The sequence below is a fragment of the Apium graveolens genome, chromosome 7, assembly GCF_009905375.1.
Source record: "Apium graveolens cultivar Ventura chromosome 7, ASM990537v1, whole genome shotgun sequence".
Lineage (NCBI taxonomy): Eukaryota > Viridiplantae > Streptophyta > Magnoliopsida > Apiales > Apiaceae > Apium > Apium graveolens.
The window spans coordinates 164812758-164884846 of record NC_133653.1 but is presented as its reverse complement, the minus strand read 5'-3'; the positions used below and the strand labels follow the sequence as shown (position 1 = coordinate 164884846).

The window sequence follows — 72089 nt, the reverse complement described above, 5'->3', positions numbered from 1 at the left end:
TTATCTGCCTGAAAACGGCACTTATAACTCAGCACCTGGAGAATCTGTTCTTCAGAACATGATGGCAAGCTTGGGATATGAGAAAACCTTGTCCAAGCTAGGACAGTTGAAGAGGCCTTATATCAGGAGGGAATGGAGCTTCTTCTTTGATAGCATCACAAAGACTTTTTCTAACAAATGCTCCAATTTCGATGCCATTCCAATCATGAGTCAACAAATAGGGTATGCACTTCTTAATCAGACTCATTTTGATTATGCATCTGCTGTGTTAGGCTATATTGGTGACAGAATGAAGGAAGATGCAAATGTAGTATATTTTGCTAGGTTCTGTCAATTAATTTATAGTTACTATTGTTCTGATAAGCCACAAATGTTCAGTGACCTAATGGAACCTTTTAAGTTGCATAAAAGGGCATTTACTGACTTGTTATCTGCTGATAAAAAGAAGGAAGTACTAAGACCTCTCCAAATACCCCAATCTGTCAAACAATTCTTAGTCAACACTATCCCAGACACTTACACAACCATATTTCCTGATGTAGCACCATCACAACCATCCACTACTCAACAACCACAGTCTACCTTACAACCAACAACATCAGCACCTGTTGTCAGCACTTCACAGTCCAGACCCAAATCCAAAACCAAACAAACCTCTGGTACATCTCAAAAGATGCCAATTGTAAAATCTGACAAATCCTCCAGACCCAAAACCTCAAGAGCTAAACTTGTTCCTCAATATTCAACAAGGAGAAAGAGAAGGCTAATTCTGAGAGATGAATCAGATGACGAAGAACAGGTCCAGGTTCCTGCATCAGAATCTGTGACAGAAGAAGCTGAAAAGTCAACTCTTCAGAAGGAGAAAGCAGCTGAAGCTTATGGCATTAAAAAAAGAAAGAGGTCTTCACATTCTGATACATATCATGTCACCCCTTTATGTAGAAAATCAAAATTCAGGAAGACAATAGCAGGTGTGCATCTTGCACAAACTCAATCTGAAGATGCTGAGGAAGGGGATCAGGAATCTCTGATCTCATCAGAACCTATTGTGATAGAAGCCTTGCCAGCACCTGAAGAAGTTCTGATTCAGGAATCTGAAATTCCTGAAGTCCACAGATCAGAACCTATACAAGAATCTGTAATTTCTCCACCTCACTCTCAATCAAAGCTACAGATGATGTTGAAGAACAAGAGACAAGTCCTGAAATATATATTCATAATTTGAATATACCTACTGTTCTATATCTGGAAGCTCCAACTACAAAACAGCCAACTCCTGTTACTTCTCCAATTTTATAGGCTAAGATACCAACAACACCAATTCTTGATCTTGGAACTGAAGATTAGAATTTAGACAAAGCTGATTCAGAGTCTCCTATAGCCACACACACCTTGGTGTTATCTGAAGATGAGGAGATTCTAGAAAGTTCTGGAGAGTCAGCTCCAGTAAACACTACAATGCCTACAGAAAAAGAGGCATTATTCCAGTTTGAGGAAGAGGTTGCTCCAGTTCCATGGGAGGAAACCTTTAGAGGGGATGAGTGGATACATAAATGGAATGATCCTAATTTTATTCCCAGCCCACATGTTCTGACAGAACATATCTCAAAAGCAGATGAGTTGCTGACAAGTTCTGACTTCAAGCATCAACTAAAGGTCACTGCTCTCAGTACAAGAACTCTACAAGGTCAACACTCCAAGACTCATACAAAGGAAATAACTGATAAGCTAGACATGATGCTAAAACTAGACAAGAAGAGGTTTATCAGACCAATTCAAGAAAAAATGGATGCTATTGAGCTTGTTCAAACCCAGCAGCAGGCCCAACTAGATGAGGTATTATAAAATCAAGCTGCTCAACAGACTTAGTTAAATGAGATCCAATCTTCAGTGGAACTCCTTCTTTCTCTACTCCTGACAGATGATGCCAAAAAGGGGGAGAAAGTAGTTAATTCCAAATGCTCACCAAGCCAAACACTGAAGAAAAAGGATGATCTTGGAGATGACCAGGGAAACTTTGAAAAGAGTAAAGGTCAAAGTCAAAGGAAGCAGCTGAGCAGAATTCCCACTCAACAGACAGGTTCTCATCAGAGAATGTCTGGTAGAAAGAAATCTGATAGATATGCTATGCAAGGGAGGAATATAGAAGGAAAGAAGCCAACAGATCAGGATGTTCCTTTGTTGATCACAAATGCTGATACTTCAAATACTGATGATCAAGTTCAGCAACTACTTCTGATGTGATAGTCCAAGCTGGAAGCCAAGAGTCACAGAATTTTTTACATACTTTGAAATTCAAAGGAAAGAAAGCAACATTCTTCTACAAAGATCCCAAAATTCAATCTGTTGATGAAGAATTAGCCAAGAGACTATTCCTTAAGGATAATTCAGGAGTGGATTTAGAGGAATTAAGAGAAGAAGAAGCTAAATTTGCTGCTGAGAAGAGCAAACCCAAGTCAAAAGTTTCTGATGCTAAAAAGCCACCAAGGCCAAAAGAAAAGGGGATTATGATAAGAGAAAGATCTGCCACAGAGATTCCTAGATCAAGGACTAGATCTCAAACTACTACTAATCCCAAATACAAGGGAAAAGGAAAAGTTGGGGAGACAGTCAAGAAACAGAAGATGAAGATTCCTCAAATTCTGATGGATCCTGTGTGCAAGATGGTTCAAGTCTTTGATGATACTACTGCTGAAGATGAAATAGTTGAAACTCTGAAGAGAAAAAGGATGACAGAATAATCTAAGACAACCTCTAACATAGCTCAAGTTGTTCATAGTGAAGAAGTTCATAACTTAATAAATCTTGAAGATATTTTAGAACAGCAAGCTACAGATGAAACTGCAAATCCTGACAAATTTATCAAGACATCAACCTCTGACACTGCTCAAGTTGACATAGATAGTTTAACATTGGAAGACAAGAAGAAGCTGCTATGGAACAAGTCTATTCCCATTCAGCCTAAGACAAATCAGATGTTGAATCAACTTGCAGCATTTGGGGTAAGAGCCAAGCAAGCTAGAGACACTTCTGGATTAGGTTCTAACAGAGAGAAATTCCAGACTGGGATAGAAGTTGATATTAGAGATCCATTCACATTGACTGACAAGCCATTTGAAGAGATCACACAAAAGCACCTTGACAAAGTGTTTTCTGCTCAATTAGTGATGGATACTCATGATGATTCTGAAGTAAAAGAGAAATTGATCTTATTTCTGATTGATGGCAGAACTTATAGATTATCTGAATCTGATGTGCTGAAGAAATCTGTCAAAGAGCTCCAATATTTTCATTATCTAATGGAGGTAAATTCTGATGTTACCAGGAAATTGTCAGAATATATTCTAAAGACAATAAGAGATTTACTCAGAATTTCTGGTGCAAGAATAACAGAGTATACTCCAATGATGATTGAGGATGATGAAAGAGAAATTCCTATGAGGAAGAATTGTGCTAAGGTAGAAGTAATTCTGAAAGGAAGATGTTTGTGCTATAATGAAGATTATACACATCCAAGGGTAATCAGACTGGGAGATGGACTTGAAAGAACTCCAATTTCTGCACTCAGAGCTGCCATGTATCATATTGGTGATACTGAAGATGAAGAACTGCAGCAAGTCAAAGCTCAGTTACTTGAAGTTAAAAGAAATGCAGAAACCAAACTGGTATCAGATTTTGTAAGGAATCATTTTGGATTCAGGCTGATTTAGTGAATTTGGTAAAAGCTGTATGGATTGTAAGTTGTATTTAGTTGTACATATATAAACTCTCATTACATTTGTACTTAAATGTTTTTGACATCATCAAATCTATAAACTTGTATATTTTTATAATTTACAAGTTGGGGGAGATTGTTAGATATATTTGTGATGTCATGTCTAATCTGATTTGTTTAGTTTCAGAACTTACTATCAGAACTTAACTGGAAATCAGAATTTACTAAAGACAGGAAGTAATCAGAACTTAAGCCATCGGGACTTATATCAGAACTTAAGTACGGATACACTTCAGGGATGAAAAGCGGCTGATTTACAGGAGAGGATTTGGATTAAACAAAAAAAGATATGCTTGGAGAGTTGGACAGCTAAAGGACTACAGTAGATAATCTCTGATTGATGTATTTTAGGAAACGGAACATATCATATCAATTAGGAGATATCTTATAACTGTGAAGTGTATAAACACAGATTAGGGTTTACACTAGAAGTGTTATCATTCACGAGAATATTATTTATTGTAACCCTAACAGCTCTTAGTGATATCATACATCACTGAGAGAGTAGATTAAACCTACTGTAACAGAGTTTGATATATTGAATAAACTTGTTTTCTGTTACATACTTGTGTTTATAATCGAATTGATTGTAAATACTATATTCAACCCCCTTCTATAGTATCATTGAGGCCTAACAATCACATCTTTCAAATATTTATTTGTTTAAAACATCAATAAATTCACATCACATCAACATTTTTTATCAATTAATCAAAACCAAAAACACATACACATTCACTATAATCCAAATATATCGCTTAATCGAGATAATCAAATAATCAAACATTAATTCATCAAAATTCAAAAAATCCAAAATTATAAAACCGAGCAAACAAACTCACGGCAATATCATCGAGAAATGCAGCCAAATCATCAGCATCAATCTTCACAGCAGCTTCCGCAACTTTATATACTTCACATCTGCAGAAACCAAAAATAAAATATGAAAACCCAAACCAAAGAATCTTAAAATATGAAAATAAATTAAAGAAAATATGAGGAAACGGTACATAATCTTACTAATTGAAAGCTAACCAAGAATCTTAAGATGAGTTGAAATAATCTTGCTCAGTTTGTACTTAATTTCAATTAGGGCTCATATCTTCGTAGAAGGGGGGTTTTTGTTAAAGATCGAGGGAGAGAGCAAGGTGAGAGAGAGAGCAGGGGGAGGGGGAGAGAGAGAGAGGGAGAGGGTGATAGAGATTTGTGGAGTGAAATTAGGGTTAATGTTTAAAGACGGAGGGATAGACAATGAGCGAGAGAGGGATGATGACGGAATGAGTGTGAGAGAGAGAGAGAGTGAGTGGAGAGTGAGAGAGAGAGAGAGAGAGAGATGGTGGAGAGTAAGAGGTGGAGAAAGTGGTGGTCGGGGGTGAAAGAGGGGAAGAGGGGAAGTGAATTGTGAAAATGGGGGAATTGGAATTTTGGTGAAGGGGAAATGAATTTTGGTGGAATAAAAGCGGGGAAGAGTATCTCCGTAATAACAGTCATTTGTTTATTTTTTTAATAAATAGAGATTAGACAACAGTTACAATTAAAACCGATGTCTACAAAGGCTTTAACATCAGTTAAAACATGATCGATGTTAAAAGTACTTTTAACATCGGTGGTTTTTTGAACCGCTGTTAAATGGGTGATGTCTTTTTCCCTATTTCTTGTAGTGTTATGTGAACTATAGGTTATTCAAGTAGGTCTTAGACTAAATAGTATACTTGTAGAAATAAAATTATCACACTTAGCATTAGTTGTGGGATGTTTACTTTTGTTTGCTTCCTATATTCCCCAACCGACAATAACATCACTTGGGACTAGTGTGAGTTTTTTCACCAGAGCGCATTATTAATAAAATTTTGAAGTTTTTTATTTCAAAGTTTTTATCTTGAAGATATGGAGAACAACTCTTGTTATTATGATAAACTGGGTTATGTTAATCGCAGAATAAAAGGATTGCGTCCAAGGAAACTAGAAAGCGCAAAAATTTGCCAATGAAGCTGAAAGCCTCTTAGGGTGTGCCCTAAAGGGGATTCCCCCTAGGAGTTCTATAACACCCTCCAAATCCGGGGTATAGATTTGGGGCATTATTAACAACAACTACAAACTAAACCTGTACAAGCGGAATATAAAAATAATAATTACCCCGAACTATTACTACTCAAGATTTTTAAGGTTTGAGTTGAAAACAAGAACCACATACTACACTTTATTAAAAACCCAAATAAAACAATCTGTCTTAAGAACTCTCTTTGTTACAAAACTTTATTCTATCTACATCCTCACCACACCACTTTTATTCAAACTACACAAAACTTTTATTCAACCCAACATTACTACTTATCCTGTTACACCTGATCTGGTAATTCAAAGCTCTCTTCGGGAATAGGAAGGAACACTCTTGGTATAAGAGGGTCCCGCTGCTTGACTCGCTTCTTGACTACGCGGGTCCTGATGGGTTTCATTCTCTACCTTAACTGTAAAACAATAAGAACAACAATAAAAAGGGATGAGCCAAAATTGCTCAACAAGCCTGCAATAATATATATAGTATAAAGAGAGAGAAATAAGTGAACCAATAAGCTGCTGGTTTGAACAACCATCTAAATCTGTATAGGATAATAATTTGCCAACATGGCGACTGCCAAATGAACAAGACTGGAAACAAGAACCAACATATTTACTATAACCCGCTGATCAGTCAGGATACAGTGCGGATCTATACCCAACTACATAGACCCAACCAACATAAAGAGTACTCAGGCAACTATGGCCTATTAAATAATGGCCTGGGTAAAACCCAGTCTGTATAGTAACCAACCAGTCCAAGGTAGAGAATCTGGAACAATCGGAATGCTTTTGATATATCCCAATACCAGGATATACCAGAGTATATGTAACAAGGGTAAAAGTATTGGAATATGAATAGGGGATTCAATAAATTGGGAGAAATCAAGAATCAAAATGAAATAGAAACAAGCATTAATAATTGGGTAACAGTGTATATGAACAATAATTATCAAAGGTAACTGATATGAGAAAAAAATTATAATTCACTATTCTGAATTTAGAATAGGGGAAAAACTTGCCTTGCGCGTACCTAACCTGGTTCAACTTACCGCCTTCTGTCCCTAGCTTGCTCTGCCTTGCTAACACTGAACCAATCATAGACAGATAGTCGTTTAGATAACTTACTATATATGTGTATCTCGAATTGATATCACGTAACCTTATCAGTCTATCCATGCGTTTCTATCTGACTCGCATATATACACATATAATGATATAGCACGTAAGGTTCACATAATCACATAAAGCACATAGCACATAAAGCACATAATTAATTTTTAGACTTATAATCATTTTTAGAATCGATTCTAGACTCATATTTATAATAATTAACCCTATCTGATTTTATTACAATTTTTTTCGGGATTTATTCGACTCGATTCTACCCCTAATAGAGCCTATGAATAGTTAATTATCACAAAACCCCTCTCTTCCAGAATAAATCATAACTTACAATTATTTTTATTGGATTTGTTTCATTTTTCTGAATTTAGGGGTCTTCGTTTTGCTCAAATCGGACTAACGGTTTAATTATTATGAATTAAACAAGATTTAATTAATTAATAATTAATTATAAATAATTAATTATAATTAAATAATCGTTAATTACACTTTTAAATAATTAATTAATAATTATTGTATTTCAAAATAATTAATCCCTAATTATTAGGATTTATTACTATTTATTACAAATTATTATCACTAACTCGATCAGATCGATTATTAAATAATCATTCGATTTAAATAACTGATACGCTATTTATCGAATAACTACTAATTACTCGAATTATAATCTACTCAACGATTAACTATTCGTATAAATACGAGTTACTCGCAATCCTCACATAATTATCGAACCATTACATTATTATTATTGTACTTATACGATTCGTTAATCAATTAATTATCGGTATTTAATTATACAATACAAATAATTATTACGACATTCCTCGAATAACTATCGCTCGAACGATAACTCTAATTATCGAATCACTACTCGTATGAATACGAGTTACTCGCAATATTAACTAATTATTAGATTATTAATCATATTATTTAATTATTTTTAATCCTTATTTATTAATTAATTACCTAATTATTAATTAATTAGATAACTAATAAATAATTAGATAAATAATTAATTAAATAATTAAATTCGAATTTATAATTTAATAAAATAATTCAGAAATTATTAATACTATTTTTCAGAATTTAAAACTAATTTTTTTAATTAATTATTAGAATTATTAAAACTAATTTCTAATTTTTAGAAAATAAAATAAATATATAAAAATACAGAAACACAAAACAAAGTTCAGGGTTTGGGTTTTTAGGATCAAATCCGGGTCGTTTCCGGGTTGCAAACCGGGTCGAACCCGTGTCGCTCAAGAACACCGGCGGCCAAACCCAGAATCCGGCGCCGGCGTCTTTTCCGGTGAGTCCAAAAATCGATCAAAAACGCGTGATTTAACTCCCGTTTGTTCCACGCTTTTGTTCAACAGCAACACAACGACGTTCCCTGGGTTCCTTCTTCGTTCTCGTCGAACACGACGCCGAAACCGCGAAGAACAGCGGCGGCGGCGTCATTTTTCGGGCGATGCTAAAACCAACACCATATTCGACGAAATCGGTGCCGTTCGACTCGCAAAACGACGATCTACAAGCCTATACTAATAGAATCATTAAACAACTACTCAATCACAAAACCTGAATTCAAGAAATAATCCGAAAATTACGAAATTAAATTCGATTAATCAGATACTAAAAATGATTGCATAATCAGAAACTACAGATCATAAGCTTCAAAACGAGTACTCACACGACTGATTTGGTTAACGGAATCACGATCAAAATCGACTTTGATTCTGCTGCCCTGAACTTCACCACAAACCCTAATCCCCTTTTCTTTTTATTTTTTCTGATTTTTAATAGTAATTAACTGAATAATTAATGATAAATCTGATATTTATATTTATGCAAATAATACCCCTAAATAAAATTAAGGGTCTAATTACACTCCTAATAAAAATATTTGGCCCCAATTTTTATAATTTTTGGCTATTAATATTGAATTTTTAAATATCCAATAAATACAAAATTAGTGTCAAAAATTCCCAAAAATTATGAATATTACAAAAATACAAAGAAAAATGATATATGATAATTTCATGATCATATAAAAATAAAAATTTGATTTTTGTGGGGTTTTTGGTACCCGAAGGGGTCCGGAAAAGTCATTTTTCGCGAAAAAGGTCAATTTGTAAAACGTCTAGGGGTTCAGAATAGCGATATGGTATAGGGCATTTTTAACAAAATAGGGCCAATAATTTTGTTTGAAAGACGGGCTTTTAAAACATCGTTTTGAGCTGTACGGGTTTTGATATAAAATATATAACTTACGATAAAACACTCAATAAATATCCAAAACACGTTTGGATCAAAACAGACAACACGTAACACATAGCAGTTAGGGTTTAATGACTCAACACATTTAATCACATAATAATACACATAATTTATGTTTATTATGATATAATACAAGCGTAATTTCTCGGTCCTTACATTCCCCCCCCCCTTAACAGGATTCTGTCCTCAGAATCATACTATGCAAATAACTGAGGATACTTTTCTAACATTTCACTCTCGAGCTCCCAGGTTGATTCTTCAACCACTGGGTTCCTCCACAAGACTTTCACTAATGACACAGACTTATTTCTTAATACCCTCTCTTGTCGATTTAGAATTCTTATCGATTGTTTTACATACGACAAATCTGCCTGAAGTTCTACTGGTTCATACTCTATAACATATCTTGTATCAGGGTTGTATCTCTTAAGCATAGATACATAAAATACGTTGTGAATGTGCTGCATATAGGGTGGTAAAGCTAACTCGTACGCAACCTTTCCAATTTTCTTCAAAATTTCAAATGGTCCGACGTAGCGAGGTTTCAATTTGCCTTTGTTGCCAAACCTGGTGAGTCCCTTCCATGGTGATACCTTTAGCAATACATGCTCTCCTTCCTGGTAGTCCATATCCTTTCTAGATAGATCTGCATATTTACGCTATCGATTATGCGCCACTTCAAGTCGCTTGCGAATCAGTTCGACTTTTTCCTTGGTCTGCTGAATCAATTCTGGACCTAGAATTTTACGTTCTCCTACTTCATCCCAATAGGTAGGTGATCTGCATTTTCTTCCATATAGAGCTTCATAAGGTGGCATCCCAATACTTGCTTGATAACTGTTATTGTAAGAAAATTCCACTAGCGGTAAATGCTCATCCCAATTGCCTTCAAAATCTATTGCGCATACACGTAGCATATCTTCGATTGTTTGAATTGTCCTTTCGCTTTGACCGTCTGTTTGTGGATGATAGGCTGTACTCATGTTCAACTTTGTTCCTAGACATTCTTGGAATTGTCTCCAAAATCTGGAATTGAAACGAGGATCTCGATCCGATACAATCGATACTGGTACTCCATGACGCATCACAATTTCCTTGAGATATAAGTGCACTAACTTGTCCAGTGAAAATCTTTCATTAATCGGAAGAAAATGTGCTGATTTCATCAATCGATCAACAATAACCCAAATTGCATCGTGATTTGCTTTCGTCCTTGGAATTCCCACTATAAAATCCATAGCTAAGTGCTCCCATTTCCATTCGGGAATGTCTAGTGGCTGTAGTAGTCCGCTCGAGCGTTGATGTTCAGCTTTCACTCTTTGGCACGTGTAACACTTGCTGACCCATTCCGCTATTTCTTTCTTCATATTCGGCCACCAAAAATTTTCCTTCAGGTCTCTGTACATCTTTGTGCTTCCGGGATGAATTGAATATCTTGAACTATGAGCATCTTGCAAAATTTCCGCTCTCAGTTCTGGTACGTTAGGTATCCAGATCTTTGAAGCAACACGAAAAATTCCTTTAGCATCCTTCTGACTGGTAATCTCTTCTCCTGTTAAATCGTCAATATCCTGGTCCATTCCTTCTTTCTGACACCTTCTTATTTTCTCTAATAGTTCTGGCTGAAAAGTCATAGCGTAAATCATTTCGGTAGAACTTTCTGGTACACGAACTTCAATTTCCAATCTATCAAATTCCTTGATTAAGTCCTCTGAAGACGTTAACAAGTTCAATCGTTCCTTTCGACTTAACGAATCTGCTACTACATTGGCCTTGCCTGGATGATAATTGATTGATACGTCGTAATCCTTAATTAACTCTAGCCAACGTCACTGTCGCATGTTAAGTTCCTTCTGGTTGAAAATATACTTCAAGCTTTTATGGTCCGTGTAAATCTCACATCTTTCACCGTACAGATAATGTCTCCAAAGCTTTAGTGCGAACACAATTGCTGCTAGTTCAAGATCGTGCGTCGGATATTTCTGTTCATGCGGCTTTAGCTGTCTAGAAGCATACGTGATCACATTTCCATGTTGCATCAAAACACATCCTAGCCCGCGATACGAAGCGTCGCTGTAAATGATGAAATTTCCTTGATCATCAGGTAACACAAGCACAGGTGCAGTTATGAGTCGATTCTTCAGTTCTTGGAAACATGTTTCACATTTCTCATTCCATTCGAACTTTTCATTCTTTCGCGTCAACTTCGTCAATGGTGTGGCTATCTTTGCAAAATCTTTAACGAATCTTCTGTAATAACCGGCTAATCCCAAGAAACTTCTGACTTTTGTCGGCGTCTTTGGTCTTTCCCAATTTAACACAGCTTCAATCTTTGCTGGATCGACTTGGATGCCTTCTCTACTGATGATATGCCCTAGAAACTGCACTTCCTTCAACCAAAATTCACATTTTGAAAATTTTGCATAAAGCTGCTCCTTTCGTAATATCTCCAGTGTCATTCTTAAGTGCGCTGCATGTTCTTCTTCCGTCTTTGAATAAATTAAGATATCATCAATAAATACAATGATAAACTTATCCAGATACTTCTTGAATACTCGATTCATCAAGTCCATAACCGCTGCAGGTGCATTTGTCAATCCAAAAGCCATCACAAGAAATTCATAGTGTCCGTATCTCGTTCTGAACGCTGTCTTTGGAATATCTTCTGCCTTGATCTTTAGCTGATGATAGCCTGATCGTAAGTCGATTTTCGAAAACCATGCTGCTCCTTTTAGTTGATCAAATAAGTCATCGATGCGAGGTAAAGGATATTTATTCTTGATAGTTAACTTGTTCAGCTCACGATAATCGATAAACAGTCGCATACTACCATCCTTCTTTTTCACGAACAATACTGGTGCCCACATGGGGACACACTTGGCCTTATGATTCCTTTGTTGAGAAGTTCTTATAACTGCTTTGCTAATTCCTTCATTTCAACAGGTGTCATTCGATATGGAGCTTTTGAAATTGGTTCAGTCCCTGGCGTCAAGTCAATAGTGAACTCGATTTCTCGATCCGGTGGAAGTCCTGGAAGTTCGTCTGGAAAAACATCAAGAAACTCACAAACTACAGGAATATCTTCAATCTTCGGATTACCCTTGTCAGTATCCCGTACATAGGCTAAGTAAGCTTGACATCCTTGGCGTAGCAATCTTCTCGTCTGCATCATTGTTAGGATTTCTGCTTTTGCTTCTCACCTTTAAATATTACCATTTTATTTTCTTCAGTTTGCAATTTCACTTTCTTATTCGCACAATCGATCTGAGCATTATTACTAGCTAGCCAATCCATTTCTAAAATAACATCAAACTCTCATAGCCTGAAAGGTATCAAATCAACTGAGAAATGACATCTCCCTATCTCAATATCACAACTTGGGCATACTCGATCTACTGTAACCTGATCATCATTTGCTAATTTTATGACTAACACTTCATCTAACCACTGAACCTCACAGTTTATCTTAGAGATAAAATCTTCAGAAATAAAAGATCTAGTAGCTCCTGAATCAATCAATACTAGAGCATTTACGGAATTTACAGGACGTGAACCTGCAACCACATTCGGACTCTATACTGCTTCCTTCATTGACATGTTGAAAGTCCTTGCCCTGGGCTGATTTTGTAGTGGTAGTAGAGGTGGAGGTAATGCTAAAACTCTTGGAATACTAGCGGCCATTGCAACTCCTCTACAGTCTTTGGAAATATGTCATTTTCTTCCACACTGGAAACAAGTGACTTCTGCTCTTCCCATCGGACATTCTCCAGAGTAGTGTCCCCTTTGCTTGCACTTGAAACACGTGACATTTGGCTTGTTGCAAATTCCCGTATGCTTTTTACCACACGTTCTACAATCAGGTATAGGCGGTCGAATAAGTCTTTACTGAGTTGGGGCAGGAAGTCGACTACCCATCCTCTGGTTGTTTTGTTCCGGTCTCCTGAATTTTGCTTTTCCCCGAGCTTGAAATCACGGCCTTTTGTTAAAACGATTCTGAAAATTTCCTGGTCCTTTCTCTTTCTGAGCTGCTTCACTTTCACCTTCAATAATCATGACCTTCTGAACAACAGCCGTATAAGTCGTCAGTTCAAACACAGCTACTCTGCTACGAATCCATGGTTTCAGTCCCTGCTAGAATCTATTGGCCCGCTTCTCCTCAGTATCCACTTGCTCAGGAACAAATCTAGCCAATTCAGTGAACTTGGTCTCGTAATCCGCAACTGATACGTTGTCTTGCTTCAGCTCCAGGAACTTGATCTCCATCTGGTTCTTCATAAAGCGAGGAAAATATTTCTCCAAGAAAGATCAGTGAATCTATCCCAGGTCACCACACCTTCTCCTTCTAAAGCTTTCTTCGATTCCCACCAGTAATTGGCTTCGCCTTTTAGAAAGTAGCTAGCAAAATCCGTCTTCTGTTCTTCCTCAACTTTCACCAACGAAAAAGCTTTTTCTATCTCTTTCACCCAAGCTCTCGCCTTTGTAGGATCTGTGGAACCAATAAATTCCGGAGGCTTTACCGACTAAAATTGCTTAAAAGTGACCGTAGGTGCTGCTGGTGGTATTTGATGTCCTGGATGAGCGGCTTGCTGTAACATCTGTTGTTGGAACTGCTGATGTTGCTGCTGCATTTGTTATTGCATCATCAACATCTGCTGTTGCATAAGATTAAACATCTGATCCATCTGTTATTATTATTTTGGCCCTCGATATTTCCATTTGATGAGTCGGGTTGTGCTTTTCTTTTAGGTGCCATCTTTCTGGTAATAAAACAATGGGTTCTCTTTAATAACAGTACATTAAACAGGTGTTATGGAATGGAAATAATCTTTATAATATTAAAACAGTATTAAAACAGTTGATATGGGAAAATAAACAATTTAGTAAATATTCAAATAAATAAAACAATATGATGTATAAATAAATCCCCTTTTTAAAATATTTTAAAATCTTTTTGAAAACATAAAGGGTACAACATGATCGTAAATAAAACAACATTTGTAAATATGCAACGGTAAAATAATGTAAATAAATGTAAATGCTTAAATAACTGGAAATAAAATAAAGAAAATGTGCAAAAGACCATCTCATATATATATAGGTAGAACACCATCTGCAGGTGTCAGTGCTTGATACAAAAGCCTATGATATATCAGTCGTACTGCTACTACTATCAGTCAAAGTTAGTAGCTACACTCATACCAACTAGTCATACAATACTATGCTGCCTCTATCTACAAAAATATACATGATACAACACTCCTCTATCTGCTAGTCTCAGAATCCTGATGGCACGTGACTCAACTCCTCCTGCAACGCCTCTAGCACTGCCTCGGTAAGTCCCAATGCTCTACGATATGCTGTCTCTGCACTAATATCCTGCTGTCTCAGATCCATAAGCTGTTGAGAACTAACTCGGTGAATCTGACGTAACCTCTCCCTCAGTATGTAATATGATTGTAATGCTCGGACGGGACCATCTGCCTGCGTCTCAAACAATCCAAGGATCTCTCTGCACTGGTTCTGCCATCAAATCCTCTCCTCTCTCTCGCCTGAAAACGCTGGTAAGTCACTGTATGATGCTCACGAAGATCCGTGCTAGACCCTCGAGAAGGTAACGGCCCATCTACCACTATCTCATCCATGAACTCTGGCTGTGGAAACTGATATACTCCAGGAACAGGAGCATAAATAGCTAATGGGGCAGGGAATAAGACAGGCTGCTCCATAGGTGCATACACTGGTGGCTCTGCCTCTGGCTCCATCTGTGCAATATCTGGAATCTCAGGCTGTGGTACTGGAATCTGCGGCTCTAGGTCATCCCACTGTGGAAGATCAATCATATCAGGAACATCAAACATCGGTAACTCCAAAGGTGGAAAGTCAGGCATCTCGGGCTCAAAATAAGGAAAATAATCAACAAAGTCTGGTACCTCTGGTGGAGATGGTATCTTTGGCACTGGTCCAGGTGGTAATGGTGGCAATGGAGGAAACATCTGTACTGATACTGGGGCTAGAACTGGTGCTGCTACTGGGTCTGACTCAGTCCGCTCCGACGAAGAAGCCATCTAATATACATAACAATAATAACACAAAAACAAATCAAACCACATTCCTAAAATCATAACTTATAATCATATAAACAGACAATCCTAACACTCTTACTTCTATCCTATCTAATTTTCCTATCTTATCTTAATCCTAACGTTCTTGTTTTCAAGGGTCAATCCTAAGCTCTGATGCCAACTATAACACCCTCCAAATCCTGGGTATAGATTTGCGGCATTATTAACAACAACTACAAACTAAACCTGCACAAGCGGAATATAAATATAATAATTACCCCGAACTATTACTACTCAGGATCTTTTAAGGTTTAAGTTGAAAATAAGAACCACATACTACACTTTATTACAAACCCAAATAAAACAATTTGTCTTAAGAACTCTCTTTGTTACAAAACTTTATTCTATCTACATCCTCACCACACCACTTTTATTCAAACTACACAAAACTTTTATTCAACCCAACATTACTACTTATCCTTTTACACCTGATATGGTTATTCAAAGCTCTCTTCGGGAATAGGAAGGAACACTCTTGGTATAAGAGGGTCCCGCTGCTTGACTTGCTTCTTGACTACGCGGGTCCTGATTGGTTTCATTCTCTACCTTAACTGTAAAACAATAGGAACAACAATAAAAAGGGATGAGCTAAAATTGCTCAACAAGCCTGTAACAATATATATAGTATAAAGAGAGAGAAATAAGTGAACCAATAAGCTGCTGGTTTGAACAACCATCTGAATCTGTATAGGATAATAATTTGCCAACACTAGCGAGTGCCAAATGAACAAGACTGGAAACAAGAACCAACATATGCACTATAACCCGCTGATCAGTCAGGATACAGTGCGGATCTATACCCAACTACATAGACCCAACCAACATAAAGAGTACTCAGGTAACTATGGCCTATTAAATAATGGTCTGGGTAAATCCAGTCCGTATAGTAACCATCCAGTCCAAGGTATAGCATCTGGAACAATCGGAATGCTTTTGATATATCCCAACACCAGGATATACCAGAGTATATGTAACAAGGGTAAAAGTATTGGAATATGAATAGGGGATTCAATAAATTGGGAGAAATCAAGAATCAAAATGAAATAGAAACAAGCATTAATAATTGGGTAACAATGTATATGAACAATAATTATCAAAGGTAACTGATATGAGAAAAGAATTATAATCCACTATTCTGAATTTAGAATAGGGGAAAAACTTGTCTTGCGCGTACTTAACCTGGTTCAACTCACCGCCTTATGTCCCTAACTTGCTCTGCCTTGCTAATACTGAACCAATCATAGAAAGATAGTCGTTTAGATAACTTACTATATACGTGTATCTCGAATTGATATCACGTAACCTTATCAGTCTACCCATGCGTTTCTATCTGACTCGCATATATACACATATAATGATATAGCACGTAAGGTTCACATAATCACGTAAATCACATAGCACATAAAGCACATAATTAATTTTTAGACTTATAATCATTTTTAGAATCGATTCTAGACTCATATTTATAATAATTAACCCTATCTGATTTTATTACAATTTTTTTCGGGATTTATTCGACTCGATTCTACCCCTAATAGAGCCTATGAATAGTTAATTATCACAAAACCCCTCTCTTCCGGAATAAATCATAACTTACAATTATTTTTATTGGATTTGTTTCATTTTTCTGAGTTTAGGGGTCTTCGTTTTGCTCAAATCGGACTAACGGTTTAATTATTATAAATTAAACAAGATTTAATTAATTAATAATCAATTATAAATAATTAATTATAATAAAATAATCCTTAATTACACTTTTAAATAATTAATTAATAATTATTCTATTTTAAAATAATTAATCCCAAATTATTATGATTTATTACTATTTATTACAAATTATTATTACTGACTCGATCAGATCGATTATTAAATAATCAATCGATTTAAATAACTGATACGCTATTTATCGAATAACTACTAATTACTCGAATTATAATCTACTCAACGATTAACTATTCGTATAAATACGAGCTACTCGCAATCCTCACATAATTATCGAACCATTACATTATTATTATTGTACTTATACGATTCGTTAATCAATTAATTATCGGTATTTAATTATACAATACAAATAATTATTACGACATTCCTCGAATAACTATCGCTCGAATGATAACTCTAATTATCGAATTACTACTCGTATGAATACGAGTTACTCGCAATATTAACTAATTATTAGATTATTAATCATATTATTTAATTATTTTTAATCCTTATTTATTAATTAATTACCTAATTATTAATTAATTACCTAATTATTAATTAATTAGATAACTAATAAATAATTAGATAAATAATTAAATAATTAATTAAATAATTAAATTCGAATTTAAAATTTAATAAAATAATTCAGAAATTATTAATACTATTTTTCAGAATTTAAAACTAATTTTTTTAATTAATTATTAGAATTATTAAAACTAATTTCTAATTTTTAGAAAATAAAATAAATATATAAAAATACAGAAACACAAAACAGAGTTCAGGGTTTTGGTTTTTAGGATCAAATCTGGGTCGTTTCCGGGTTGCAAACCGGGTAACCGGGTCGAACCCGGGTCGCTCAAAAACACCGGCGGCCAAACCCAGAATCCGGCGCCGGCGTCTTTTCCGGTGAGTCCAAAAATCGATCAAAAACGCGTGATTTAACTACCGTTTGTTCCACGCTTTTGTTCAACAGCAACACAACGACGTTCCCTGGGTTCCTTCTTCGTTCTCGTCGAACACGACGCCGGAACCGCGAAGAACAGCGGCGGCGGCGGCGTTTTTCGGCCGATGCTAAAACCAACACCATATTCGACGAAATCGGTGTCGTTCGACTCGCAAAACGACGATCTACAAGCCTATACTAACAGAATCATTAAACAACTACTCAATCACAAAACCTGAATTCAAGAAATAATCCGAAAATTACGAAATTAAATTCGATTAATCAGATACTAAAAACGATTGCATAATCAGAAACTACAGATCATAAGCTTCAAAACGAGTACTCACACGACTGATTTGGTTAACGGAATCACGATCAAAATCGACTTTGATTCTGCTGCCCTGATCTTCACCACAAACCCTAATCCCCTTTTCTTTTTATTTTTTTCTGATTTTTAATAGTAATTAACTGAATAATTAATGATAAATCTGATATTTATATTTATGCAAATAATACCCCTAAATAAAATTAAGGGTCTAATTACACTCCTAATAAAAATATTTGGCCCCAATTTTTATAATTTTTGGGTATTAATATTGAATTTTTAAATATCCAATAAATACAAAATTAATGTCAAAAATTTCCAAAAATTATGAATATTACAAAAATACAATGAAAAATGATATATGATAATTTCATAATCATATAAAAATAAAATGTGATTTTTGTGGGGTTTTTGGTACCCGCAGGGGTCCGGAAAAGTCATTTTTCGCGAAAAAGGTCAATTTGTAAAACGTCTAGGGGTTCAGAATAGCGATATGGTATAGGGCATTTTTAACAAAATAGGGCCAATGATTTTGTTTGAAATACAGGCTTTTAAAACATAGTTTTGAGCTGTACGGGTTTTGATATAAAATATATAACTTACGATAAAACACTCAATAAATATCCAAAACACGTTTGGATCAAAACAGACAACACGTAACACATAGCAGTTAGGGTTTAATGACTCAAAATATTTAATCACATAATAATACACATAATTTATCTTTATTATGATATAATACAAGCGTAATTTCTCGATCGTTACAAGTTCTTCCTCCAACAATGAAATCGTTCAGTTTAAATTGTTAGAGCTATGAGTTCATTTATTGCCATGTTCTAATTTCATATTTCAATAGTATTAAGAATAGCTCCCAGACACGCCAAAAGAAGCAAAAGCCCCACGAAGGAGCCATATACTTCCTAGGGCGCACCCTAAAAGGGATTTCCCCCGAGGGAAGAAACTTTGGAGTTACTTTATTCTAGTTACAAGTTCATTGGTTGTTTAACTTTTGCAGGATGAAAGTATTCTAAGGAAAAAATGAAGCGACAACATAAAACAAGGTACGCACCATGGAGTCTAGATGCGAAGTGCGATAAGTAAATAAGTTCGTACAAGCTGCAGGGATTTTACAGTGACCCTCACCTCGAATAGAAGTCATAGTATCATAAAAGTTATAAGGAAACATATATGAAAAGCGCAAGACGTAGAGGACCTAAGAAGCATGCCCCTACTCTCGGGGGGTAGATAAAAGACGGTCTATGTGGAGAGAAGTTGCGACGGAAGCAACATCATCCAGGGAAGTAACAATGTCATGAGAAATAACGACATCAGTCGTCTCAGTTACAAGTCTTGTCACGCTCTCCGCTGCGACAGAAGAACCTAAAACTTGAGTATGTTGATAATAAAATCCTAAGGCGACCCTCCTAACAGCTATGGCATAACCATTGTCCCTCCTGAAGTCAACAACATAAGACAATGTCTCTGCATCGAAGGAGCTAAAGTCATAAGTAGGATCGTTGGCCAAGAAAATAGTAAGAAGAATAGAAAAGCCATGCTCAATTCCCTTGTCGGGGATCTCTCCCCTCTCATTCTTCCATCCGTTATGTTGATCCTCTCGGTGCTTGTAAACCTGAGTTTAAAGCTTACCCATATCAATAAGGGTTGCATCCAAGGAATCATGCAAATTGTAAATGATCTGATCCTTCCGCTTCGACTCTTGCGCATGTCAGCAATGGTAACATCTTTATCCTTGATAGTTTTCCTCAATTCTTCTTCAACATTAGTGGCACAAGAAATTAGTTCCTCTCGCTCCGTGTCAAGACTATCAATACGATCCTTATCCTTAGGAGCTCCTAGAAGCATCCTCCAAAGAAAGGAATACAAATACGCAGCAGATATGACTCTTGCGCAATCTATTTTAGTCGATGATAAATTCTTCCAAGAAGTTAACTCTTCATCCCAAAGAAAAGATGCAGCCAAAGGAGTCAAGTGAGATTCCACTTGGGAAAGAGAAGAAGAAGCCTTCACCTTCTTCGAAGTATCAACTCTCATGTTAGCTCTAATACGCCCTGGAGAAGGGACTGGAAACACCTGAACAACTTCCATGGGAGGAGAACTAGGGCGCGCATCGTGCAGTGAATAAGGCTTAGTAACATCCCTCTCGGGCACCATCTTCTCAGGAGCCAGACAAGACATGAAATATTTAGGGATCTGAGGAGCCATACTTAAAAGAACCACACAAAACAAATTAACATGATTCAAAAAAAATACGACATATAAAAAAGGAATTGAGGTTACGACCCACTTTTCGAATAGGCTTTGGGCACACCCGGTGAAAAAAAATGGGTGAAGGACTTGTCGTAACTTTCAAATACAAAATACTTACAAACAAAATTGGTGACTAAATTGAAGCTTCAACAAGATCAAAGGATGACGTATACTACCTATACATACATATACACGCAGAAGCACATGGAGAGAACATGGAAGTTCAAGAAGCTTACATTTCATAGATCTAATAATATACATGGAGGAAATTAGTAACAAGAACATGAGTAAACACCTTAGAGCAAGAGGAATGAAGGAATTAAAGTGAAAGCAAAGAGAAAGCCAAGAACAAGCCAAATCCAAGCTCCTTGAAGATCCTTGGAAAGGAAAAGTTTTGTTTCAGATATTCTTGAAAGGTAGAAGATAAAGATAATATGAAGAGGAAGGAGGGTTTAGAAAAGCAAAATTTCAAATTTCTTGAAATTTGAACCTCTAGAATATATTCCCGGGGGTAGCGCACGCCCCGTGCGTCCTCGGGGGTGGAAGAAAATAAATTTTTGAGGAAAAAGTTATGCGAAAGATATTTACGGAAAATATTAATGGAAGATTTTGTGAAATGTAAGCTTGTCATGAAAACTCGGAAGAAAATTTTACGACAAATCTCATCAACTAACACGCTTTTCTATGGAGAGACAAGTTTATACAAATTCACGGAGTAAAGCTTATAAGCAAAAGGATGAAGTGCTAAACTTTGCGGAAAACAGAATTAGAGTTACTTACGGAAGAGTGAAGAAAGCAAAGAAGATTTTCACTTTATTTTTAACAAACTAGAAAATCAGGGGTAGTTGTTATGCCATAAATTATCATCAAGGGTATTTTGTCGGGTCTTCGAGAAAATGGGTCAGATCTTAGTCAAAAAAAAAGAAGGACAAGCTCCAGAGACGCACCTCCGGAGCCCCGGGCGCGCCCTATATAGGGCTAGCGCTATATGGGAGTTGCTTACGATGACTATTGAAGATAAGAAGTTACAACGACGATCGGTGGAGTTTTAAATGAGGGTTTACGATAAACAACCTAGCGGAAGATTACACCAACCATAGTAAAGGAGGCGTGCGACGACCGCTACGACGATGATTCTACGAAGACCGCCATGACAATGCTACGACAGTCACTATAGTAGAAGATGACGACGAAGAACAAGTATTAATAAGTAGTCTATCAAAGATGATTTTAATCAAAGAAAGAAAGAGTAAAGCAATTAAGGAACAAAGAATGATCCTTACTCCGAGAAAATGACCCCGGACCCTCCTAGAGAGCGCCCCGTGCTATATGGCCACGCAGGGTGGCCGCTCCGCAATGCAAGTGAAATGACCGGGAAGGATTAGTATGGATAATGCTCCTACAACTAAATTGGGAAATAAATGAAACATTAAATGAGTAAAAGTGAAGGGGAGGAGCCCCGTAGGGACCTCCCATGCCGAGGGCGCGCCATAAGCATGCGGGGAGCCTTCGGAGGACTCCAACCGTCTTAGGGCGTGCCCGAAGAGGAAAAGGGGTCTCTGGGAACCCGTCGTCCCGGGAAACATATTGAAGGCGTCGTTATGTAGTCTTGTTAGTTGTCCTCGTAGGGGAACCATCGTAAACTCTTAGTGTGTGCTTTGGGAGCCATGTCTCTGCATTCGTCGGGTTGTCCTCTCCAGGAAACTTTGGGGTTATCTCGTACTTTGCAATTATACGTTTGGGATCACTTGTCTTGTAGTCTGGTGGGTTATCCTCATCGAGGAAAAATGATGCACTTGAGCATTTGCGGTAAGTCGTGGCTATACTTGCGGTTGCGATCGACGAAGATAGCAGTAGCGGATGGGATATCCACCGGCCGGGGAGTATCCTTAACCGTAAAGTTCCGAAGTCGTAACCGAGCCTTGGGTCTTTGTGACTAAGCCACATCGCTAGACACTCCTAAAGCAAATCAATGTTGGAGTTATAATAGGAAGTCGTAGGATTTATGTTTTTTTTCTCAGAGCTCTCAAACACGTGCTCTCACGATATGCATATGTACCTCCTTTTATAAAGGATCAAGCCGGACGTAGTTTTCGGGAAAACTACGTCCGGCAAAACTACGTCCGGCTTGATCCTTTATAAAAGGAGGTACATATGCATATTGTGAGAGCACGTGTTTGAGAGCTCTGAGAAAAAAAACATAAATCCTAACTATCGCAGCCGTTTCTTAAGTACAAATTAACGCATTTCGGTGATTTTCTTGATTACCGACCTCCGCTGCTGATTTTGATTCCGGCCGCGAATCTCAAATCTTTGCAAATTCCCTGTTAACAAAATTATTTGTAATTTAGTTAGTTTTGTTTTTCATAGTTATTTTACTTTTTATATTCTACTTCACATGTTTTTTAAGGTGAGATGGAAATTATTCACGATTTCAGGATTTCAGGGGCCAAAGGAAGTTTTAGGAATAAAGATTTCACTATGTTGGATACAGAAGCCAGATAAATAAAAAGAAAAAGAATTGTTTGAGTTTGCTTGGAATGGTTTGAACGTTTCAAAAGATTATGAAAATGAGACTAATATATCATTAATCATTATTACAAGTATCATGGAATTTAGCTGACATTTGAGTTGGCATCCTAATGTCTTATGAGTTTGATTTTGTGGTTGCCTTTTTATTTGTTCTTTTCGTCTTTATATTTGTACAATATTGTTTTTGATGTATTAGTTTTTTTAATCTTTAAGAAATTTTTGTAACTATTGGACTTATGTGTGTTACTTGGTAATTTATAGAATAACAAATATAAAAATTAGCTTAAAATATATAGCAGGGTGACCTTGGCATTCTACTTACACCATGTATAGATTAGTAGTATTTATAATGAAATTACAAAAGAAAGTAAAAAAAATATAATTATAATTTAAAAAGTTTTGTTAATAAGCTGTAAGTTTACAATAAAAATATTTATATTTGAAATTAAAATTCTATGCGCTTAATTTCATTAATATAGTTTTGACACTTGTATTCATTTTCAAATATTTTTATTTCAAAAAATATGAGATTATTTAGCTTATACAACAATAATATCTCATTGATTTTGCTTCCACAATTTAATAGTAAGTACGTAATCAAGTTAAGAAAATTTTAATTAAAGTCAGAAGTATGATTTTAATATAATATAAATTAACATATTTCAATAATAAATAAAATTAACATATCAATATTTTATTATAACAATAAAATTTCCAATTTTATAATGTTTAAAAAGGTTAAAAGTGACTTTTATTTTCTAGTTGTATTTATCAATTTAACAATATTTAAAATATGAGGCCTATGTCATGTCTTATAGATTACAGCTCATTAATTAGTTTTAAAAAAAATGAACCTCAAATTCAAAAAGCTTTGTTAACGACTTCCAAGTTTATGATAAACATATATATGATTAGAAATTTTTTTACTTAAATTTTGATATTTTGTATTCATTCTTAAAATATTCATAGGTGAGCCCGTAGGATTTAGTCATGCACGGATAGCGGTTGCGGTTATATACGATAAAAAAAGGGTGAGATTAATCAGCTTAAACAAAAATTAAATGTGATTGATTTTGTCCTTCAAATTTAAAGTAGATACGTAATCAATTAATAAAATTTAGAAAATAATTGAAAGTATGATTTTAAATTATTAAGATAAACACTTTTATTATTTATTATATAGTTTATCTTAATTCCTGTTATTTTTCTCATTTTCTTGGTACCAAATTTTTATTATTATTTAAACTTTAGGTATTAAAGTATAATATAATTCTCTATAATTTGAAAAAATTAAAAAATTAGGATGAGAAATAAATATAAACATAATTAAAAGATGAAAACTATGTTTTGAGAGAAATTTTTCTAAATTTTAAATATTTATAATGCGAGGCCTCCCCGACGCCGACAAGCTTTGAAATGAATTTTTATATATAATTTTTCCTATGATACAAATTATATCTATTCCAGAATTTATATTATTAATTTTTTTAAAAAAAAATTCATAGTATTAATCGATCATATTCATCTCGTCAACATTGACAATACCGATTGTATCATGTATACTTTCCTTTATGCAAATATATTTTGGACGAACTAAAATTTGTCACTATCAAAAATAAAATATTGTTTTAGAGACATTTTTTAATTTAAATATGATTGAAATTATAGAGCGCAAAAGTTCCTAGTTCCTAGTTTTATAATAATAGTCGCAGTAACGTGGGCTTATTTTGCGTTTAACGGTAATCTTGAATTGAATGCGTTATTAAAGTGCCATGTAAGGGCCAATTTTTCCTTAAATGTTATTTCCTCCGTCTCTTTTTATTTGTCACATTTCCTTTATTAAAAGTTAAATTATTATTTTTTTAACCAAAAATTAGACATTACTCTTATATTATTTAAAAACTAAATTTTTTATATTAAAGTAGATTAAATCTACTTTTCGGTGACGTACTTTTTTATTTTATTCAATTATAAAATCTTAATAAATTTCGATCAAAATTTAGTCAATTTAACTGGGTTAAAGTCAAATGTGACACCTAGGATGGAGGGGTATTCTGGTCATTTTAATTCGAGATAAAATTACGCAAAAGGAGAGTTTTGAATCTATACTATACTACAAAATAACTAGAATGTGGTATAATTAGGTATTTTTTTTGTTGGTTTGCTTATCCCCATTTATGATCGTCGGATCTCTGTAATCAAATAATCAGTACCGTTAAATCCAAATACTAAAAAAATATACACTACCCAAATTATTTATAGGTCATCCAAGTTTCATGTTCGAATTTCTCCAACAACAAATATTAATATTATTATTTTATTAACATACTAATAAGGTTAATGGTTCAAATTTCAACAATTATATAATATTTAATATTAAATAAAAAATTACTATTTTTGCTTCGGTTTAGTTTAAGTTTTTTTAAAAATTCCGGTTATTTCGGTTTTTCGGTTTTAACCGAATTAAAATCGGTTCGGTTCGGTTTACCAGAATTTTGGTTCGGTTTTAATCGAATTAACCGAAGTAAATATATCTATATTTTTTAATTATTATATATATATATATATATAATTTAATAAATATTAAACAAACAAAACATAAACGTGAGTGTGAACTGTGAAGTCGACCAGATAAAAACAGAATAGATGAGTGGGTTATTGGGTTGAGTTGAGACCTAATTTTAAAGTCGCCGCCCGCCGATTAAGATTCAATCACTTGCTATTTCTGATTAAAATTAACGCTTCATCTGATCCAGGTTTCAACCATATTTTTAACAAGGGGTCTTTGCGCTTTTCTTGCTCCAGATTACTAGAGGACAGATTCACAGATTGTACTGTAGTGTGCTGCATGCAGCAGCAGCTATTCATCTTTTCTGAATTTACAAAACCTGATTTTTCAAACTATTTCGGTTTAAAAAACCGGACCGAATAAACCGAAATAATTCGGTTCGGTTTACGATTTGGTTCAGATATTAAATCGGTTCGGTTTGGTTTTAAAAAAAATGTAATTCGGTTTTCGGTTAATTCGGTTCGATCCGGTTTCTGACCGAACCGACCGAATACTCAGCCCTAGTCCGTAGTCCTGTCATCCAACTAGGATGGTTCCAACTAAATTGATTGTTGCATACTCTTTACGGGTGTACGCGATTCAGATCGGATCAGTTTTGGGGTAAAAGTCGAACCAAACCGCGGTTAACCGCGTCAATTGCGGTTGCGAATTTGCGGTTATTGCGGATCAGTTTGCGATTCAATCACTTATTTTAAAATAATTAATAATTTGTAAAAAAATAAATTCAGAATATTAATAAATTCAAGTTTAAGTTACGTGATAAATTTATATTCAAAAATAAAATATAAACTAATGCTCCGTGAGGAGTAAGGATGTTAAAAACATACAAAAATATGGAGGTGAGAGAATAGAAAAAAAAAAGATAAAAAAATTAGATGTTGATTACATTTTCCATTTGTTTAGTTATATATCTTATAATGATTGTAAATCTTATGAACGAAATCTTAACATTAACCTAAGATTAGTTAATAAATGTGTATATTAATTAATATATATGATATCAACTATATTTTTGAAAATATATTTTATTTTAAATATATGTTGCGAGTTGCGGTTGTGATTTTGCGATTTTCAAGAATTGAAAACCGCATCCAAACCGCGAATGAGCGGTTTTTAAAATTTAAATCCACAATCAACCCGTGTTCCGCGTTCCGTGATTATCCGCAAAATGCGGTTCGATTGCGAGCGGTTGAGCGGTTGGATGCGGTTACACCCCTAATACTCTTATTTGTTTATTTGACTAGATTGCTCCCAATCTCTCATTCAAGCATTTTCTTAAATAAATCAATTTTAAAAATTTTATTTGATCACTGTGCAGTTACACTCCTATTTCTTAATTATATTCTCATTAATCATTAAATTATAAAAATAATTGCATCGCATGATGTGTTGATATAATGGTCTACCTCTTTTGAATGTTTAGTAGGTTGATAAAAACAAGTGATTTATCATGCATTAGTTTATATTTAAATTCATTTATTTGAATTATAATATGAGGCTAACGATCAAATAATAGCTGGTGAACTTTTAAATTTTAACACGTTAAAAAGAATACAAATAAAAGTAAACATAATAATACTTGCAATTAATTCACTTGAATAAGTTATATTCAAATAAAATAATTTAGCAAAAATACTAAAGAAATAAGAGAATGAAAACCTAAAGAAATTTGGCAAACTACTTAAAAAGGAGAAGAAGAGGTTGATTTTGTTATGAGAAGCAACAGTTGAGGGGTGTGTCGGCGCCCAAATTAAAATGTGATGCACCCACTGTGGGTGAGAATGGTGCTGGACTTGGTGTGATGATTCCAATTGATACCGGAAACTGGCAAGGGGAAGGCTGAAATTGCAGAGGCAGTAGCAGTTTTGTTTGCCAATAAATAAATATATGGGCTGGTACTTCTGGACTGGAAATAGTTAGAAAGACAGTGAATAGTTGAGATTGTTATGTTGTTTGGATATTTGCATTCAGATGAACTCAATCAGCAAATCAGCACACCAATATTTAGAATAATAAAAAAAATACAAGTGAATGTGTCTTATTGTTCACTGACACTAGTATTTTACATTCACAAAATGGCTAAAAAAGAGTGAAAATTTAACACACATTTGTCCTGCTTCAAGCAAAATCATTGTTCTTGGACAAGCGCAGGAAGGGGCAGTTTTGTTATCTTAATTACCAGAACCCAGTTTTGCCTTAAGAACAAGCTCTTCTGTTGTGGTGCCAATTATCTCATTAGCACGCCGAAGACTTACACAATAAAATCTTCCAATACTATCCTGAATACAAGGAAACGCCAAGTTAAAGGAGATCACCAATATTTTCCTCATATATTAGGACATAAGTTGGTTAATTAACTATGAGTAGAGCCGGCCAAACGAACGGGCCGTGCGTGCCGGGCCGAATTTTTAACGGGCCGGTTTAGTTATAACAGGAATCGCGAACAGCCCGTATAGATAAACGGTCCGTGTCGTGCCGAGCCGGTTATTAAAACTGCAAAATTATATACGGACCGCGAATCAGGCGAATAAAAGCGAGTTGGCCAGCTTGGCGAATAACCGCGAGTTTTGGTGGGCCGGTTTATTCGTCTTACATTTGTTAATTGTAATGCAAAGTTTAAAGTACTGATTTAGTGCTGCGAGTCGTTGACTTTATTATTTTTAGATACTTTCCTGAAAATTGATTAATTTTTTATTATAAAAGTATAAGATAGGTAGTTTACTTGCTTTCACTCTAATAGTACAATTGATATCAATTTTGATTGAGGAAGATAATCCAGGAAAACGGAAAAAAATGGTATTTGTGGAGAGTAAATTTAAATAATGCTTAGTTCTAAATCCTCAATTCTATATATTCAAAATAGAAAAATACACATGAAGTATTTTCAATTTTGCAGGATCCATGTGTATTAGTAAGTATTTGATATTTCCAATTCAAATATTTATTTAATTTTACAGGATCCATATTTAATTTATTATTCGAGGATTAAAAAGTCACACATAACTAAATATAGCTGGTATTCATTCATTATTAAATTAATTAGCTAAATAGCATTGACATAATGTAATAAAACAATAACTCTTTAACCATTCATGGACTTTGGCGGGCCGATCGAGCCGGTTTATTCGTGTCTTAGTGTTGTTTATTCGTCTGCAGTCTTTGGCAAGCGGTTCCGGTCTGGTTCCGGGCCGGTTCCGGTTTCATAAAATGCAACTCGTGCTCGGCTCGTGTGGATACCCGAATAGTGTCGAATATTGAACCGGCCCATGACGAGGCGAGTCAGGCGAATAATTGGCGAACCGAATTACGTTCGTGCCGAGCCAAACGAGATCGTTTGGCCGGCTCTAACTATGAGCCAATGCCAATGCATTATGCATTCTTTTCACCTTTCATTTCTGCAAAACTTGTAATTCAAAAACAAGCAAATGGGCATTTTTTTCTACAAATTCCTCTTGCTTAAAATGGCTAATATACGTTAGCAGGCTGCATCAGCTTATTAGCTGCAATTTGGGTAATGTGTTTCATTATTGGTCCCGACTTAATGCAAAATACAATTCTAAAAATAGATAATCAATAATAATGGTAAAATAAACAAGAAATACACCAATAAGAATTTCCCAACAATGGAAGGCTCATGCACATTTTGACCTTGTATATAACCAAGAGCTAAGTTACCCGGACTCTTCAATTTACCTTCATACCATACCAGTATTCATCGGATGGGTGTGAGTATGGGATATGTGTCGGATTCTTCAAATGGAAACCGGACACTTTGACCTTAAAAAATCTAGTTCAATATGATTTACAAGGCCTCACAACTTAATCCTCTAAATTCTAGGGAGGGATATCTATCGATTACTATTTTCAGGTTATCCTTTTGATTTATGTTATAAATATGACATAAACAATTATGTATACGTTGGAGAAGACACGAATTTACAAATGTAATGTATAAAAAGTAGATAAAATTTCGTTTATGTGAAGATTGTTGGGCTTACTAAACGCGTCTAACTTCACATTAGTATTATATTGTCCATTTTGGGCCGAGCCCGCACGGGTTTATTTTGGTTCACTCCCAAAAGGCCTCATATTAATGGATATACTAGCAAACTTTCCCTCCCACAAACGATGTGGGACAACTCCTAAAAAAATCTCCCTTCACACATCGGGTCCGACACCTGTCGATTCTGCTTTCTTCAGTATGACCAGGCTCCCTCTTAACCCATACTAGAAATTCATCTGGCTAATTGCTTCCCTGGCCCATACTGAAGGCCACTTGCCTCCTCCCTTAAGCCCATCTTGGGGCAAAGCCCATTTGCTTCTTCCTAGGTCACTTCTGGAGCTCATCTAAGATTGTTATAGACCGTTTATAACATGAAGCTCCGATACCACTTGTTGGGCTTGCTAAGCAGACTTAACTCCACATTAGTATGACTGTCCCCCCACAAACGATGTGGAACAACTCTAACAAAGGTTATATGCCTAATCCCCGCACCCGTGTCGAATTTTGGATCCATATCCACGAATCCCGATTTTTTAAAAACTAAGAGTCTGACACTTGGACTGTAATCATATTCTACACATGTACCTGTGTCCGGACCAAGAGCTCAACATTTATATTTATCATCAATTTAACTGTAACATTTACAAAATGGAATATAATAAAATCTTCACACTATACCGGAGAGAAACTAGTGAAGACGTGCATTATATGTGATTTCAAATGAGTAGTTCGGAGAAAATAAGGTAGGGGTAATTATCTCGTTAGATTACTTTATCTCTAACTTTGTTAATCGGACTCTTCATTAGTATCAGTAGCAGAAGGTACAAGTATGGCCAAGTACATGTAAAATTTCAAAAAATTGCACACTCGGACACGTATCAATGTTGAACACCTCTAGGTTATGAAGATCTTTACCAAAGCACACAAACTTAACAAACAAAATCCAATTAACAATTAGGGTTCGTTTGTGGGAACAATTAAAGAAGCTACTCTACATATGTGAAGACAGAAGACATATATGTATCATACGCAAATGTTTCATATTAAAATAACCAAAGAAAATCACCCAATTCATGTGTACAAATCACCATATTTTCATATAACGTTTTCAAATTTTGTTGATTGTTCATATTACTTTTTGGTGATTGGTGATTTGCTTTGTTCCCACGGTTCTTATTTTAAAATGGTTTTCATTGCAGTGTGCTCTTACAGACTCAGGTATCACTAAGAACCCACTTACTTTTAGAACTTTAAAACTATATTTTCCACAAGGCTGAGGAATAATATATTTGTTCATGGTTTTTTATTTATTATTAATTATTTTTTTATTTAACTATTTTTATTAAACGTATTATAAAAGTGAAGTACAAGCTGTGTCATGAACACCACTTATTATTTTAAAAATATTTAATGTATTTCAGAAAATAAATTAGCGTGTACTACATAAGTACAACAAAATTAAAAAATATACAAAAATATTGTATATTGCAACAAAACCGAATGTATTATATACAGTAGCACAACAAATATATATCAGTTGTAGATTAAATATAATCCACGCATATATGGGGTTCTAAGTTCTAATTTAATGTATGGTTTATCACTTTTATCATGAAAACCTAAACAATATTTTGATAATATTAGGGAGCAATTATGTCTCAAATAAAAAGGGAAAGAAAGTATCAAGAGTTCTTTTCAGATAAAGTGAGGGTGCTAGAGGTTCTTAACTTCCACCCACTAATGTTGGGTAAAGGAGAGGGTTAGGAACAAGTGATAAACCTATCTTTGCACCGAATCGATGGAGTCTTAGATAAATTGTCGGATTTTTATTTATATTTATTCACAATTTTATCATCTCATCAATATTGAAGATGAAAATTGTTTATAAATATATCCTAAAACTTGGAATAACAGGTTATATCCAACTAAAATGAAACAAATTGTTTACTTCTACTACTGCTACATAATATTCCTCATAATTTACTTAATATAACTAAGATTATTAATTACAATTAATATTCCTTTAGAAAGAATGTTATTATATACAAATCAATGTATTAATTATTTTGTTCACATCATCTACTGTTCCACTCCCGAAAAGAGAAAAAAGAACCCGATTCCGAGAGAATCCACTCTACTTGAAGGGGATTCTGCACAAGTTCGACATGAACTATTATAAGTAATTGAGATTTATTGCTCGTAAAGTTCCTTTAATAACTTCACGGAGTGACTTTGAATCATTCATATCCTTGTCCTACCGCCACATCATTAAGTCGTACATGAAAATTTTCATGTAATTCAAGAACCGGAAAACTTCTTCGTCATAAACATGTACATTAATATCATCTCCAAAAATTTTGTCACTTATTAAGAATAATCACATATGGTTCTTACAAAATACAAGGCTTTATGATATTTCTGAACTTGATGCATAAGTCTTCAAGTACCTTCGTTTAATTCATCTAAGATTTTTCATACTTATCATGTAGTTGTCTACATTCCATCTTCATATCTTTGTATTAATGAAAGGCTGCACTATTAGCAGAATCCTTTGTATGATTGTTTAGGGATACCATCAAGTTGCGATATCAAGGTTCGTTTAGTAGTGTAGGAGGATTTATATAAGAAGACATTCATATTGGGAAAATCAATTCTCTACGAAGATTGACGAATAAATCACGCTAGAAAATTGAGTCGCAAGAAAATACACAAATCAAAAAATATCATGAATTTTAGCTCTTGACACCACCAGATGCAGTAGATGGTAAAAAGGTTAAAAACAAGGATATACCTATGTCTACAAAGACCTCTTGAATAACAATTAATTGTCAAATTAGAACTGTTTAACTATACATGTATACCAAAACTTGGAGAATAGTTAAAATCCTAAGTAAAACGAAACAGATTCTTCTTTATTTTACTACTGTTACCTAATATTCCTAATAATCTACTTAATATAACTAATATACCAATTTACAATTATTTTTCCATTGTAATTATATAAAATATATATACAAATCAATTTATCAATTCTTTTATCCGCATCAACCCTTATATCAATTATATGATGATAACGAAAAGAGAATACTTAATATTAAACATTTAAATGCCCTCTTAGAGAAAGTACAATTTTATTTCCATTCTTTACTCGTGTTATAAAATCACAGTTGCAATCTTCTTACTCCATCAGTTGTACTTTGAGATCTTTCTTACAATAATATTTCAACTATAAAAAATTCAAGAAATTTTATTGGCTTCTTACTAGCTTTTAACATTTCAGATAAGTCAATTTTAGTATTCATCATGTTAATCCATCCCCACAACTGGGTTTTACCTTAACATGACATGCTCTCCATTTGGTTGGATGGAATGGAATAAATTAGGGAATGAAAGGTAGAATATGAGAGACTGAAAATATGAGAAGAGTGTTGTAAAGCATAATGTAACGTAATTTGTAATCGAGGAACTATAACTCAACAAATAAACATATACTAAATTATGCAGCACAGGAACCCTACAGATGAAGACAGGATAAACACAAAGAAGCAAAAGATGCAATTGACTCTTTAAGTCCTCAAACAGATCATGGGAAGAAGCAGCCATGAAGAATAAGACATCAAAGGACTTTAGGCATCAGTTACATGAATTGACTTCAAGTGTTACAGATCAAGGGTTCAGTGAAAGAAGCAATGGATATTCACCAATCTGTATCAGCTCCGAAACACAAGAAAAATTGAATTAGGTGCACTCAATGCTAGTTGTTTGTGAACCAGACCAGTGCACCAAACATCAGTATTAAAGAAGGGATTTTAATTTAGTTATAGAAGAAAATGTTGATACAGTAAAGAATGGCAAAACAGAAGCAAAAATATTCTAAGGAAGAAAACTCTTCCCTAGTCGCCATAGAAGTTGCCAAGGCTACAAGGAAGCCCATGTGGTTGCCACGGGAGAATTAGAAGAAACAGCATCTATGGTCGCCATAGAGCTTCCCACTAAGGCAACTCTATGGTCGCCATAGAGCTTCCCACACTATGGAAACACTGTAGTCGCCATAGAATAGAGTGCTAAGGGAACTCTAGTCGCCATAGAGCCTTTGTACAGAGAACTCTATAGTCGCCATAGAGCCCTTGTACAGGGAGAATACAACTGGTGTGAGAATTCTTTCCTCGTCCACTCCCAGGGATCCGTCTAATTATACGGAGACTGACAAGGAGTTGATAAATTTGGACACAAGCCTTCAACTCATAATTGTGGAATCGACCGATAATGATATGAGTCATCAACTTCTAGGGTGTAATAGTGCAAAGGATATGTGGGATACCATTGAGCTTTTAATGGAAGGTACAGAAGAAGTCAAAGAAAACAGGATGGATATTCTGACGACTCAGTATGAGGCATTCAAACTTCAACCCGGAGAAATATTGTCTTCCCTCTTCGAGATATACACAAGACTGTTAAGTGAAATAAAGTTGCAAGGGAAAGTTTACCCTATACGAGAGTCTAACAGAAAGTTTATCCTAACGCTCCCAGTTTACCTGGAACAAAAGAACACATCATTCAGGGAAATAGCAGATTTTATTACTATGTCCCTGGATGTCATCTATGGAAAGCTAAGAACACATGAACTAGAGCAAGAGCAAGGAGCTATTATTTATGGACCTGGTTCTATTGATAGTAAGAGTACGGCACTTGCAAAATCCACTGCACTTGTAGTTTGTGAACCTGAAGCTCAAGAAGACAAGGTTGCACCCTCCACAACAATCAAGGAAATTGTCGTAGCTGAAATTGCTCATGGTGAACCAGAGGATGAAAGTGAGTTATACACTCAGGAAGAACTTGAACAGTTGGGGGACAAGTCTATGGCATACATAGCTGCAAACTTTAGTCATGTTAGATTCAGAAGGAAGCCCAACTATAAATCAAGGGGTTCATCTGGGAGATTTCAGAAAGGAAGCTACTCATCAGGGTCAAACTCCAGAGGAGGCTACAAGTCAAGTTGGGTAGACAAGAGCAAAACAAGATGTTACAACTGCAATGAGTTAGGGCACTTTGCATCTGATTGCAGAAAGCCCAAGGCAGCAAAAGCAAATGACTCTTATGAAAAGAAGGAAACTTATGAAAATTTGAAAAGGAAGAATGAGAAGCTGAAACAGAAGCTGAATGCTTATGTGGTGAAGGAAAAGGGAAGATCGTACATTGCTGAAGGAAAAAACTGGGATGATACTGATTCGGATGAATAGGAAGAGTATGTAAATCTGGCTCTTATGGCAGACTCTACAGAGGAATCATCACAATCATCTCAGGTTCCTGAACTTACCACTATAGATATGTCTGTGTCTGAATACAAATCTACTGTGCATGAACTTACTTTAGAATTGTATAATGTTCATACAAGCATGCTTGCATATAAACTTGAAAATGATAAGAGTTTAATCTCTAAAGAATGAAGAACTAGAATTGCTTGTAGTTGGACTAGAAGATCTTAAACAAAATAATGAATATCTAGAGAATAAGGTTAAGTGCAACGCAGACATAGAAGCCATTCTTAGAACCCAAATTGATGACTTGGAAAAGAAGTTACAAGCGTTTAAGAATGCAGCTTTGACTCAGAAGGAGATAATCGATAGTCAAAGATTTAAATCTAAGACTTCAATAGAACTTGACTATTCTAAGTTGAACAATAAGAAACATAGTATAGTGGTACATCTGAGATAAACATGTTTGTTTCAGAAAAGGTTCCATATGTTATTAAGGATGTTGTATCTCCATTGTTCACTGAGTCTGTTTCAGAACCTTTGGATGAAGTAAGTTTGCTAATCAATGAGGAATTGATTGCTGAAGATAGAGAGAAGGTAGAGGAATCCCCTAAGACTCCTAAGGTTCCCGCGAGTAAAGCTCAATCCATAGTTGACCTAGGTGATAAGGTGAATAGGAAAGAACCTGACACACCTAAGAAACCAGACCCAATAGTTAATTCTAAAACTGGCGAGGGTGCTAAGGTTAAAGCTAAGAAAAACAGGAATGGCAAAGTAGGTATTAACAAGAAATCTGATTTTGCATCTTCCTCATCTGCATCTAGAAAGTTATGTAATAATTGCAATTCTGCTGCACACCTTACACATGCATGCACAAAAGTTAAAGTGGAATCTGCTGCAACTTCTAATATGTCTGCCATGCCTAACATGCTTAGCTTTCATGAGCCCTGTGGCGTAGTTGGATGTATGCCATGTGCATTTGTTACCATGTCTGAATATTTCAAAGCTTTTTATGCAACTGTTAGTACTTACACTGACACTAAGACAAGCATGAGTAATGAGCACACACAGGCTAACACTGTAGTACCTCCTATCTCTAAGTCTAACAACTCTGATGAGACTAGCACTAAGAAGGAGTAGGTCAAAGTGAAAGCTAAGCCTGTCAAGGTTTCATTTGTTGATCCTGTTTCTACCCCTAAACCTTCAGGACCCAAAAAAGCTTGGGTACCAAAGTCTTCTTAATCAATCTGTGTTTGCAGGGTAAGATAAGAAAAGAAAAGATCATGTGGATTCTGGATAGTGGTTGTTCTAGGCACATGACCGGAGAAAAGTCCCTGCTCACAGGTGTGGTTGAGAAAGTTGGCCCTATAGTTACATTTGGAGATGAAAACAAAGGATTTACTAAGGGATATGGCAATTTGGAAATTGACAATGTCATCATTGAAAACATCTCTCTTGTGGAAGGATTGAAGCATTATCTTCCGAGCATCACTCAGTTTTGTGACAAAGGATACAATGTTGATTTCAGGCCAGAAAGATGTTTGATCACTCACAGGAAAGATGAGAAGCTTGCTTTACAAGGAGTGAGGAAAGGTAATTTGTACGTAGCTGACTTGAAGTCTACCTGTGATGGAGTAATTAGATGTTTCCACAGCAAAGCTTCATTAGAACAAAGTTGGCACAAGAAGCTCTCGCACTTGAACTTCAAGACAATGAATTCTCTGGTTAAGAGAGAATTAGTAAGAGGACTACCACAGATGGAATTCTGTCAAGGACTCTGTGAAGCATGTGAAAAAGGGAAATCAAAGAAAGCATCACACAGAAGCAAGAAAATGACAAGCATAACTGAACCTCTTCAGTTAATTCACATGGACTTATTTGGTCCAGTGAATGTCTTGTCACTATCAAGGAAAAGATATGCTTTAGTGATGGTCGATGACTACTCCAAATACACATGGGTGTTGTTTTTGTAATCCAATGATGAAGCACCTCAGCTGATAGTGGATCATATAAAGAAGATTGAGATGAAAGTGAAATTACCTGTCAGGAAGATTACATCAGATAATGGGACAGAATTCAAGAATGCATTTCTAAGTAAATTCTGTACAGAGAAAGGTATTTCGAAACAGTATTCAGCCTCAAGAACTCCACAGAAAATTGGAGTAGTAGAAAGGAAGAATCGAGACTATGCTAAGTGAATCAAGACTTCCTACTTACTTCTAGGCTGAAGTTGTCAACATAGCTTGTTACACTCAAAATCGTACCTTGATTAATAAAGATCATGACAAGACTCCTTATGAGATAATGGCTGACAAGAAACCAACACTGAAATACTTTCATGTGTTTGGTGCTAAACGTTTTGTGCTGAAGGAAGGAAATGAGCATCTGGAAAAGTTTGATGCTAAAGCAGAAGGCATATTTCTTGGCTATTCTCTGGAATCTAAAGCTTACAGGGTTTATATGATTACTGATCAGAAGGTGATTGAAAGTCTTAATGTAACATTCGACGACACCAAGTTGGCAAGCCTGCAAAGAGAAAAGGATTCTGAACCTCTGGAATTTGAAAATCTATCAGATGATCCTTTGGATATAGTAGAACCTAAGATTGCTAGAGCTATACCTACAGTACATGGCAATGCTGATTCAGGACCAAGTGGTGGAAATGGGGGAAATAGTGAAAACAATGATTATGATAATCATACAGGAACACCTTCAAGAAATACTACACAAAGATCAGAATCATCTAGTCATGGTGGCAGCAACTCAGGGGGAGCAGAAAGAGGATCTACAGTTCACACTCAACATCATGTTGAACAAGGAGAAACATCAAGATCTTATCTGCCTCGACAAAGAATTTGAAATAGAGACCATCCCTTTGAGTTGATCATTGGTGATCCTGACACAAGAGTGAGAACTAGACATGCCACTCAGAATGAATGTCATTTTTCAGGGTTTCTTTCGGAAATGGAACCTAAGAAAGTGGATGAGGCACTTGAAGATCCAGATTGGGTTATTGTTATGCAAGAAGAACTCAATCAGTTTGAGAGGCAGAAGGTATGGAAGCTGGTACCCCGACCAAAAGACAAGTCAGTGATAGGCACTAAATGGGTATTCAGGAACAAGTTCGATGAAGATGGCATTGTAACGAGAAACAAGGCCAGATTGGTAGCTAAAGGTTACTCTCAAGAAAAGGATATAGATTATGATGAAACATATGCACCAGTGGCTAGACTTGAGGCAATCAGGATGTTTCTGGCATTCGCGGCACATTCAGATTTCAAAGTTTATCAAATGGATGTGAAGAGTACATTCCTGAATGGGGAGCTAGAAGAAGAAGTGTATGTGGAACAATCTCCAGGTTTTGAAGATCCAAATCTGGTTGATTTTGTATACTTTCTATTCAAAACTCTCTATGGTCTCAAACAAGCTCCAAGCACATGGTGTGACACTCTCTCTGAATTCCTACTTGAAAATGGTTTTACTAGAGGTGTTATAGATAAAATTTGTTTCATAAAATGCAGAAATCTGATATGATATTAGTTCAAGTATATGTCGACGACATTATATTTGGTTCTACTAATGATGATCTTTGCAAGAGATTTTCTAAGCTAATGCAGAGTAAGTATGAAATGAGCATGATGGGTGAGTTGAATTACTTTCCTGGATTACAAATGAGTCAGAAGAAAGATGGTATATTAATTTGTCAATCAGGTATATCAGAGAACTTCTCAAGAAGTACAATCTGGAAAATTCAACTCCAGCAAAGACTCCCATGCCAACAGCCTCTAAGCTTGATCAGGACAAAACTGGTAAGAAAGTTGACATCACAAGCTACAGAGGTATGATAGGCTCATTACTTTATCTCACAACAAGTAGGCCAGATATTATGTTTGCAACATGCTTATGTGCTAGATTTCAAGCTGACCCAAAAGAATCTCATCTTATAGCTGTTAAAAGAATATTTAGGTATCTTAAGGGAACTCCAAATCTTGGTATTTGGTACCCTAAAGGTACAGGTTTTGACCTAGTTGACTATACAGATTCAGATTTTGAAGGTTGTAAAATTGACCGTAAAAGTACCTCAGGAATCTGTCAGTTTCTTGGGAGAAGATTGGTATCCTGTCATATCAATGACACTAAAAGAGTAAGAGGACATCCAAAAAGGATAACAGTCTTCGTAATGGCCAGAACATCATCACTATTGTTTGATCTTATTCCTAAATGCACCAAAGTCAAATATCCTGAGATAATGCTTCATGAGCTGAACAATCCACCTCTAGTCAATGCACTTGAAATAGAAGCTCGTGATTGTGTACAAGCTAGATTGGATGAGCCGAAAGAATCTCCTCCAAAACCTTCGGATCCTAAGAAGAAAGTCACTAAAAGAAAGTCTGTTCAGACTCAAGAAGGAGAAGGAAGCAAAGGCAAGAAGCTGAAAAGAACAAAGACAAAGAAGACATAGGATATATGTTCAGGCTAGAGGAACACTTCTTTGTAATTTGTAAGTTAAGAAATCTGCAATTGAATATGTAATCCAGAATGAATTTAATATATTTATTTGTCTAGAGGTTGTACTTTTTCTTATTGTCAGTTGAGTTATCCTTAGGAATTTTCTTGTCGAACTCTAACAATCAAATAGGGGGAAATTGTAAAGTATAATGTAACGTAATTTGTAATCGAGGAACTATAACTCAACTTGTAACACAACAGATAAACATATATTAAATTATGCAGCACAGGAACCCTACATATGAAGACATGATAAACACAAAGAACCAAAATATGCAATTGACTCTTTAAGTCCTCAAACAGATCATGGGAAGAAGTTCATTGACATGTTCAAGCAGCCATGAAGAATAAGACATCAAAGGACTTTAGGCATCAGTTACATGAATTGACTTCAAGTGTTACGGATCAAGGGTTCAGTGAAAGAAGCAATGGATATTCACCAATCTGTATCAGCTCGGAAACACAAGACAAATTGAATTAGGTTCACTCAACGCTAGTTGTTTGTGAACCAGACCAGTGCACCAAACATCAGTATTCAAGAAGGGATTTTAATTCAGTTACAGAAGAAAATGTTGATACAGTGAAGAATGGCAATACAGAAGCAAAAATATTCTAAAAAAGAAAACTCTTCCCTAATCGCCATAATAGTTGCCAAGGCTACAAGGAAGCCCCTGTGGTCGCCACAGGAGAGTTAGAAGAAACAGCATCCATGATCGCCATAGAGCTTCCCATTAAGGCAACTCTGTGGTCGCCATAGAGCTTCCCACACTAGGGAAACACTATGGTCGCCACAGAACAAAGTGCTAAGGAAACTCTAGTCGCTATAGAGCCTTTGTACAGAGAACTCTATAGTCGCCATAGAGCCCTTGTACAGGGAGAACTCTATAGTCGCCATAGAGCCCTTGTACAGGGAGAATACAGTGATCGCCATAGAGCTCTTGTACAAGGGGAATACTCTAGTCGCCATAGAGAAGAAGTCAAGGGAACACTCTCCAGTCGCCATAGTACAGTTGGGTGTTTTTCCAGTGAATTATACAGCAGCAATTCAAGGATATTTGTGGACACAAATGTGCCACCTGTCCAAAGGATTGAAAGTCTACAAATGCAGCAAAATGAATACAATTCATTTTGGTTATTTTCTTCAGCTTTCAACAGAGTGTTTACAGGAGCTTCATTAAAGCACCTCATTTATTAAACTTGTAAACATAGTGTTATGCTGTTGAATTTATTGTAGCTAATCAATTCATTGATTAGATTGTAGTAACCTCAAGGATTATATTAATAGAATAATATATTCCTCGAATTGTTTTGTGTATATTTTGATTCTGCTCTTATAACGAAGAACTTGTAAACGAATCGAAAAAAATTGTAGGTATTGTATTCAACCCCTTGTACGATACTTTGGGACTAACAAGTGTAACAATAAAAAGTAAATGAAGGACTAGATTAGAAGGAAGGAAAGAATATTTTCTCTTAAGTTGGAAGTAAGGAGGTCTACTTAAAAGTTGTAGCATGGATTGGTGGAAGGATTTTAAAATATACATAAACGTCCACAAGTTTGTTCTCAATATGAAACAAACACATAGACATAATTAATCAGCCTAACTCATTTCCTTGGTGAATCTGTGAGTATCAGAATATAGAGTCAGGTTGAATGATCTTACCCGAGAAACAATGCCCAACTTCTCTAGCTTTATGACTGCATCATCTACATCAAAATTACAACTTTCGCCAAACTCTTCTTGTATTAGTTCTTCACAACGCAGGTCAAGATCCTAGTGAGGCATCATCGAGGGCATCAATAATTATGGCACATTAACGTAGTTAGTAAAACTGAAGATTAAAAATTGGACAGTGTGCACCTCCAGAGTAGCTTTTCCCATTTCCATCAATATATAGAATGAAATGATGACTTCCTTTACCTGTACATCAATTATATAACGTGTGAATTCCAGCAGTAGCACACAATATGTGGCCAACCAATCGTGGTTATAGTAGTGTAACAAATGCAAATTATTGCGTAGTTTAACATTAGCGGCCATGAAAGACCGTAAACATGTGCCAAAACGACTACATTTGTCTTCGAAAAAACTTTTAAGGTTATCTCATACATATCGGAGGTACGAGAAGACATTAAACTTTGCAGTATCGGTTCTATAGTCCAGAACGTAAGTACTGTCTCTGCATCTGAAAAGTGTTTAATAAAATTATAATGGCCGAGGAAAAACAATGAGATAGATCATGAACTATAACCTAAGAAATAGTTATTTTAAAGTTTAGGACGTCAATTAAATAGTACTGTCAATGTCAAGATGACATATTAATGCTCCAGATGATTCTAGTACCATCAGATGCACAATAAGAGACAAAAACAAGTTTAGTTGAAAGAAATTTAAAGTATCACATGTAATATCAAACAACAAGCATTTGGGTGATTGGGTTTTACTTAAAAGTTGGTGAAAAGAGAGTAGACTACTGGTCCCAACCTTCAGAATTTAGATCTACAGAAAAAAATAGAAAACTATACTAAACTAAGCACAGTGGTAAAGTTATAAAACTAAAAAACGAATTATACTTAAATATTTAAAATATAGTCAACATACAAATTAGAAGAAATAAATATTAGAAGTAGTATGGAAAATAAACTCATTTTTGCACTCACGTTATTCAAAATTGTTATGACTTGCATGGTTTCCATGCACATAATACACATGATAATAAACTTTGCTTATAATTACAAGTGTTGGTAACTGGTATTAGATTATAATGAAAACTCATCACAGCAACAAGCAGGCAATAAAAAAAATACATACATGTGACTGTTGACTTCTTGTTTTCCTTGCCTATTTGCACTTATTTTTTCCCTCACCCACAGCCAAGCCCCAAACCCTCTCCCAAACACCCACATAATTTGATTAATAAATTCAAGTCTAAGATAAAACTCACTTCTTGTTGAACCACATCATCACACAAGTGAAGAAGGGTGCCCTTCCCGCTATCCAACTGTTTGTCGTACATGGACTTTGTGATTAAGCTCTGGTAAGCCGTCATATTTGCTTGAAACCTACGGGCAGTAGAAGATATTTCCAACATCAGTTTCAATAATATGGTATGTTGGACATGGGATGCACATAGATATTTAGTTCTCTCATTGAGCATTTATACAGAAAGTGTGTTCAGAAAGTAGTAGAGTAGCATGCATGCAATCAGGATATAGCCCGATGCACAATGTAGATTACATCAGCATTGTTTGACCTGATTGTACCATGACATCGTTTATCATTCTGGTATGAGTCTAGCTAGATTAGTAAGGCAAAAATGCATGAGGGGAATCTTTAAAATTCTGACAGTAATAGGAACATGAGCCAGCAATACATAACGATTATCAGAAGGTACACATCCTGACACATCAAAGCTCAAATAGAGAGAACACGTAACGTTAAGTATATTTTAGCGCAGTATCCAATCACTGCAGACAGGATTGCAAACATGACCCAAAAATCATCTTTAGGCGATTCCAGTGAACCAATTACAGCTACCTGCAATCAAACGACACTAGGCTTTTATCTAAAATGAGCCAATGAAGCAACATCGAATCAGTTTGGAATAATGCATTTTTATCACTAACCAACCCAACCACTGCAGATACAAGGAACGAAACCCAATCCATTGGAGTCAAACTTGGATTTTTCTTCTCTGGCTGTTACAAGTATGCAAGTGATTTAATAATGATATAAATTAACTCCTATAAGTGTAAGAAACTGCAGAAAGAAAATAATTTTAACTATTAACATAGGAGAAATTCATAAACTCTCTGTGGGAGAAATTAAGGATAAAGTAACTGACAAGTACTATCTCCATATCAGCCATTGGAATGTTTTTGAAGTGCTTCACATAGATCCCACGTTCTGGTTTACTTCCTTTACTTGCTCCTCTACACAGTCAACATTATAAGTAGTCCAATGATTATCATAAAGCACATCGAAAACCTTCCATTACTATTTTGCTTTCTAAAACAATTAATCAGTTTGTTGAAATAACAAAATCAGATAGCAGACTGAGTACCTGTAAACAACGATTATCCTATCGAAGGTAGGTTCTTGAATGGTTATCTTGCTTGCCAGGTTGCGTAAACTGAAATGGAAATGCAAGCAAGCACATGGCTCTCAGACTACCTACTCAGCCATATGTCCAAATGAAATTATATCAACAGTAATAAGTTTCAGAAATTATTAACTTCAGCCATATTTGTACATAATCAAGTGCTGTGTACCAAAATTTAATACTTTATACAAGCTTTCTACACAACCTCTTTTCGAAGCTTTATAGTGCCAACCCATAAAATACAGTAAGAAGCAAAAACTAGGTGTGGCACCGGTCGGTTTAGCAGTTCATGAAGGGTCAAACTGAACCACACAGATTTTTCCTTTTAGCAACATTGGAACGCTTTCAAACTAAACCAGCGCGTTTGAAACAGTTTGGTTCGGTTTAACCCGTCAAATCAGAATCGGTAATTCAGATAATTCACAAAATTACAGAAAGGAAAAGACAGGAGTGTTTAAGAATCCGAAAGAATAGGCGGCGAGAAAAATTTCTACCATACTAATTTCAAAGAAAAAATGGTAGAGATTGAAAAAGGTTAGCGTACTCTGCTACTTGATTACTTCTTGGGTGAAGGTCCTAATGTAGTAGCGAAAGCATCCATATCATAATCAAATTTTCAAGATCTTACACTGAAGTTAATAACTTTAAGTTTTTGTAAGATTCCATGAGCTGGTGTTATTTCCAGTGTGAAGGTGTTGTAAACCACCATTATTTGAGTAATTACTCTTTCAGGCAAATTCAAGATTCCAAGAAGTTCCATTACAGTTCCTTCAAGTGATGCATGAGTAAACTGTGTAACAGGGGTAGTTTGTCTGGCAGTAAATTTGCAGTGTTTTTACTTCTATTTTGGCAACATAATTTGTACATTTACTTTTTGAGATAAATTCAGGTTTTCAAGAAGTTCCATTACAGTTTCTACAAGTGATGCATAGGTAAACTGCATAAGTGGTGGTGTTTGTAGAGCAGTAAGATTGCTTTATTTTTATTTTTAATTTTGGCAATAATACGAACAATAACAGAAATCACAGGCACTTCAGTTCAAAAAAAACATAGATCAAGCTTTAGAATTTCACCAGTGGCATAAGTAAATAACAATATGAAGAGAGGTACCTTAGTTTCATATTCTCAATACGAATTCTTTCAATGTAATCAGCCTGCTCAGAGTCAGTCAAAATCTCATCATCTTTCTTTAGATCTTTCTTATGTTTAGTACTCGACTTTTTCAGTCTATCCAGCCTGTAAACATGTAAAGAGCATACATTTTAATTCCGATTAAGGACAATTGTTACCTCCTCAAAGGATCCTTTTCTTGAGAGATAGTATATTCTACATTAGAAAAGAATCTACTATGTCCTCAAGCTATCACTACAATAGTGCAGATGGAAAAAACGTACCTTGTTATTCTTAGAATCCATCCCCATATACGTGAAATGATCATGTCAACTTTCTCCATAAAAAAGTAATCAGTTGTCCGATCCATTCCAGTGCCACGTCGGAAGATTATGTACTGTTAAAAAGACATGCACGACCCACACCAATCTTTAAATTATCCTTATTGTACATAAATAAATCCATCACACAGGACCTCAATCTTTCTAAAATGACCTTTAATCACACTACAGTTATGATACTTTAAGCGCAAATGTCAACTGGAACAAGAAAGAGAAACTACAAACTAGACGCACCAGGTTTAAAATATTGGTCAGGAAAGAGAAGTAAGATGACCAAGAAATTGCACAAAAAATTTCAGCAAAATTATAACCCTTTATAATTATTGAAACTTTTATAGGAAAAATGTTTTATTTGGCTAGGTGAAGAGTAAATTGATAATTCTTATTTTGTCGTTTACTTTGCAACTGGGAAATCATATGCAGAACACACAAATTTCCAACATAAGCACGGAACATTTGGCCATAACATAGACTTGCAAACAATTTAAAAAGGAAGGGGGCGGTTAACAACGACAGGCACAACTAGGAAGGCTCTTAAGACAGTAATTGACAGTAGAAGATGTCAACTGTTAAGCATAACAGTGTAGTAACAAGACTAATGAAGTGAGTCTGTGCTAATGCAGAAATAGAAGGGAACATCTTTAAAGAACATTTAATGTTTAACAAATCAAAAAACAATTGCTTCTCATAACCATAACAGATTTCAGATGAATAGAATACTACGATAACCAACTGGCATTGTAAGTTGTGCAATACATCAAGTACAGTGCACATGCAGGATAGAATAAATAACAGAATTTATTGACAGGTCAGAGAAGATCCTAACGCTAAAAAGACAGGAGATGAATATTACCTATTAAACAAGAGTAGTTGCAAAAATAACAATCAAATTGAACAGGATCGAGACGAGTATATTTCCTAATAGCAAGAGAGGGGAAAAAGTTCCTTTCAGCTGAGGAATTTCATCATGCATAGTAAAGTTCGTCCAAAAAAATATTATAATTTGGAAAGTGAGATACTTATAACTCGATTTGCAGTTACAATGGTCCTCATAACATGAAAAGGCACTGTTTATCTTGTATAAATTACAAACAAGAAAGATAAAATTGACACTGGAAACTGCATCTTTAATGACGTAGAAGAGTTACGGAATTTACAGGAGCATCAAAAAGAATTTTTCCAACAAAACAGTAAAACCATCAGAGTATGCCTGACCAGGAAAATTAGTCACTTTGGTACGAAGAGAATTTGAGAAGTATGGAACAGGTGATGCCATGACCCACCAATTAGGTAAACCGTAAGAGACTTAATTCAAATTTCCCTTATGTGTCAATTAAGCATTTCAACAATTAAAAGACTTCCAGACACTTGCCATTATATTTTATTTATGATGTATAGGTGTTATGGTGTACCTTGTCAGCAAAATCTGGAAGGTTTTCATGTGGATGTTGTTCAAAGTACTTCTTTAAGAGCTTCTTATCCAGCTACAAGAATTACATAGAAGGAATCAGGAGATAAATGAGATGAATGAGAATCTCCAAGCAATTAATTAGGTAGATGGGATGTATCTGAAACCTTTGATTCATCAACAGATATTGGAAGATTGAGAAGATACTGTCCAGAATGTGCGACTTCAATCTCTTCATCTGTAGCAACCTTAAAATTGCTCTTATCCATTATCTGAACAAATTCAATAACATAACTTAACATCAAAGTATGTGTGTAAATACATATCCCTAGAAACAAGAGGAAGTTTTATGAAATAATTAAGTACCTGAAATAAATAGGTGAGAAAGTTCTGTTCAAGAACATCTATCTCGTCAGGAGACAGGTGCTGCTGCTCCAATTTCTGAGCACCGTGGACAGGGTCAAAGAGGGAGTAAAGTTGCTGCAACCACAATTGGGTCTCACATTTAGCGTACGTGGTAGGTGGTGAGCATTAAAGATTCATCCCAAGGTTTAATTTGAAACTAAAATACCTAAAGTAAACCCCCTCCCTACCCATTCATCCTAATAACCATACTGGTAAAATAAACATAAAAGAAAGGGGGGGGGCATATAATAAAATAAATACCATAAGATCCTCAAACTGAAGAAGATACCAAGCTCGAATAGTGTACTCAACCCTTTTGCAAAGTTTTAAGAACTCAGCCCTGTCAGAACTTTGTTCTGCCAAACAACAACAACAAAAAAAATAAGTTGTAAAGTAAAAGAAATTAAAGGAAAAGGAAAGAGTCATGATATTTTTAGGTACCAATGAGATTAGCAAGAGTCATAATGAGTTTGGGCTTGAGGATGGGAATAACAGATTCCCTTTCAATACGAATGACTTCTGTACCCTCTTTCTTCTTCATCATCATCATATTCATATTCGTCTCCTCCTCCATTGTTATCGTCTGCCTTGTATGTATACGATTGTTCTGTATGTACGTGTGTACCTACCCCCACCCCCCTCTATTATTTTATACAGACAAACAGTCAGAAACAGTGAACAAGAACAACATAACACAGTTACTACCTACTAACCCGGGGAGCTCCAGCAACGGCCCAAAAATCCAAAATGTCTGCTTTTGAAAATAATATACAAAACGGTGGTTGAAGTACTGTTTTGGCTCAAAACGGTATATCATATAGTGTTTTGTACCAAAACGGAACTCCATCTACCGTTTTGCGCATAAAAAAATTCAAAATGCCAAAATATTAGACGAAGTTCCGTTTTAGGTGTTTTACATAAATGGTACATGATATACCGTTTTAAAATGACATTTAGGGTCATTTTTAACCCCAAGTGACATTTAGGGCCTAACACCCGGGAATCTCGGGCTAGATTAGTCCCCAGGATTTATATCTAATTTAAATGAAATAAATGTGTTAGTTTAGTAAAAAATTATTTTAAGTAAATATTAAAGAAAATATTATATATTAATATTTTTATAATACGAACAAAAATAACTTCTTATGTATGTTGAATAAAGGTCATATAAAGATTTTTTTACAAATTTTACTTAAAATTTTATAATATTCTGAATTAGTCAAAAAAAATAAAAAAAAATTAGTGAGTAATTAGAATTAGAGAGGATGAAAAATGGGGAGAATAGAAAATAAGTAAAGATTAATGAGTGAAAAATGGATGACGAGGATTAACGAAGAGAGAGTGAAGTAGAGTATATGAAAGAGAAGATTTTAAAACAATATAAAAATGAGATTAAATGAGAAATTGATACATAAGCGAACATGACATTTAAGTAGGCTAATTGTACTCTGTTTTAGTGCGGTGTAGATTATTTTAAGTAAATATTAAAGAAAATGTAATATATTAATATTTTTATAATATAGAAAAAATAATTTATTGTGTATGTTGAATAAAGGTCATAAAAAGATTTTTTTTACAAAATTTACTTAAATGTTTACAATTTGTGAATTAGTAAAAAAATGAAAAATAAGTGAGTAATTAGAATTAGGGAGGATAAAAAATGGGGAGGATAGAGAATAAGTGGAATTAATGAGTGAGAATTAATGAAGAGAGAGATGTAAAGTATATGGAAGAGAAAATTTTGAAAAATATATAAAAAATGAGATTAAAGAAGAAATTGACATGTAAGCAAACATGACATCATCATCGAATAATAGCCTGACACATCATCAATGATGACATCAGTTGTACTCTGTTTTAGTATATTGTAGATTATATCTTAAATGAGCATTAGTTAGTGAAGAAACCAAAAAATTTGTACTAAGAATGATATTTTTGTAAATATTTTGACCCATATTTTTAAAATTTGACTAGTGGGTCGACCCATTTTCATAAATCAACTAATTCATATACAAATATGCAAATATTCATGGAGTATCCATAGCTTAAATGGTATTTATAATTATTAAAAAATCACTTTTCAATATTAAAAAGATCAAACATATTATTAAAATTGATTTGTTTTATACACAATCAATTACAGATCCACAAATCATGTCTTCACTAATTCAAATTCAAAAATCATTACTACTTTACTTGATAATCATTATATCCTTCTTCTTATTCATGTATTTCAACATTTGTATACATCATCAATACTACAATTAAAATATTCTCATCATTATAACAAATCAATTTCAAATCAATCATAGATCCACTTTTCATGTAAAAGAAAAATTCAAAAATTTGAGATTATATCTTTTTCATTTTTGTACGGGCAATCATCTTGAATCATTTTTCTTCTTCATCTTGAATCATTCTTCTTCTTCATTCTTCATAAAATATTGAACAAACAAAATTCATATTTCTAGCAATTTTTTCTTCTTTATTATTTGTTTCCTCTGTTCATGAACTATTTACCTCTGTAAATCCACAATATCTTCTATATTATCTCAGTAAATCCGTAGATACATGTTTATGTTTATATTTGTGTGCGATTTGGTTGTTTATTCACGTATTTGATTTGTTTTTTATATGAATACTCACAATTTTGAATTGTATTTTTGCAGATTATTGTCGATGGTTGCTTCTATAGATGACTATCAATCTTTACTTTTTTTCAACCGGTAACCACTTTATTCTTTTAAATGACTCATAAGTATTCATATGTTTAATCATTATTTTTAGATTTACTATGGTGTTGTGTCTTGATACATCTTAATTTTGTTAATATTTTTTCGTTAGTTTTTTGAAACATCTACACAATCAGATGATCTTTTTAGTCTTATCATGATTCAATTATTTTTTGTCGATTTGGTTAGAACTTATGTTTTTGCACTCCAACTGTTTGATGTCAATTCTGAATAATTTTATTTTGATTTTGATGTTATTTTTTTGCAGGATGGTATTAAAATGGGAGATGATGAAGTGGAATAAGATATATCGACTCTATTTGATGAGTTAATATGTACTTTAAGTTATTTGTGGAGAGAGCGCACATGAGAATTGTCAAGGCTTTCATTATATTGTTACGACGAAAATTTGAAAAACTTTATAAATAGTAAGCCATGAAGGATGATATTGAGATGTGAAGTTCATATTAATACATGATTTTGCTTCACATATTAATGTACAATGAAAAAGAGGTATCATTGATTCTTAATCCTACAGATTATACATTCTTCATGTTTTTTTAACATTTATGCAGTTGGATGGACTATTCTATTAAGTGATTCTGCATCACCAAGTTCCAGAGGTGTGATAATTTTTTCTTTGCATATATTTGTACTCTATTAATTCTTGAGAAGATTGTTGATATGCTTTACTTGAATTTATGTCTAAGGCTTACATAGATCTTAAGTTAACATAGTTATTGTATATTGCATATAATACTATATATAATAAGAAAACATCACATTCTAGGTCATTTGAAATGGTTCAGTGTCGATGAATACCTGAAACAAATTGGCCTACTTGAAATGATTTGATGCCGATAATACCTGAAATAAATAGGCCTAAGTAAGTAGGATTATTACTTCTGGAAGCAAGTAGTAAAGGGATTGTTATGCATGCCACATGAGTTTCTTGGTTACTTCATTTATTTTTTATATGAATACTCACAATTTTGAATCATATTTTTGCAGATGATTATCATTGGCCACTTTCGTTTGTAGATGACTATCAATGTTTGTTTATGTTCAATCGGTAATCACTTTATTCTTTCGAATGATTCAAAATTATGCATGTGTTTAACTATTCTTCTTTTAGATATACTATTGTACTGTATTTTGATACACCTCGATTTTGTAAAATATTTTAAAACATCTTGATACATAATCATTTAATCTTTTAGTTTTATCATGATTCAATTATTTTCTTGATTTTCTTAGAACTTAAGTATTAATATGGAAGATGAACAAGTGGATAAGATATCTCGGCTCTATTTGATGAGGTAATATGTCTGTTAAATTTTTTGTGGAGAGAGTGTCCATATGAATTATTAAGGCTTTCATCATATTCATTTTAGTGCCAATTCTTACTGCCAATATTGTTTGTATTTTAATTGAGGTAATGTACGTGTTATGACTCATGCAGATGAATATTTTTGACCACTAACTATACATGTTATGCATCATAATTGAGGTAATATAAGTGTTATATTAATTAACAAATCATTCTGATTGTTACTAAGTTCAGTTCTTATAATCATCAATTGCTTAACGCTAAAATCATCTTGGCGAAGATAATCCTGACATTGATTTGAGATTTTAATCAAACAATATGTTCCTATAGTTTTCTTTAAAAATGACTGTTTATGTTTTTTGGTGCATCTTTATGTATTTGTATTTGTTCGTTAATATAATTAAGATTTCATCATCTCAAAATACAATATACCGATTGCTTACATTTATATAACAATTTACGTTTAATTAATTGTCAGATAACAAGGGTGCGTAACGCGGTCAAAAGTCCCTAATTCTTTAAATATGCAATAACTTTCAACATTTTTTCCCACGTTTCTCCGGGATAATTTATTTAAAAAAAATATTTTAATTTAATAAAGATTAAGATCTGTAAAATTTTGAATCATAAATTTCAAGTTTACTATCAAAATATTTAAAATATGTGGTAAAAGGTAAAATATTATACATTTTAAAACTAATGAAGTCCAATTTACGCTTTCATTATTATTTTTGTTAAAAAATAATATTTATTTTTGATAATAAGCAAAATAGACAGTATAAAATTTTCTAAATTAAAATGTAGCCATCATAAGCCATACGCTAGCTTATGAATGTATAAGTTTTATGTAACATTTATATGGGTACTAACATAGCCATTAATATAAATTGAATATGATAATATAAATAGAATAGAATGACTAACTGTAAATAAAAAGTGCATGCCATGTAATTCTGTCTAAGTAAAGGAGAACTTCAACTATTAATGAAATATAGCATCAACTATTAGAGTTGATCAACTGCTAGTCTTCTCAACTCAACAGCTAAGGGATAAAGAATTATCAACGGCTATATTATTCAAATAGTCATTCATAATGACTTGACATCATCCAGCATATCCAATCTAATATAATACATAGGTTGATAAGAATCTCAGGCGAAAAATGAAAGTTAAGAATGTAAAGTATAGGTTTGGGTTCCATGGAGAACACCCTAATCGGAGAACACCGAAGAACACTTCAATTTTTGTCTATTTTTTTGCATCTCTTATTCAAAATGTGTAAATGAAAACAGAATTTTGTATATAAAAAAATATGAGGGAGTTTTTACATAACATATATGTATGTTATGCACAAATTGCAGAACATACTGTACATTTTATATTTAGTGTTCTATAATAATTTTGACATTTTTTATTAAAATTTTAAATGTATTATGTAAAACTAAAACGTGCTTATGAGAATTTTTTATGCAATTGAAGAAAAAATAGTAAAAAAATATTTACATAACACATAAATATAATCGCAGAACATATTAGTTCTCCAGGGAACTAGTTCTCATTTGACCCTAGCCCGTAAAGTATAATGTAATGTAATATGTACTATAGGTAATATAACTTAACATAAAAAAGAAATATGTAAATAATATTACCTGTGGAACACATGAATACAAAAGATGGAAAAATTGTTATGTACAAAAAATCAAACACATGGAATTAAAACTTAAAATATGTAACAGGGTCACGGGTAAAAGTTGATTAACATGTTCAAGCCATCATGAAGAATAAAAGATCAGAAGACTTCAGTGACATAAAAGTTGATTTGATTATTTAAGATCACATGATTCTAGTGTATTAAAGCAATGAAGTAGCTGAAGGCTATATCAATTGAAAAATTATTAAGGGATCGTCTATGTTAGTCGTCTGTGAACCAGACCATTGATCTAGGCGTCAACACATCAAGAATAGTTTGTATTGATCAGTCAAAAAGGATTAGGTTGATGATATGATATTATTGAAGGAAAAACTTGAATAAAGAGCCAAGTGAAGATAGTTTGAATTTATTTAAAGTCAAAGGAACCAAGTGATTCTTATTTCCTTCAAGACTCGAGAGGCTGAAAATATTCGAATCAGTTCTTCAGATTAATGTGAAGATATTAAGGATTGAAGTGAAGTTGATTGAAGATTATAGAAGACTTAACAATACAACTAAAAATTAAAATACGAAGGCCTGAGAGCGAAACTAGTCGCCAATGAACCAGACCATTGCACTAGGCTTCGGTGATCTGTGAAAGTAAACTGAGTATTATCTCTAGGAAGATTGTTAATTATGGATTCATATTGAAAAATAATGTCATATAAAATAGTATGAAGACTCGAAGATCTGAAGATTGAAGAGGAAAAGCTTAGAAGGCTACGAAGATCAAGGTTAAGGATTCGAGGACAAGAAGGCTTTAGTGGATCATAATTTTAAGAACATTCCTTATGATACTTGTTGGCTCCAATACTTAATATGATAATTAAACTTTCTTGTAGATTTTAATACGTCGGTTGCCATCAAGAACTCAAGGAATATAAGTCTAAATGCTCTGTCGCCAAATACTTGTTTCCATTCACCTCTCACCTTATGACTGCACATGTGGCTCCAGTACCTTTTGTACTAGATATTTTTGGCTCCAAGACTTAAAATGAATATTAAAATCTAGTTTGAAGATGTTTACACCTCAATCGCCATCAAGATCTCAATGAATGTAAGTTTAAATGCCCATTCTCCATAAATATTTGTTCATATCTCCTCCCGGCTGCACCCCTGGCTCCTGTCGATATCTAAGGATTAAAGTAATGGATTTTTATAAGGAAAGGAAGAACAAGTCAACATGGCTCATGGATAATGTCTACTTATGGTTTTGGTCGACATCTAACCCTCCAAAAAGCCTTGGTCGATGTCTGGCATTACTAAGGAAGCCTTGTCAATGTTTGAGCCCCCCTCTATCTTATTTTGACATCTAGCTTTATTTGGATAGCTATATGTCGACATATGACAGTGATTAGATGGCTTGTGTCATCATGAAGATTCCCAAGAGAAGCTATATCGATGAATAACTTGTAGACTTGTTAAATTTTTAAGGCAAAGCTCACAAATTAACTACAAGCAAGGAAAATGGAAGGGATGGTCGACATCTAAGAATTGCTTGGTCGACATCTAATAATTGCTTGGTCGACATCTGAGAAAAGAGTGGGTCACTTTATTAAAATTACTTGGACTACATTATGCCACATCACTATTTCCCTTTTTCCAAGCTAGAATCAGATCTACAGCCTATAAAATAATCAAATCAGCAGCCAAGAACAACACTTCTTTTCAATAGCTTAACGAAACTCTGCAGAATTCAATTCTTGGAAAATAATTTGATTCGATTTTTTGATTTTTGTGAAGAGAAGTGCTACCCATTTCTAGTCTCACCATAAAGTTTTACATTCTTGTAAACACTCATTAGATCTAGCATGTATAGCTTCAATTGTATATCTTTGATAAGAGCTTTGTCTTCTTAGAGTGATATGATGCACCGAATATTACATTCTTTGTTTTAAGAAAAACCCTTTTGGTATTAATCATTTTTAATAAAAGAATATCTACCTCGAATTGTGTGTATATGATCATTTATATTTATTCTGTTGCATTAATCGATTAAAAACAAAAAACATACATTCCCCCCACTCTATATGTGTTCATTGAACCTAACAACTGGTATCAAAGATTGTTAATCGATATACATATTAGATCTGTTAGATTGACAAGTTTTGTGTTGATTTTGGTTGTACGGAGACACGTTCCTATGAAGGACTATTCAACTGTTGTCGGAACTCAAGTTCTACGTCCTGAAGCCGAATGGACTGCAAAGGATAAAGAATTAATTGGTTTGGATGAAGGCCTGCATCTTATTTTGGTGGATTCTATGGGTGATGATATGAGTCACCAAATTATGGTTTGTGAGAATGTTCAGCATATGTGGGAAACCATAAAATCGCTAATGGAAAAAAACTGAAGACGTTAGGAAAATCAACTTGATATTTTGACTTCACAATATGAGGCATTTAAATCTATACGAAGAGAAAGTATAACCCAAGTTTTAGAAAGGCTAAATAAATTATTGAATGAGCCGGGTATATGGTAAGAATTATCCTCAAAGAGAAGTCAGTAGGAAGTTCATAATGACCTTGCCTCACCAATTAGAAAATAAAGCTTCATTTGTTCATGAGCGTGCTGACTTCGAGACCATGACACTTGAGAAGTTGTATGGTAAGTTGAAAAACACATGAGATGAAGCATGAACAAAGGAAAATCATCTATGGTGCTGGTACAGTTTATAGCGAGAATTCTGAATTATTTAAGAACACTGTGTTTGTTGCAAGTGACTATAAAGAGCTAGACATAACTGTTGCAAAGACAAAGTCTAAAGCTGAAATGCTCTTTGAAGCTAAGATGGATAATGGAAACATATCTGATAATTCAAGTGACTATTATACCATTAAGGAGCAGTAGATTATGGAAGATCCCACTATGGCCAACCTTGCAGGGATGTTCAGTAACATTAGGTTTAGAAGGAAGCAAGTCTTTAGGGGATCTGGAACCAGCAATCGTGGACAGAGGTCAAATTCATCTTCAGGGTTTAGTTACAAGACGTGGATGGTTGACATAAGCAGATTCAGATGGTATAACTGTGATGAGGTTAGGCACTTTTCCGTTGAATGCAGAAAGTACTACCAAGTTAAGGACAAAGGAAAGGTTTATCATAAAAATGAACTTGGCATCTCAAAGAAGTATCCAGTGAAATCTTACATAGCTGAAGAAAAAAGTTGGGATGATACTGATGATAAGGAAGAGAAATTTGGAAATCCAACATTGATGGCAAAATCTTATTCACAAGTACAATTTCCAACTATTCGTGCATTACCTGCTGAAAATCTATGTGAGAATTAACATTGTGTTGCTTTTAGACAAATCGTCTTCGTGTTTTCCAATGTAGTTTCTTATGAAAATCTTAAGGTTCAGTGCAAAACTAAGGAATGTGTTGCGCAATATGAAGCCTTAAGAGAAGTCTATAGAAATTGATGTACTACATTTAGATGCATTAGGGCTACTGTGGTTGACTTAGAAGAAGAATTAAAGAAGCTTCAAATAAAAAATGATAAGTTAGTTCTAGAAAAAGTCATTATGGAAAATCTTAAGTGACATTGTCATTATCTAGAACTTAAGATCAAGAAGTATGCTGAGAAAGAGCTTGATCGTAATAGTAAGATTTCTGAATTAGACACTAAATTGCATGTTTTTACTGATTCTGTTAATCTTGCTAAGAAGCTTATAGTTGACCAAGTAGTTGGTGGAAAGGTCATGATAGGCTTGGACTATGATAAACTTAGAAAGTCTTCTAAGAAACATGTAGTTGAGCGTGAGGGCTAATGAAAAGGTTTTGAATCCCCCTAGTGCACTTCATGTTCTTTAAGAATGCTAAGAAGCCATTTTTTTAAGAAAGTGTTATGGATAAAAAACTAAGGTTATTATTTGCTGTATTTATTACTAAGATTCGGGAGCTCAAGGCCTTTAATGGCTGCTCTCGTGCTTCGTAGCTTAACTCTGCCTTTACGAGATGCCTACGTATCTCTGTGAATTAGAGAATCAAGCCAAAAAACGTAGTTTTGATTTGTGGGGTGAGGCCCCTTATATAGATGGGGGAGTCCTTGAATTGGACTTGGTATAGGAGACTTGGTGGTCAAGGGCCGCAAGGGACGACTCCCCCGACTATTCAAGGTACGAATCCTCAAGTTCAACAAGTACATGTACCTGTATATTCTCGACCTGTTGGGTATGAATATTCAACTGTTGTTACACTGAGAGAGACTCCGAATCTTCGGATGATGAAGTGGCCCCAAGAAGGAGGTGTCCTGGCAAAGAGCCGATGACCGATGGAAGACAACGCCCCCAAAGCACCCAAGGGGCGAATCCCCAAGAAGTGCAGGAAAGGATCAGGGCTCATGAGGCTGAGATCCAAAGGCCGAGGCGCGACTTGGAGGCGCACCAGACCACCAGATCCCAGATACCCCCTTGGGGAAGAAATCCTCCTCCTGTCACAGACCTGGATGGTCCGGTGCGGAGAAGGGTTGTTGTCCCAAGGACTGATCCAAGCAATCTTCTTCCCCTTGGGGATCCTGATGATCCTACTCCGCCCTTCACTAAAGAGATAATGAATGCCCATATCTCAAGGAAGTTCAAGATGCCAACTATCAAAGCCTATGATGGCACGGGAGATCCCGCTAATTATGTTAGAATGTTCTCTAATGCACTGCTGCTGCAACCCGTGAATGACGCTATTAAGTGTCGGGCCTTCCCTCAAACCCTGTCGGGTATGGCTTAGAGGTGGTATAGTCGTTTGCCCCCAAACTCCATTGGGTCATTCAGAGAGTTAAGTCAGGCTTTTATTAAGCAGTTCATCAGTGGCAGAGTCCATGAGAAAAGTTCAGCGTCTCTTATGAGTATTGTGCAGGGAGCAAAGGAATCCTTGAGAGATTACCTGAATCGTTTCACAAAGGAGGCTTTAAAAGTCCCAGATTTTGATGATAAGGTAGCCATGATAGCACTGCAACAAGGAAGTAGGGATGAGTTTTTCAAGATGTCCTTGGCCAAACGTCCCCCTGAAAGCATGTTGCATCTCCAGTAGAGGGCAGGGAAGTATATTAAAGTTGAAGAAAGCATGAGGAAGACCGTAGTAAGTAATGAGCCCACTGGAGGCAAGAAGCGAAAAACTGATCTGGAGTATATCGCTAAGGACAAGTATCCTAGAACTGAGCAAAACTCTGATTCAACCCCCAAGTAGGGAGGACCTGGGCAAAAGTTCACCGAATACGCTAAGCTGAATGCTCCTAGAAGCCAGATCTTGATGGAAATCGAGAAAGATCGAGATATTCGCTGGCCTAAGCCCCTGAAGGCTGATCCTGCCAAGCTAGACAAGAGTAAGTATTGCAGATTTCATAAAGATGTTGGTCACGACACCGATGAGTGTAGGCAGCTAAAAGATGAAATTGAGTTCCTCATTCAAAAAGGAAGATTGAACAAATACACTGGAGAAGGAGGGGACATGAATAATAATGGAAGGAAGAACTTTGAATATCGTAGGAGGGACCAAGACGATCAGGGGCGAAACCCCCAGCCTAGAGGACCAGTTATAAACATAATTTATGGAGGACCGTGACCTCGAGGGCCTGTGATAAACACGATCTTTAGAGGACCAACTGCTGTTGGATTGTCCAAAAATTCCAGAAAGGCATATACTAGAGAGGTTATGCATATTGTTGGAGAAGCCCCGAAGAGGGCCATGACAGAAGTAACATTGGCTTTTGATGATTCTGACCTAGAGGGTGTGAAGTTTCCCCATGACGACCCGCTGGTCATAATACCGGTAATAGGAAATAGCCCGGTCAAGAGGGTCCTTGTGGATAATGGTGCTTCAGTGGATATCTTGCTCCATGACGCCTTTCTAAGGATGGGGTATAACGACTCCCAGTTGACACCAACCGACATGCCGATATATGGATTTGTTGGAGGAGAATGTCCTGTGGAAGGGATAATCAAGTTGCCAACCACCATAAGTACGGAACCAAGGCAAGCAACGCAGATGTTAGATTTTGTGGTGGTAAAAGCTAGTTCAACCTATAATTCTATCATGGGAAGAACAGGGATACATGCCTTCAAGGCTGTCCCTTCTTCCTACCATTCAGTCATGAAGTTTCCCACCCGGAACGGGATTGGAGAAGAGAAAGGAGATCAAAAAATGGCCAGAAGCTGTTATGTGGCCTCTTTGAGGGCAGATGGAGTCGGGGGGCAGGTTCTTCCTATTGAAGATATGGATGTCCGAGAAAATGATGAGAAGAGAGGAAAGCCAGCAGAAGACTTGGTTTCGATTCCTTTAGATCCCGAGAACCCAGAGAGGATGACTTTCATTGGAGCCACATTAGAGGAGCCCCTTAGAGGGAAGTTGGTGAAATTTTTGCAAGAAAATAGTGATGTGTTCGCATGGTCAGCAGCTGATATGCCAGGCATAGACCCGGAGCTGATTACTCACAAGTTAAACGTGGACCCAAGCAGAAAGACAGTGAAATAAAAGAAAAGAAACTTTGCCCCGGAAAGACAAGAAGCTATAAAGCAGGAAGTAGAAAAGCTCTTAGAGGCTGGTTTCATTAAGGAGATTCAATTTCCGGAATGGTTAGCAAACCCGGTAATGGTGAAGAAGGCTAATGGAAAGTGGAGGATGTGTATAGACTTCACTGACCTGAATGATGCATGCCCTAAAGACTATTTTCCGTTGCCAAGGATTGATACTTTGATTGATGCCACTGCTGGGCATGAGATGCTGAGTTTCATGGATGGATTTAGCGGATACAATCAGATTAAGATGCACAAGGATGACATTCCAAAGGTATCATTCATCACTGACTTTGGTGTTTATTGTTATCTTGTTATGGCATTTGGTCTTAAGAATGCAGGAGCCAACTATCAAAGGTTGGTAAATAAAATTTTTAAGGACCTTATTGGTAAGACTATGGAAGTCTATGTTGATGACATGTTAGTCAAGAGTCTAGTAAAGACTGATCATATAACCCATTTGAGGGAAGCTTTTGAGGTCCTGAGGTACCACAAGATGATGTTGAATCCTACAAAGTGTGCTTTCGGAGTAGGATCTGGAAAAATTTTGGGATTGATGGTTTCCAAGAGAGGGATAGAGGCTAACCCCGATAAAATAAAGGCGATCTTGGACATGGAACCACCAAAAACCGTCAAGGACGTTCAGAAGCTCACAGGAAGAGTTGCTGCGCTGGGACGATTCATCTCCAAGTCAGGAGACAAATGCTTATCATTCTTCAAGTCACTAAAGAATGTTAAGGACTTTGTATGGAATGAGGAAAACCAGAAGGCATTTGAAGAGTTAAAGAAGCATATGGCCCAGGCCCCGTTGTTGGCCAAGCCAGTTTTGAGTGAAGTTTTATTCTTGTACTTGGCTGTTTCAGAGACTGCCTTGAGTGCGGTGTTGGTTAAGGAGGAACTGAAAGTCCAGAGACCCGTATACTATGTCAGCAAAATTCTGTATGGTGCTGAGTTGAATTATTCAACTATTGAGAAATTTGCTCTAGCCCTGGTAATGGCTTCGAGAAAGCTGCGTCCTTACTTTCAGGCTTATTAGATTGAGGTGCTAACAAATCAGCCCCTGAGAAATATTATTCACAGTCCCAAGGCAAGTGGGAGATTGATTAAGTGGGCAATAGAGCTGGGAGAGTTCGATCTCAAGTATAAGCCACGTACGGCAATAAAAGTCCAAGCACTAGATGACTTCGTGGTGGAATGTACCATACCCAACCAAGAAGTCGGGGGGCAGGAAGATACCATACCTCAAGACAAGGGAGTCGATAATGAGGACAAGGAGAAGGATGATAAGGAGAAAGAATATTGGGTTCTCTATTTTGATGGAGCATCAAAAACAAACTCCAGTGGAGCAGAATTGGTTTTACAAAGCCCTGATGGGTTCTTAATTGAGTATGCTATGAAGCTAGACTTCCCAACCACAAATAATGAGGCAGAATATGAAGCCCTGATAGCTGGCCTTGGCATAGCTGGAACACTTAGAGTCAAAAACTTAAAGGTCCGTGGAGACTCGAAGCTGATCATATCCCAGGTAAAGGGAGAATTTGAGGCAAGGGATGATACGATGGCTAAGTATGTCCGCCTAGTAAGGGCTGTGATGACCCAATTTAATGAATGCCATGTTGAGCACATTCCAAGGGAAGAAAATGCTAAGGCAGATGCATTATCAAAGTTTGCTTCATCCGAGATAGAAGAAAGTTCAAGGAGTGTGTACTTCCGTGTTTTGAAGACACGAAGTATAGATGTTAAGCTTGTGGCTCCTATAGGCCTGGGGACGTCATGGATTGATCCCATTAAGGCTCATATTCAAACCGGTTGGTTGCCAAGCGATGCAACTGAAGCACGGAAGTTAACTGTTCGGGCACTAAGGTACTCTTTGATAGATGGGATTCTGTACAAAAGATCTTTCGTGGTTCCTTATTTAAGGTGTCTCAGGCCCGATGAGGCACGCTTGGCTCTTGAAGAAGTGCATGAAGGTATTTGTGGACAACACTTGGGGGGCAGGGCCTTGGCCCATAAGATAACTAGTCTAGGCTTTTATTGGCCAGAAATGATGGCTGATGCCAAAGAATATGTGAAGAAGTGTGACCGCTGTCAGAAACATGCACCTGTTGTTAGACAACCTCCCAAAATATTGACCTCTATCAACTCACCCATCCCCTTTGCTATGTGGGGAATGGATATTATGGGGCCTTTTCCCATGGCCATGGCACAAAGAAAGTTTCTGATTGTAGCCATTGATTATTTCACCAAGTGGATTGAAGCCAAACCCTTGGCCAAGATCACAACTAAGCAGGTTGCACAATTCCCGTGGGAAAATATTATGTGCCGATATGGAATTCCCCGTATCCTAGTCACCGACAATGGAACACAATTCAACAACGAGGAATTCAAGAAGTACTGTGAAGAAAATGAGATTGAGTTACGGTTCACCTCTGTGGCTCACCCACAAGCCAATGGGCAAGCTGAGGTAGCAAATCGAATAATCCTGGATGGACTAAAAAAGAGGATCGAGAAGTCAAGAAATAATTGGGTGGATGAGATACTTCCAATATTATGGGCCTATAGGACTACCTGTAGAGTCACGACCGGAGCAACTCCCTTCATGTTGGCATATGGGGCAGAAGCAGTAGTTCCTGTGGAGATATCACATTCCTCTCCAAGGATTCAGGCTTTCAATGCTGGGGAAAATGAGGAAGGACAAAGGTTAGCTCTGGACTTAATCGACGAATTACGAGATGGGGCACATGCAAAGATAGTAGAGTATCAGAAGAAGGCTTCATTCTACTACAACCTAAGGGTTAAAGAAAGGTTCTTCAAACAGGGCGACCTAGTCTTGAGGAAGGCGGAAGCTTCTGGTGTAGGGCAGAAAGGGAAACTTGCCCCAAATTGGGAAGGGCCATATAAGGTCAAGAGTGTACAAGGTAGAGGAACCTACAAGCTGGAGACTATGGATGGTGCTGAAGTCCCGAGAACTTGGCATGCACAAAACCTGAAGGTTTACTATGTGTGAAGCCATTAAACATGATCCTCACTTGTCAAGGTGACAAGTAGGTTGAAAAGCACCTTGAAGCTTTGATTGCTTAGGATTTACATATTTTAGCTTTATTTTTTAGGATTATTAGGAGTGGTGTAAGGGATGAATCCCAAAAGTTGCCATAAACTTGTTTTACAATTGTTTAGTTCATCTTATTATAGAACTATTTAGTGCGTACTATTATATGATTAAGTTTGCTTATCTATTTTAGTACAAGTACGAGGAAAATAGGAGATAGCTTTTAAAAGGCTAGCAAACTAACAATACAAGTACTTGAAAAGGATAGTAGAAAAGCAAACAAATAACTTAAAATAACATAATAAACCCCGAAGGGTAATAAGTTCTGAATACGACTAAGTCAATACATAGAAAGCCACGATGGGCCAAATAAGAAAAACAAACTGCTCAAAGATCCTTGAAAAAGTCATCATCAATGTTTCCTTCATCAGCAGCAGTAGAAGAAGGAACTGGCGTGGGATCAGCATCTCGAGGAGAAACAGCTGCGGCCTCAGCAGAAGTAGTAAGAGTAGGAGAAAGAGGAATATCATCAAGAAAAGGCTCTTTCCCAGGAATAACAGGGACCGGATAGGCGGTGAGAGTCACCTCCGAAATCTTCTTCCCAATCTCCTCCACTATCTACTTCCAACAGCTAGAAAAGGTCTCCGGGAAGTTAGCATCGTACTCAGCATTTAGGACATCCTGAAAGTCCTGAGATGCCTTATACTCAGCTATCACCTCAGCCCGGGCCCTCTGAGCATCCAGCTCCAACTTACAAACTTTCTCCTTCTCATCCGCCAGCTCCTTCTCTACCTCACGGAAACGCGTGAAGTTGGCCTCGAAAGCCTTGAGGTACCTGTCCCTATCTCTCTCAGCAATAGTTAGGCTAGTCCTCACATCCTTCAAATTGTGAAGGGCAGCCTGGAGATAGGTATTCATCTACACGAGCATATCCAAATACAGTAAGTAAGTATGAAAGAATTAAAAAACAGTTAAAAAAGGAGACGAGGAAGAGGCTTACAGAAGCCACGGCCTGAGCACCCAGACGCTCAATCTGTAGGTCATTAGAAGACTCTACAATCTCAGCCCTGTCATGAGGCGTAATCACACTCTCAGACCAAACAGCGGCAGCCTCAGAACTCCCTACCATTGTGTCCCTCCTCTGAAGGCCCCAAGTGACGGTGAAAGGAGGGGTATCCTCATTAAGGTTAAGAGGCCTCTGGGATAAAAAGGTAGGGACGGCTTCCTGAACTATGACTGAAGGGCCGTCACCAATCCTAACCTGCTTGTCGCGGTGGGTCTCAATAGCAGAGCCCTTGGCAGCACGGGCCTCCCACTTCTTGAATATCGTGTCTAAAGCTGCCCTAGCTGCAGAAAGATATAGGCACGTAAGAAGAAGGAAAAATAAGGAATTAAGAAAATGGAACAAAAAGGGGAAAGAAATACCCTCGGGACCAAGGTCACTTAGACCTAAACCTTGCAAATTACCCTCTGAAAGGATGAGAGCGCAATGATGCAAGTTATCAGCAGTGATGGCCATGATGGCCGCATCCTCATCTATCCCCAATTTTAGGTCTCTTAAAGACCCGTCTATACTTTTTGAGAAGTTGGGCCTGAAAAAATGGTCCCAACCCTCCTCGGAATCCAGAAACACATAAAACCACTCGGTCTTCCATGTTGGATACGAGTCAGGGTTGGTGCTAGAAATAAAGCAGGAGCGGGCCAAGGATCTATAAACTATTTTGACCCATTCTTGGTCCTCAGAAGCATTTACAAATTTGAATAAATAACAAAAGACACAAACATTAGGCTCAAAATCGTGTTTACAAGATTGGGCCATATAACAGTGAATAAAATGCCAAGAATTGGGTGTGAGTTGGGTCGGACAGACTCGGGCCTCAGCCAAAAGGCGAAAAATGAAAGGATGAGGAGGAAGACGAAAACCAGCATAGAAGGTTTCCTTATAGACCCGAATGGCCCCAGGCTTTGGGTAGTAGGCCCTATCATTTGGGCCTGGAGCCTCGGCCCTATAAGGGTGAGAAATGCCAAAAAGGCGGGCTATGGTACCTACTTGTTCTGGACCAAATCTAGAAGGATAATTATATGCATCTAAGTGTGACATGTTAGGAAAGGCTTGCCCGAATTCGGTTAAAAGATCCATAAGAGAAATAACTGAGGAATGTACAAGAGATTTTTTACTTCGGCTGGCCCTAGATGGACGGGCAACAGCTTGGGGAACATGGGAGTGAGATGAATCAGAATCCGCCATGGATGAAGACAGAAACCCAGGAAGCTCTTGAAGGTAAGTGAAGAAGATGAAGATTCAAACGGAATCTTCAAAATAAGCCCATAAAGCGGTGGTGTAGAAAGCCGGAAATCGCTTTGAGGTGGCGATTCTTGAGAGAATAATTGCAGAGTAGAAGTGAAGAAATTTTGTAAAAATGAAGTGTGAGAAATGAACTCACACTCCACCCCTTATATAGAAGAGCTTAAGGATGCGCAAACGTGTCTGTGCCTAAAGAAATAGGCCTAAAAAAGGTGGGAGGCCCATAAAATTTGAATTTTGAAAAGATTTATAATCAAAAATCAAAGTTTATTGAAAGAATCAAGGCTCGAAAAGCCTCAACCACGCCCAGAGTGCATGATTCCTAGGTGTGGTACCAAACCTGTCTCCTAGGCGTGGGTGCACAACGCCTAGGATCTATGAACAAATCGGCCTTCAATAATGCCCAGGGTGCAATGTTCCTAGCCGTTGTTAGAACTGTGGCTCCTAGGCGTGGATCAATAACGCCCAGGAAGCATCAGCCTTCAACAACGCCCAGGGTGCATTGTTCCTAGCCGTTGTTAGAAGTGTGGATCCTAGGCGTGGATCAACAACGCCCAGGAAGCATCAGCCTTCAACAACGCCCAGGGTGCATTGTTCCTAGCCGTTGTTAGAAGTGTGGCTCGTAGGAGTGGATCAACAACGCCCAGGAAGCATCCGCCTCCAACAACGCCCAGGATGCAAGTTTCCTAGACGTTGTTAGGAAACTGTCTCCTAGGCGTGGATCAACAACGCCCAGGAAGCATCAGCCTCCAACAACGCCCATGACGCAAGTTTCCTAGACGTTGTTAGGAAACTGTCTCCTAGGCGTGAATCAACAACGCCCAGGAAGCATCAGCCTCCATCAACGCCCAGGACGCAAGTTTCCTAGACGTTGTTAGGAAACTGTCTCCTAGGCGTGGATCAACAATGCCTAGGATGTATTGAATAGCAAAAGTTCTATTTTTCTGATTATTTGATTAATTAGAAAAATGGGTTAAAATAGGGAAAATTGCTAAAAAATTCCCAATAAATAGGGAAAATAAGCAAAAAAAAATCCCAGAAAATCAGGAAAATTAAAAAATAATTTCCAAAAATAATTTTTGTTAAAAATTCTTGAAAAAATTAAGGATAAATCCCAGAAATTAAGGGAAAAATCCAGAAAATTAAGGATAAATCCCAGAAATTAAGGGACAAATCCAGAAAATTAAGGATAAATCCCAGAAATTAAGGGAAAAATCCAGAAATTAGGGAAAAATTCCCGAAAATTCCTGAATAAAAGGAATAGAAATAAATCGTTGTAAATGTGTAGGTCGCTCCACACTTTACGCAAAAACGGTACCCTGAAAGGGAATGAACGAACTTAACTTTTGCGAAATCTTATACGGTTTCCCAAAAGTTGGGGGGCAAATGATAGGATAAATAAATCCTGATTATGTAATTAAATATTACAATAATTATACATGATTTGGGCTGCTAGGCCCAATAAGAAGATGTATGACATTCAGACCAAAAAGGTCAACACATTGATCAGGCATGATGGACCAGATCAGGCCTGATGGAACAAAAAAGGCCCAAAAGCCCTGATTATTTATTAATTTCGTAATTAATAAATAAGGGAGAAAAACAGCTATTAAGATAAGTCCTAGTGGGAATATAAATCCTTGTAGATTGGCCTCCAAGGAACCTCATGGGATAAAGAATCAGCTTCCTACTTCCTAGGACTCTTAAGTCTATCCTAATTCAGAGACTTGACCACCAAGTCTCCTATACCAAGTCCAATTCAAGGACTCCCCCATCTATATAAGGGGCCTCACCCTACAAATCAGAACTACGTTTTTTGGCTTGATTCTCTAATTCACAGAGATACGTAGGCATCTCGTAAAGGCAGCGTTAAGCTACGAAGCACGAGAGCATCCATTAAAGGCCTTGAGCTCCCGAATCTTAGTAATAAATACAGCAAATAATAACCTTAGTTTTTTATCCATAACAGAAAGCTACCATCGAATCTTTTGATGAAAATAACTTGTATATTCATCATGAGATGCTTGTTGAGGACTTAGAGAACTCTAAGAAGGGTAATGCAAAGAAACCTAGTGAGCAGTGACTAGCGATAATGAAAAATATTCTAATGCTAGACTAGGTTATACTTTCATGACTAAGAGAAGCAGGAATAGAAATGGCAGGATATGAGCTAATGGCTCTAGGAAGTTCTGTAAAAAATTTGGTTCTGCTGGTCACCTTACTCATGCTTGTAGAAAGATTAAGGTTGGAAATGCTAAAAATGCTTATATGCATAACATGCACAACATGCCTAATATGTATCATTCTCCTAAGTGCATAAGCTTATTTGCATGCCATGTGTAGTTTCTTTTATGAACACTTATCTTGATTCTACACACTCACATAATACATCTCATAATCATGATAAACATGCTCATAAAAATTCTGGGAGATTAAAAACTATGAGCTATCATAAAGATAAGAAAGTGGCACCTGTCACCAAGCCCAAGAGGCCCAAGAGCAAGTCTGTTAGTGCTTTTGTAAGTGACAAGGAATTAGTCAATAATAAAGTAAAGAATGTTATGCCTGTTAATTCTATTAAGAAAAATGCTAAATATTCAAATGCTTCTAAGTCCGCTGGACCCGACTAGTTTGGGTACCAAAGAAAACTTAATCCCCTTTATTTTCTGGGCGTTAAGAAGAAGAAGGTCATGTGGATTTTGGACGACGGATGTTCAAGGAATATGACTGGAGATAGTGCCCTACTATCAAAGGTGGTTGAGAAAGTTGGCTCAGTGGTTACTTTTGAAGATAAAGACAAAGGTTATACAACGGGATATGGCTGTTTTGAAATTGTTAATGTCATCATTGATGAAATCTCTTTGGTTGAAGGTCTTATGCACTATCTCCTCGGTATCAGTCAATTCAATGATAAAGGATGTGAACTTTTGTTTAAGAAGGAGAAGTTCTTGATCTTTGATAAAAAAATGAGAAGCTTACTCTCAATGAAGTGAGAAAGGGTGATTTGTTCGTAGCTGACTAGATTCTACTGAAGATGGTCAAGTTATGTGTTTCTACAGTAAAGCTTCTCTATGAAAGTTGGTTATGGCATAAGAAGCTCTCCCACCCAAACTTCAAGACCATGAATTCTTTGGTTAAGAGGAAATTGGTGAGAGGTTTTCCCGAGATGGAATTAAGTCATGATGGACTTTTTGAAGCATGTGAGAAGGGAAAGTCAAAGAGAGTATCACACAAGAAGAGGACAATGACTGACATCACTGAAACACTACAACTTCTTTACATGGACTTGTTTGGCCCAGCCAACGTCATGTCAATGTGAATGAAGAAATATGGCTTAGTGATTGTTGATGACTATTCTAGATACACGTGGGTGTTATTTTTACATTTAAAGGATGAAGCAACTAATATGATTATTGATCACATCAAGAAAATTAAGTTAGAAGTTGGGGTGCTTGTTTGTACTATTAGATCAAATAATGGAACAAAATTCAGAAATTCAAAGTTGAATAATTTCTATACCGAGAAGGGTATCTTAAGACAGTTTTCAGCGCCAAGGACACCACAACAAAATGGAGTGGTTGAGAGGAAAAATCAAACACTGGTTGAAGCTGCAATGACTTAATGAAGCCAATCTTCATACTTACTTCTGGGCTGAAGCAGTTAACACTGCATGCTATACTCAAAACAAAACCCTAAATAAGATGTACGAGATGACCCCTTATGAATTAATGGCCAATAATAAACCATCAGTGAAATATTTTCACGTGTTTGGAGGAAAGTGCTTCGTGCTTAAAGACGATGAGCATCTTGGAAAATTTGATGTTATGGCTAAAGAAAGTATCTTTCTGGGCTATTCTATGGAGTAAAAATCTTATAGGGTGTATGTGATTAGTGACCAAAAGGTCGTGGAGAGCCTTAATGTAAAATTTTATAATACCAAGCTACAAAGTATTCAGATAGAAGAAGTTATGATAATCTTGATGTAGAAGATCTTTCTGATGACGAAGATGAACCTGAGATTGTTTTAGATGGTAATGATACTGGAAATGATCCTGATAATGATCATAATTCTGATTCAAATTCTGAAGGTCCAAATGGCAGTGGTGACAGTGAAAATACAGAAGAGAAAAGTCACACTATTTCTGAGACAAGTCTTAAGTTTTAGATTTTGAAGATTAAGCTGGAAACAACTCTGGGGGAGCAGAACAAGAAGCAGAACAAGGATCCCCTAGTCAGAATGATCAGAATGTAGAACATGCTGAACAAGAGATAATTTTCCCAAATCAATCATGTTGAATTAATTTCATACTCCTAATTTAATCATTGACAATGCAGAGGCAACAGTTCAGACTAGAAGAACTACTGCGAATGAATGTCTTTATTATAGGTTTCTTTCTCAAATGGAACCTAAGAAAGTAAATGAAGTTCTGTGAGATCCAGATTGGGTGATTGTTATGCAAGAAGAACTCAATCAGTTCGAAAGACATAAAGTGTGAAAGCTTGTAACTAGGCCTAAAGATAAATCCATGATTGACACTAAGTGGGTTTTTAAAAAACAAGCTTGATGAAAATGTAATTGTTACAAGGAATAAGGCAAGACGGGATATTCTAAAAAAGAAGCGATTGACTATGATGAAACCTCCACACTAGTTGCTAGACTTGAAGCCCTCGGGATGTTTTTAGCATTTACAGCACATTTGAACTTTAAGATATATCAGATGGATGTGAAAAGTGCTTTCCTAAATGGTGAGCTTGAAGAAGAGGTCTACATGGAACAACCCCTGGCTTCGTAGATCCTGAGTTTGAAGATAATATATTTTCTCTTCAGGGATCATGATGGTCTTAAGCAAGCTCCAAGAACATGGTATGACACTCTCTCAAAATTTCTTCTTGAATATGGTTTTAATAGAGGTGTCATAGTTAAGACTCTGCTTTATAAATCGCATAAAAATGATATCATACTTTTGCAAGTCTATGGTGATGACATTATATTTGGGTCTATGAATGATGCACTTTGTGCAAGGTTTGCTATGCTTAAGCAGAGTAGTTATTAGATCAGTATGGTGGGTGAGTTAAATTTCTTCCTTTGACAACAAGTGAGCCAGAAGCCAGATGGCATCTTCATTTTTCAAATAAAGTACTGTTATTCCCAAACAATGCAACAAGAATTACAAAAGGGGGGTTGAATGTAATTCTGGCTCCTTTTTAAATTTTAAGACTGTTATTACTAAGTATATATAACAGTATTTGATTTTGCAAGAAGTATGGAATAAAACTTGAATTGAAATCAAAACACAAAGTAATAAAACACAAAGCTTTAAAACTTTTTGGTGGATTTGAACTTATCCACCAGAGATATATATTAGTATGAGAACTCTGTGATGCTTGAATATCACACAACTGCTTACAAGTGAACTTCTTAACATATACAGTTTTTTCTATCTCTCTGAAAAATAATGCTCACACAGTTATTTGTTCTACTTGCTACACTTGGTTTATATATTACCAAGTTACATGACAGTAAGACAAGATAATAAAACAAACTATATCTAGTCTAATTCCATGCTATTTTACTACTCTATTCCAGCATCTTTGAATATCTTCATATTTGCATGGAAATGGTAATACTTCTTTGTTCTCTAAATCCTGCAAGTAGGATGCCATATTCCATTTACAAACACCCGACGCATGTGACTGTGTTGTCACTGTCAACTGCTAATTTGAATATTATCATCCGTCAGGATTAAGTTGATCATCCGTTGGGAGCTTTGTTGATTATCCATCAGGAGCCTTTGTAGATCATCCGTCAGGAGTCTTTCTGTCACTTGACTACATTTCACTTATACAAAATTACAAGACATCTTATATTTACAATTAGCCAACCTATTCTGCATATCAATCTAGTAGTCAACATAACTTAAAGAATCCTACATAATCTACTAGACTAAAATATTGTTATTTGCAGAAATGTGCTGCAATACTTATTGTTATATTAGCTACATTCTCGATGTATGTTCAGTTGTCATCCATCGGGACTAAAAAGATCATCCGTCAGGACTATAATAAAACATCCGTCGAGAGCTACAAAAACACTAAGTTAAATCTACTAAGGTGTTTTATATTTAATTTATCATCAAGTTCACGACATATTCCTAATAATCTCCCCCAATTTATGTCTACTGGAATTGTAGCCATAAATTAAGAGAAACTTGATGATAACAAAACACCCTAAATGTACAGATTGAATAATAGTAGATGAAACTAGTAAGTGCTACAAATTATTGAAAATTGAACAAAATAAAGTGTACAAAGAGTTCTCACAATCATTATCAAGGTGCTCCTCTAGTCTGAGCAGATGATTTCTATTTCCTTGATGGTCTTGATTTCTTCCCAAGCTTCCTGTTGTTTTCTTCTATTTGACTTTGGAGTTTTCTATGAAATTCAAGTTCTTCAACATTTGATAGATCCAGCTTTTCTTGCATTTCCAATAGAGTCTCATTGTTAGAGATACTCAATTGGTAATCCAGTCTGAAAAATCTTCTTACACTTTTATCATCCATGAATTCCATCAGCCAATGAGGCCTCAAATGCACTCTATTTCCTGGGAAGGGAATTGATAGAGTCCTTGGGAGTGCATCTGAGGCTTTGTTGCTCCTTAGATCTTCTATCTTCTTTAGTACCATTCTCTTAGCAGTCACATTGAACCCAAAGTTTTTCTTGAATGATGAGAAGATTTTTATCAAAACAGAACAGCTTTCTTGAAGAATCCTGTGAAGGGGCCATATGATCTTTTTCCCACCCTTGTACTTGAATACTAGTCTTTCAAGGAGATTCCTTTGAGCATCAATTGCTCTCACTTCTTCTAGTTCATCCATGTAGAGATTTATATCTGAAAATTCTTTAATGTCACAGATGTATAGAAGATCCCCCTTGTTGACAGTTGATTGAGCTTTGGTTAGGGTTTTGGATCTGAGACTCAAATGCTTGACCTTCTTGATTGCTCTTGCTTTGTCTTCTTTGGCTTGTTGAAGATTGGTAAATTGAATTCAGGAATGGGTAAACTTTCCCAGTCTATAGGCTCATCCTTGGGAACTATTGGCTCACCATGAAAGTTCTTTGTAGGATCCACCTTAAATTCATCCTGCACTTCTGAAGTCTTGGATGTTTGAGTTGAACTTGTAGACTGTTTAGGAATATAATCTTCCATTTCCTCATTACTGAAGTCCAATTTTCTCTTGATTCTTTGTTTGTATCTTGGTTTCCTTGTCTGTTGAGGTTCCTTTAGCATTTTCTAGATCATGAGCTTCAGATACCACATGTTATTTTTTAGAGATTTCAGTTGCAACTTTCACAGCTTGATGCTTGGCTACTATAGCAGCTTGCTCTTTCTTCTGTTTGAGCTTCTTAGCCTAGAGCAGCTTGCCTATTTTCTTTCTTGATTATTTCGTTTTCCTCCTTTTTAGCTGTTACAAACTGAGGGTGTCCAGTCACCACACAAATCTCTTTTCCATTCCTATAAATTTTGGCAATTCTCTTCTTTTGTACTGAGTCAGTTGGATCTTTGAAGAATGCAATGGACCTTGCGAACAACTTCTTTTCATCTGGTTTTGGAGTCTAAACTATGAGATCCAAGGGAT

At 35.9% G+C, this 72089-nt stretch overlaps 2 protein-coding genes across 2 annotated transcripts; both read right to left on the bottom strand.

Annotated features, from left to right (window-relative positions):
- Window positions 1-14431: 14431 nt before the first annotated feature.
- LOC141670715 (uncharacterized) lies at window positions 14432-15348 on the bottom strand. Its single transcript, XM_074476698.1, has 2 exons — window positions 15172-15348; window positions 14432-15063 (listed from the first exon to the last, which is right to left on the bottom strand). The coding sequence occupies exons 1-2, from the start codon at window positions 15304-15306 to the stop codon at window positions 14680-14682; spliced, it is 519 nt and encodes a 172-aa protein (XP_074332799.1). The 5' UTR covers window positions 15307-15348; the 3' UTR covers window positions 14432-14679.
- Window positions 15349-27679: 12331 nt separating this feature from the next.
- LOC141672177 (uncharacterized) lies at window positions 27680-47564 on the bottom strand. Its single transcript, XM_074478704.1, has 15 exons — window positions 47284-47564; window positions 47104-47198; window positions 46804-46917; window positions 46605-46709; window positions 46442-46513; window positions 44973-45085; window positions 44689-44814; window positions 43540-43608; window positions 43321-43408; window positions 43103-43174; window positions 42913-43013; window positions 42421-42538; window positions 41337-41396; window positions 41139-41249; window positions 27680-27986 (listed from the first exon to the last, which is right to left on the bottom strand). The coding sequence occupies exons 1-15, from the start codon at window positions 47414-47416 to the stop codon at window positions 27879-27881; spliced, it is 1485 nt and encodes a 494-aa protein (XP_074334805.1). The 5' UTR covers window positions 47417-47564; the 3' UTR covers window positions 27680-27878.
- Between the last annotated feature and the right edge of the window lie 24525 nt (window positions 47565-72089).

What these genes read in the sequence shown, in the direction of transcription:
- LOC141670715 (XM_074476698.1), bottom strand. Translation starts at nt 15,306, where the DNA reads ATGGCTTCTTCGTCGGAGCGGACTGAGTCAGACCCAGTAGCAGCACCA. An exon ending in AGATACCATCTCCACCAGAG is followed by an intron (nt 15,064 to 15,171) that starts GTACCAGACTTT and finishes GATCTTCCACAG; the next exon opens with TGGGATGACCTAGAGCCGCA.
- LOC141672177 (XM_074478704.1), bottom strand. Translation starts at nt 47,416, where the DNA reads ATGGAGGAGGAGACGAATATGAATATGATGATGATGAAGAAGAAAGAG. An exon ending in GACTCTTGCTAATCTCATTG is followed by an intron (nt 47,199 to 47,283) that starts GTACCTAAAAAT and finishes GTTGTTTGGCAG; the next exon opens with AACAAAGTTCTGACAGGGCT. An exon ending in AGGATAATCGTTGTTTACAG is followed by an intron (nt 43,409 to 43,539) that starts GTACTCAGTCTG and finishes TTGACTGTGTAG; the next exon opens with AGGAGCAAGTAAAGGAAGTA.